Source organism: Coregonus clupeaformis, unplaced genomic scaffold (genome assembly GCF_020615455.1).
Source record: "Coregonus clupeaformis isolate EN_2021a unplaced genomic scaffold, ASM2061545v1 scaf0502, whole genome shotgun sequence".
Classification (NCBI taxonomy): Eukaryota; Metazoa; Chordata; class Actinopteri; order Salmoniformes; family Salmonidae; genus Coregonus; species Coregonus clupeaformis.
In genome coordinates, this window is record NW_025533957.1 from 218,816 (window position 1) to 290,904 (window position 72,089).

Genomic DNA, 72,089 nt, shown 5'->3' on the forward strand with positions numbered 1-72,089 from the left:
ATATTATTATTTAAAATGGTCAAGGGCTTTATTAATGTATTTTAATGCCTATCATCTGCCATGTAAAGTGTTACCATGCAATTTCCGTGAAAAAAGCCTGAAATGGTGGAAGGTCAAAGATCATGAGTATTTGATGTCTGTGTCTCTCAGTCTCTGTCTGTCTCTAACCCCAGTTGTTAGTAAAGAAAACAGTTAGCTACACCTCATGGTTAATGGTTCAACCTCATGGTGTGTAGAAAGCATACCTAAAACTGAATGTATACGTGTTCTTGTCCAGACATTAAATATTTTTAGATGACAGAGCAGGATATTCTATAAACCCTAACTAGAGAGAGGACAGAACAGGATATCCTGTAAACTCTAAACTGGAGAGAGGACAGAGCAGGATATCCTATAAACTCTAAACTGGAGAGAGGACAGAGCAGGATATCCTATAAACTCTAAACTGGAGAGAGGACAGAGCAGGATATCCTATAAACTCTAAACTGGAGAGAGGACAGAGCAGGATATCCTATAAACTCTAAACTGGAGAGAGGACAGAGCAGGATATCCTATAAACTGTAAACTGGAGAGAGGAAAGAGCAGGATATCCTGTAAACTCTAAACTGGAGAGAGGACAGATCAGGATATCCTATAAACTCTAAACTGGAGAGAGGACAGAGCAGGATATCCTATAAACTCTAAACTGGAGAGAGGACAGAGCAGGACATCCTATAAACTCTAAACTGGAGAGAGGACAGAGCAGGATATCCTATAAACTCTAAACTGGAGAGAGGACAGAGCAGGATATCCTGTAAACTCTAGTAAGTATATGTTTAATCAAGGAAGTGTGTGTCTCCTAAATGGTGTGTGAGTCTTTTTATCACACTGTAATTCTGGAAGTTGGAACACACTCCTAAGATGAGTGTCTCTGAGGAGAGAGATGAGGGGGGCACTGCCAACCCCCAGACCCAGAGAGCGGTCTCCAGTACCCAGCTGTCTGATATGACTGGTCCATGTACAATCCTCTCAATGTTATCAGTGGACCAATGCCCTTTGACCCAAAGTAAGATTACTGCCATACATTATAGATTATAAAAAGGGGAATTCCTCAAAGATCTGTGGAGAATGTGAGAATGTAACAGACTGTAGTCTGGTTGGGAGGTTGGGAGTTCAACGTTATATCAATCATTTATTTATGAAGCCCTTTTACATCAGCAGTTCCATGTGGGGAGAAATAGAGGGAAATGTCTGACATGATGAATGATGCAGGGTGATTTCTGATACTACTGATCATCATTACTGTATGAAATACTATGGGGTTTAATGATGATCCAGGGTGATTTCTGATACTACTGATCATCATTACTGTATGAAATACTATGGGGGTTTAATAATGATCCAGGGTGATTTCTGATACTACTGATCATCATTACTGTATGAAATACTATGGGGTTTAATAATGATCCAGGGTGATTTCTCATACTACTGATCATCATTACTGTATGAAATACTATGGGGTTTAATAATGATCCAGGGTGATTTCTGATACTACTGATCATCATTACTGTATGAAATACTATGGGGTTTAATAATGATCCAGGGTGATTTCTGATACTACTGATCATCATTACTGTATGAAATACTATGGGGTTTAATAATGATCCAGGGTGATTTCTGATACTACTGATCATCATTACTGTATGAAATACTATGGGGTTTAATAATGATCCAGGGTGATTTCTGATACTACTGATCATCATTACTGTATGAAATACTATGGGGTTTAATAATGATCCAGGGTGATTTCTGATACTACTGATCATCATTACTGTATGAAATACTATGGGGTTTAATAATGATCCAGGGTGATTTCTGATACTACTGATCATCATTACTGTATGAAATACTATGGGGTTTAATAATGATCCAGGGTGATTTCTGATACTACTGATCATCATTACTGTATGAAATACTATGGGGTTTAATAATGATCCAGGGTGATTTCTGATACTACTGATCATCATTACTGTATGAAATATTATGGGGTTTAATAATGATCCAGGGTGATTTCTGATACTACTGATCATCATTACTGTATGAAATACTATGGGGTTTAATAATGATCCAGGGTGATTTCTGATACTACTGATCATCATTACTGTATGAAATACTATGGGGTTTAATAATGATCCAGGGTGATTTCTGATACTACTGATCATCATTACTGTATGAAATACTATGGGGTTTAATAATGATCCAGGGTGATTTATGATACTACTGATCATCATTACTGTATGAAATACTATGGGGTTTAATAATGATCCAGGGTGATTTCTGATACTACTGATCATCATTACTGTATGAAATACTATGGGGTTTAATAATGATCCAGGGTGATTTCTGATACTACTGATCATCATTACTGTATGAAATACTATGGGGTTTAATAATGATCCAGGGTGATTTCTAATACTACTGATCATCATTACTGTATGAAATACTATGGGGTTTAATAATGATCCAGGGTGATTTCTGATACTACTGATCATCATTACTGTATGAAATACTATGGGGTTTAATAATGATCCAGGGTGATTTCTGATACTACTGATCATCATTACTGTATGAAATACTATGGGGTTTAATAATGATCCAGGGTGATTTCTGATACTACTGATCATCATTACTGTATGAAATACTATGGGGTTTAATAATGATCCAGGGTGATTTCTAATACTACTGATCATCATTACTGTATGAAATACTATGGGGTTTAATAATGATCCAGGGTGATTTCTGATACTACTGATCATCATTACTGTATGAAATACTATGGGGTTTAATAATGATCCAGGGTGATTTCTGATACTACTGATCATCATTACTGTATGAAATACTATGGGGTTTAGTAATGATCCAGGGTGATTTCTGATACTACTGATCATCATTACTGTATGAAATACTATGGGGTTTAATAATGATCCAGGGTGATTTATGATACTACTGATCATCATTACTGTACGAAATACTATGGGGTTTAATAATGATCCAGGGTGATTTCTGATACTACTGATCATCATTACTGTATGAAATACTATGGGGGTTTAATAATGATCCAGGGTGATTTCTGATACTACTGATCATCATTACTGTATGAAATACTATGGGGTTTAATAATGATCCAGGGTGATTTCTAATACTACTGATCATCATTACTGTATGAAATACTATGGGGGTTTAATAATGATCCAGGGTGATTTCTGATACTACTGATCATCATTACTGTATGAAATACTATGGGGTTTAATAATGATCCAGGGTGATTTCTGATACTACTGATCATCATTACTGTATGAAATACTATGGGGTTTAGTAATGATCCAGGGTGATTTCTCATACTACTCAAAAACTGCATTGTTGGTTAAGGGCTTGTAAGTAAGCATTTCACTGTAATGTCTACACCTGTTGTATTCGGCGCATGTGGCAAATACAAGTTGCTCTCTGAGCAGAACGGGAGATCAACTGCACCTAGAACATAGAAACAGACCGCTCGTCATCAGGAAGTTGCTCTCTGAGCAGAATGGGAGATCAACTGCACCTAGAACATAGATACAGACCGCTCGTCATGAGGAAGTTGCTCTCTGAGCAGAATGGGAAACATCTCAATGATTTGACATGTTCTGGTAGTGAATTCAGGCTACAAGGTAAGATTATTGTGAAGTGTGTAGAGAAATTATATGTATGGTGTAATTATAGTATAGTGAATCCTGGGAAAGGCGCTAAATGGGATTGGGTAAGTCAAATTCAAAAACATATAGCATATAAATATATCATAGTTCTACATTTCACATTTCGTATGAAATATGTAATTGTATCATATTTGTTCCACTATAGTGCAACGATCCTCAGTATATGAGCCACGTTACAATTCCCACCAAGTGGGTTAACCCTCTTAGTGCCAATGGCATGATGTGTAGGGTGTTTGCCTTTCACGCCAACAACCTGGGTTTGCTTCCCTGCCCCGCCGTTTGCTACAGAAGTGGGATGGTGGCCATGAGGCCATCAGAAAGCCTGGACGTGTGAGGGGGCTGAGTAGTGCCTTTGATGTCGAAAATTGTATTTGTCGTCAGTGAAACAAAAAGTACTTTCAGAGTTTTTGTAGAACTAAGATAGACTTTATTACACAGATAATATAGCCGAGGTGGTCTGCAGAGCATCTAACTTTCCACCTCTCAGCTCTCAGTTTATATACATTTTACATTTTAGTCATTTAGCAGACGCTCTTATCCAGAGCGACTTACAGTTAGTGAATACATATATTTTTATACTGGCCCCCGTGGGAATCGAACCAGTATATCAACTTTCAATCAATATACAGTTTCATCCTTACTCATTTTACATACATTTTAGCTTAATCCCTCCCTCTTTGGTTCCTCCACCATTGTCTCCAGTTTTCACCTCTTGACCGCTCCGCCCACTTCCTTATTTTATAATAATGGCGGTATCTGACTTCTCTCCCTTCTAATTCAGTGTCTGGAAACATTAGTGGCGGGACCAAGGCCTGTCCTGTAGAAATAACAGCCCTGTCCTGTAAAAAATAACAGCCCTGTCATGTAAAAAATAACAGCCCTGTCATGTAAAAATAACAGCCCTGTCCTGTAGAAATAACAGCCCTGTCCTGTAGAAATAACAGCCCTGTCATGTAAAAATAACAGCCCTGTCCTGTAAAAATAGCAGAGCCATTTCCTGGCTCCATTCTGACCCCCTAATTGATTCCCATACCTATCAATCGGTACTTAAACATGGCTTAAACATGACAGGTCCATAATCAATTTCTCAATCATATACAGTTCCCACACATAGCAGGCAGTTCTCACACATTGCAGGCATTCTTCCAAGCCTCTTCCTTCTGTACCACTCAGTCCCAACACCTGTCATGCTGTGATTAACCATGTTTAACTTATAGTCTGAACTATGTTTAACCCCTGGCTCCGTTCCAGGAATATGCCTAAGGAGGGAGGCAAAGGGCAACAGTCTGGTTTCAGTCACTGATAAGGCAGGACAGCCGTGGATTAGGGAGGAGCGAGGAATTTCACCCGAAGTCAGATCAGATGAAGAGAGAAGAAACTTCCACGCCCACGAAGGTTCTAGCATCAGGCAGGGCCATGACTACACCAGCGAGAGGAACCAATGAAGTTCCTGCCTAGCAACAGAGATGTAACTATGTTTAACCCTGGCTCCGTGCTTGTCATGTTGTGATTAACTGTTTAACTTATAGTCTACTGAGTCTAAAAAGGATTGAACTATAGTCTACTTGAAAATCCCCAATACCTTCCTGTTTTGGAGGGGGCTGTGTAGTGAGCCACGTTACAATTCCCACCATGTGGGTTAACCCCTATTGCCATGTGTAGGGTGTTTGCCTTTCTCGCCAGCAACCCGGGTTCACTTCCCTGCCCCGCTGTTTGCTACAATATTAATAGCGTAGGCTACCTGTTGAACAAAGAGACTCAATAGAATGAGATAAAGGATTTTAGGATAATATAAATAAGTATCTATTTAGAGTCTTTTAGGTTCAGCCTTGTAGCTGCTTTTATCAATTGGCTGAAATATAACAAATGACATGGCCTCAGAGTTGGGAGATAACCAGTCCCAGTTTAAATCACCATGACAACCATTTCATTATTTCCCCAGTGCAGCAAGGGAATCTAGAGACTCAACCTTTGTACCCAATCACATAGGTTTACAGCAGCTCACAGTTGCAACTTCATTGCTAAGAAGTCAAACTGCTTTGGTTTAGATAAAGACACAGGTCATAATATGTGTAGCAATCAGGGTTGGGCTCAATTCAGAATTTTGGAATTGACTCCCATTCAACTCATGAGGAAGATTAATCGTCATTGAGCAAATTTCAGGTCTGCTGAGCGCAAACTTGAATGTTGTGAAAATTCTGTACAACTTTGGGCACACGTTTACTGTGAACACTGAGGCTGTACCAGCTGTAAGTTATAGTTTTAACAGTGGCCAAGTATATTCATTTCTCTAGAAGCATGCTGAAAGTCTGTTGTTAATTTGTTTACAGAGAAATAGCATTGTATTCGGTCAAACACAACAGTTTGCTAAGAGCTGGCAGCAAGCTGCTAGGTCTGCTGTTAGAACCAGTAAAGGTCACTTTACAGTACAGGCCTGAGTCGTGCCTGGCAATGCTACAGAATCCTTCTCTGATGCGCTCTGCCTACTAAATCTACTGCATAGTTAGTTTTGTATACTAAGTCTTGCATAGTTTGCTTTATTTCAGTATGTTGGACTGAAAGTGGCTAATATTGTGTTGATTCCATCAGAATTCCCACAGTAGAGGCAAATGTTAATAGTGTTAACTAATCGGGAAAACTATCAAGTTGGAGAGAACATTGCTAATTGGCCACATCCCACAGGAATTTGAATTTGAGTAACAGAAAGTCGAATTTAATTCAGTGCAATCAAAGATTATGGATACACTGACAAGATCCGTCTCTCTGCCCTCACAATGGGTGTTGTTGTCCACAAAGCTCCCGCCTATCCTTTCTTTGGATTGGTTCCAACCGCCGTGTCTTTGTGAGATGCAGGGTAGGTGAACAGATGATCTCTGCATGTGTGGTTCCCACCATGAAGCATGGAGGAGGAGGTGTGATGGTGTGATGGTGCTTTGCTAGTGACACTGTCTGTGATTTATTTAGAATTCAAGGCACACTTAACCAGCATGGCTACCACAGCATTCTGCAGCGATACGCCATCCCACCTGGTTTGCGCTTAGTGGGACTACCATTTGTTTTACAAAAGGACACTGACCCAACACACCCCCAGGCTGTGTATGGCTATTTGACCAAGAAGGAGAGTGATGGAGTGCTGCATCAGATGACCTGGCCTCCACAATCACCCGACCTCAACCCGTTTGAGATTGTTTGGGATGAGTTGGACCGCAGAGTGAAGGAAAAGCAGTCAACAAGTGCTCAGCATATGTGAGAACTGCTTCAAGACTGTTGGAAAAGCATTCCAGGTGAAGCTGGTTGAGAGAATGCCAAGAGTGTGTAAAGCTGTTATGAAGGCAAAGGGTTGCTAAAAACACTTTTTTCATTACTACATGATTCCATATGTGTTATTTCATAGTTTTGATGTCTTCACTATTATTCTACATTATGTCCATCAACTGTAAACATGGAATGCAACAGAACCAGTTACAACTGAAGTATCTGATCATCAATGAATTCGAGAAAAAGTTATTCCTTTTTTAACACAGCAGCCGCAAATCATCAGGTGGGCAAATGTGCACTTGTAAATTATTTTGGGAGAAACTATCATTTTCTAATGTATTCTATTTCATTCCATGATATTGTTGTTACAAAATAGATTTGTGTTGACTGTGATTAGGGCGTGGGAATACACTAGCCTCTGCTAGGCTAAATTAACAAACTAGGCATTTATAACTCACCACATGATCCTCAAACCAAAGACTGGCCAAACTCGTGTTTCTAAAAAGTAAATTCAAAGGCACTGTATAGCTTAATAAGGCATGCATTTTATACAGCCTAAATGCTCAATTTATAGGCATGTTGTTGAAGTGCTGTTGTTCATGTGTTGTTGAAATGCTGAATGCTCCTGCCAGCATGCAGCATGTGACCAATGCTACATGCCATGACTAGGAGGCTACCAGCCGGTTCCTCAACCCTGCACCTTAGAGGCTGCCGCCCGATATACACAGACATGGAATCACTGGCCACATTAATAATGGAACACTACCACCCGGTTCCTCAACCCTGCACCTTAGAGGCTGCCGCCCGATATACACAGACATGGAATCACTGGCCACATTAATAATGGAACACTACCACCCGGTTCCTCAACCCTGCACCTTAGAGGCTGCCGCCCGATATACAGTGGGGAAAAAAAGTATTTAGTCAGCCACCAATTGTGCAAGTTCTCCCACTTAAAAAGATGAGAGAGGCCTGTAATTTTCATCATAGGTACATGTCAACTATGACAGACAAATTGAGGAAAAAAAATCCAGAAAATCACATTGTAGGATTTTTTTATGAATTTATTTGCAAATGATGGTGGAAAATAAGTATTTGGTCACCTACAAACAAGCAAGATTTCTGGCTCTCACAGACCTGTAACTTCTTTTTTAAGAGGCTTCTCTGTCCTCCAATTGTTACCTGTATTAATGGCACCTGTTTGAACTTGTTATCAGTATAAAAGACACCTGTCCACAACCTCAAACAGTCACACTCCAAACTCCACTATGGCCAAGACGAAAGAGCTGTCAAAGGACACCAGAAACTAAATTGTAGACCTGCACCAGGCTGGGAAGACTGAATCTGCAATAGGTAAGCAGCTTGGTTTGAAGAAATCAACTGTGGGAGCAATTATTAGGAAATGGAAGACACACAAGACCACTGATAATCTCCCTCGATCTGGGGCTCCATGCAAGATCTCACCCCGTGGGGGTCAAAATGATCACAAGAACGGTGAGCAAAAATCCCAGAACCACACGGGGGGACCTAGTGAATGACCTGCAGAGAGCTGGGACCAAAGTAACAAAGCCTACCATCAGTAACACACTACGCCGCCAGGGACTCAAATCATGCAGTGCCAGACGTGTTCCCCTGCTTAAGCCAGTACATGTCCAGGCCCGTCTGAAGTTTGCTAGAGTGCATTTGGATGATCCAAAAGAGGATTGGGAGAATGTCATATGGTCAGATGAAACCAAAATATAACTTTTTGGTAAAAACCCAACTCGTCGTGTTTGGAGGGCAAAGAATGCTGAGTTGCATCCAAAGAACACCATACCTACTGTGAAGCATGGGGGTGGAAACATCATGCTTTGGGACAGTTTTTCTGCAAAGGGACCAGGACGACTGATCCGTGTAAAGGAAAGAATGAATGGGGCCATGTATCGTGAGATTTTGAGTGAAAACCTCCTTCCATCAGCAAGGGCATTGAAGATGAAATGTGGCTGGGTCTTTCAGCATGACAATGATCCCAAACACACGGCCCGGGCAACGAAGGAGTGGCTTCGTAAGAAGCATTTCAAGGTCCTGGAGTGGCCTAGCCAGTCTCCAGATCTCAACCCCATAGAAAATCATTGGAGGGAGTTGAAAGTCTGTGTTGCCCAGCGACAGCCCCAAAACATCACTGCTCTAGAGGAGATCTGCATGGAGGAATGGGCCATAATACCAGCAACAGTGTGTGAAAACCTTGTGAAGACTTACAGAAAACGTTTGACCTGTGTCATTGCCAACAAAAGGTATATGACAAAGTATTGAGAAACTTTCGTTATTGACCAAATACTTATTTTCCACCATAATTTGCAAATAAATTCATAAAAAATCCTACAATGTGATTTTCTGGATTTTTTTTCCTCATTTTGTCTGTCATAGTTGACGTGTACCTATGATGAAAATTACAGGCCTCTCTCATCTTTTTAAGTGGGAGAACTTGCAGAATTGGTGGCTGACTAAATACTTTTTTTCCCCACTGTACACAGACATGGAATCACTGGCGACATTAATAATGGAACACTAACCACTTTAATAATGTTCACATACTGCTTTACTCATCTCATATGTATATACTGTAATCTATTCTATTCTACTGTATCTTAGTCTATGCCACTCCAACATTGCTCGTCCTAATATTTATATATTTCTTAATTCCATTCTTCTACTTTTAGATTAGTGTGTCCTGTTGTGAATTTTTTAAATACTACTCCGCTGTTGGAGGTAGAAATACAAGCATTTCGCTGCACCCGCAATAACATCTGCTAAATATGTGCATGTGACCAATACAATTTGATTTGATTTGATTTGAAATTTTTCACAATTGATTTCTTAAATGGCAGGCTATAGCCTTGGAATAATAATAATAATACAGCCTAAATAATTCATTTTCGTTCCTTAGGCTACCTGGCTTGCTCCTGACTCATTTAGAGTTAGTATGTTGTTTAACAGCCGGTTGAAATGTCGAACATCAATTGATGGTGACAGAATCACACATTGCTTAAGCAAAGTCAATTTTGTTTATCCTATAAAATGTTGTGCAGCCTCTGAATATCATAGACAAATCAAAGATGTCCAATATGCATCGGTCACGTCTTTCGCCTGCATTTTACAGCTTGTTTCTGGCATATAGATCGCTTTATATAATCAGCCATTTTCTTTAACAAAAGCCACAATACCCTCACATACCCCCTCAATTAGAGCCCTGGTTTTAACTTAACACACCAAGTTCATCACTGACACTAAAATATTTAAGGAGTGCATGGTGATTAGGGTTGAATAGCGGGAACCGGGTTACCGAGATCTACCGTTCAAACCCACCACCGTTCAAACCCACAAACCGGTCAATTATAATACATCATTTTATATTAACAGCAAAATGTAAAATGGAACTGTTAAATTATATGCAATGTCTAAATCTGTCTTATCGACGGCCTTGTCTCTGCTATCTGCATGATCAATCATCAACCCTCCGGGTGGGGACAGAGCACCTCTCAGGATGGAGCGCAGCACAATGCATGTAGACCTACCATCTCATCATGGTAACTTTTGCTACAGTAACATAAGGACAGAATGCGAGTCTAATTTACACATCTACATCTGGTTTCGGGGGGGCACATTTTTTATTGTAAAGATACTTATATTTTAATTTATTGCAGCGGCAGAGATTTAAAACAGCCTATCACTTGAATATCGTTGCTTTAAATCAATGCACATGCCAGCACTCTCTCGCAGTCTTTCTCTCAAAAATATAAATGCAACAGCAAACAATTTCAAAGATTTTACTGAGTTACAGTTCATATAAGGCAATCAGTCAACTGAATTAAATGCATTATACACCCCCGGGAATAATATGATACTTTTAAAGCATTTTCTGACAAGTGACCACTTAGAAATGTTCATTTTCACGTTTTAATAAATTATTTTGAATGTTTGGGAATGATGTGTACTAACTCTGTAGCAGTCAGGAGCAAGCCAGAAAGCGACCGTGCGTTTGGACAATGAATAGACACTGCAGGAAATAAAACCAAATAAAACCATCTGTCTAGCACATTTCTCCTATTTGTCTGCCTCTTCAGTCCAGGGTGCATTGCATGGTGCCGTTGCCAGAGATATTAGAGAAAACAGATAGGAATCACATTGGGCAATGCACGTCGGAGAGTATAACGCTCCACCCAGCAGACTGTCGACCAATCCCGTTGAAGTTGTCATGCAGCGTCACGCGGTTGCTAAACTAATCGTCGCGCAATCCCTTCTCAAAGTCAGGGTATGAGTCGAGAAACGTGCCTATTTTCCTCGAAAGTACATAATGTGACGATTCCAAAGCTATACAATATTACAGATATAAAGAGATCAATTATATCATAACTCGGAAAAGATTCGTAATGTTGTACCTTGTTGACGAAATTCGTGCTAATGTTTTTTTTTTTAGCTAGCACTCAATTGCCTCCCATTCACTCCTTGAAGGAGAGCTCTCCTTGTCCCAGAATCGCCCAGAATGCACCGCGCGGCCCATGGACGTAGCATGGGCAATGTACACAATGGGCGTTACCAGGAGTCCAATGGAGTTTCCCCATCTCCTCAAAAGTATCTCTGCCGTTGTGAACGTCAGACTCCACTCTGTGATGCACATCGATCTACAGGTTGAACATGGTGAGATTGTAGACCCCTAAATTGATAGTGCAGTTTGTTTAGGCCACTTTACAGCTAACTAGCTACTTCACATGCTGATATTGTATTTGGTATTAATGTGTGTAGCTACGTTTGTTTGCTTGCTTGCTTGCTAGCTAGCCAGCCAGCCCATAGAGAGAGCATTGTATTGTGGATTTTGTAGTCGACCTGAGCTGCGACAGATACCCAAAACGATTTTTACATGTTTCTACCAACCTTATTATAACGGCTAAATGAAACATTTGATCACCAAAAAATATTGTTCTCACATATTAGTAATATTATTAGTAGTGTTATTTAACAATGTAAATTATAGGAATGGGTGGATTTCTCCTTTCATAAGGCAATGCATCCCAGTGCTGAGGCGCCACTACAGCCGGCCATGACCGGGCCCATAGGGCGGAGCACAATTGGCCCAGTGCCGTCCAAGGGGAGGGTTTGGCCAAGGGGCTTCCCTTGGCTCGCCACGCTCTAGCCCGGGCGCCTGCAAGCTGACATCAGTTGTCAGTCGAAAGTGGTTTCCTCCGACACATTGGTGTGGCTGACATCAAGCTTTGATGATTTCAATCAGCTGTGTAGTTCTAGGGCAAAAACCACAACGTGCACCCGGGGGAGGGGAGGGGCCCCAGGACCAAGTTTGGGAAACACTGGGCTATAGCAGTTATCTATTCAGACCTATAACTGGTCAATCTTCGTGAAAAGAAGTGAAAGACGTCTGCATCTTATTATAGGCCTATATTATTCAGCATGTCATTAGAATGATGAAGATAAGGACAACAAAACCTATTTAAATTAACTGTTTTAAAGCGAGGAAGGAATGAAGCACCAATAGAGAGAGAAGGAGGAGGTAGGCTAATAACATTAGGGGGAATATTATGAAAGGTGTATATATACATTATACAGTACATGTAAAGTAGGCCCTATTATTAAAATCTAATTCGCTAGCTTATGTCCTGCGAAAGCATGCATGTTCTCTCCCAGCTTCATGGTTTGAACAATGTGTGTAATTCCAGTCCATAGAATACAGTATAATACCATACAGTACAGTCCACACTCAAAAAGATTAGCCTACTGGAGCTTGTTTCATTGATTTACCTAAAAGAGCATAGCTACATCAATGGGCTTTTATGTTTTTCTGTCGTGCCTAAATTAAAGGAAAAATTCACCCAAAACCACAAATTCATATAATTTACAGCGTTAAATAACACTAATATGTGAGAACAATGTTTTTTGTGAACAAATATTACATTTTCGTGTTATAGTAAGGTTGGTAGCAACGTGAAAACTGTTGTGGAAATCTGTTGCAGTTAAAGTTGACTACAACATCCGCAATGCTCTCTCTATGGGCTGGTTGGGTAGCTAGCTAGCATTAGATGTAAACAATAGTAATATTTTAGTAATATATATAACAATTATTTGATAAAATATTGAATTTGGCCTTTACTACTAAAGCCCATATAAACTCATTGAATAACACATTCATAAATGGCAAAAAAAGACAGTCTGTCCTGTATCTAGGAGACATAAGACAGATCAGTATTCTTTATTTTTTTTTACCCATATAACCCCATATTTATGGGGCACAAAACTACCTCCATGCTTCTATTAGTTTGTATGGGATAGCTTCAGACGAGTCCCGTAGCACTTGTGTGGGTCGTAGAGCAAAACGGAGAACACTACCATGTTCATGAGAGTCTCTCCTTTTCATAGTGGGATCATACAGATGCTACAGACATTTTCCTGAGAAGACCAATTTTCGGGATGTCTCATGGTCTGACAAACTCCGCTGTAGATCCGCCACCTTCCACCGCAGATGTGGAAGGCCAACATAGGCGGATGCGGTGGATTGAGACGATATCTCCAGCTTAAACTGACTGATTTTGTTGGGGACTTTTTTATGTTACTTAGGTTGACGCACTGGTGCGTCGATATACTTTTAAGGGTTAATGGCAAGCCCTGAATAAGGTAAAAACTTTTTTTTAAGTCTCATGCAATGTAGGCCTGCATTGAACACCACATATAGGATTCGCTCCATTGGTTTGGTTGGTAGGCCTACATTATACTCAAATAGCCACAACAGCCTATTGGCTACTGTCTAAAACTGTCAGGGTACAGCCTATTGGCTACTGTCTACAACTGTCAGGGTACAGCCTATTGGCTACTGTCTACAACTGTAAGGGTACAGCCTATTGGCTACTGTCTACAACTGTAAGGGTACAGCCTATTGGCTACTGTCTAAAACTGTCAGGGTACAGCCTATTGGCTACTGTCTACAACTGTCAGGGTACAGCCTATTGGCTACTGTCTAAAACTGTAAGGGTACAGCCTATTGGCTACTGTCTACAACTGTAAGGGTACATCCTATTGGCTACTGTCTACAACTGTCAGGGTACAGCCTATTGGCTACTGTCTACAACTGTCAGGGTACAGCCTATTGGCTACTGTCTACAACTGTCAGGGTACATCCTATTGGCTACTGTCTACAACTGTCAGTGTACAGCCTATTGGCTACTGTCTACAACTGTCAGGGTACAGCCTATTGGCTACTGTCTACAACTGTCAGGGTACAGCCTATTGGCTACTGTCTACAACTGTCAGGGTACATCCTATTGGCTACTGTCTACAACTGTCAGTGTACAGCCTATTGGCTACTGTCTACAACTGTCAGGGTACAGCCTATTGGCTACTGTCTACAACTGTCAGGGTACAGCCTATTGGCTACTGTCTACAACTGTAAGGGTACATCCTATTGGCTACTGTCTACAACTGTCAGGGTACAGCCTATTGGCTACTGTCTACAACTGTCAGGGTACAGCCTATTGGCTACTGTCTACAACTGTCAGGGTACAGCCTATTGGCTACTGTCTACAACTGTCAGGGTACAGCCTATTGGCTACTGTCTACAACTGTCAGGGTACAGCCTATTGGCTACTGTCTACAACTGTCAGGGTACAGCCTATTGGCTACTGTCTACAACTGTAAGGGTACATCCTATTGGCTACTGTCTACAACTGTCAGGGTACAGCCTATTGGCTACTGTCTACAACTGTCAGGGTACAGCCTATTGGCTACTGTCTACAACTGTAAGGGTACAGCCTATTGGCTACTGTCTAAAACTGTCAGGGTACAGCCTATTGGCTACTGTCTACAACTGTAAGGGTACAGCCTATTGGCTACTGTCTAAAACTGTCAGGGTACAGCCTATTGGCTACTGTCTACAACTGTCAGGGTACAGCCTATTGGCTACTGTCTAAAACTGTAAGGGTACAGCCTATTGGCTACTGTCTACAACTGTAAGGGTACATCCTATTGGCTACTGTCTACAACTGTCAGGGTACAGCCTATTGGCTACTGTCTACAACTGTCAGGGTACAGCCTATTGGCTACTGTCTACAACTGTCAGGGTACATCCTATTGGCTACTGTCTACAACTGTCAGTGTACAGCCTATTGGCTACTGTCTACAACTGTCAGGGTACAGCCTATTGGCTACTGTCTACAACTGTCAGGGTACAGCCTATTGGCTACTGTCTACAACTGTCAGGGTACATCCTATTGGCTACTTTCTACAACTGTCAGTGTACAGCCTATTGGCTACTGTCTACAACTGTCAGGGTACAGCCTATTGGCTACTGTCTACAACTGTCAGGGTACAGCCTATTGGCTACTGTCTACAACTGTAAGGGTACATCCTATTGGCTACTGTCTACAACTGTCAGGGTACAGCCTATTGGCTACTGTCTACAACTGTCAGGGTACAGCCTATTGGCTACTGTCTACAACTGTCAGGGTACAGCCTATTGGCTACTGTCTACAACTGTAAGGGTACATCCTATTGGCTACTGTCTACAACTGTCAGGGTACAGCCTATTGGCTACTGTCTACAACTGTCAGGGTACAGCCTATTGGCTACTGTCTACAACTGTCAGGGTACAGCCTATTGGCTACTGTCTACAACTGTCAGGGTACAGCCTATTGGCTACTGTCTACAACTGTCAGGGTACAGCCTATTGGCTACTGTCTACAACTGTCAGGGTACAGCCTATTGGCTACTGTCTACAACTGTAAGGGTACATCCTATTGGCTACTGTCTACAACTGTCAGGGTACAGCCTATTGGCTACTGTCTACAACTGTCAGGGTACAGCCTATTGGCTACTGTCTAAAACTGTAAGGGTACAGCCTATTGGCTACTGTCTACAACTGTAAGGGTACATCCTATTGGCTACTGTCTACAACTGTCAGGGTACAGCCTATTGGCTACTGTCTACAACTGTAAGGGTACAGCCTATTGGCTACTGTCTACAACTGTCAGGGTACATCCTATTGGCTACTGTCTACAACTGTCAGTGTACAGCCTATTGGCTACTGTCTACAACTGTCAGGGTACAGCCTATTGGCTACTGTCTACAACTGTCAGGGTACAGCCTATTGGCTACTGTCTACAACTGTCAGGGTACATCCTATTGGCTACTGTCTACAACTGTCAGTGTACAGCCTATTGGCTACTGTCTACAACTGTCAGGGTACAGCCTATTGGCTACTGTCTACAACTGTCAGGGTACAGCCTATTGGCTACTGTCTACAACTGTAAGGGTACATCCTATTGGCTACTGTCTACAACTGTCAGGGTACAGCCTATTGGCTACTGTTTACAACTGTCAGGGTACAGCCTATTGGCTACTGTCTACAACTGTCAGGGTACAGCCTATTGGCTACTGTCTACAACTGTCAGGGTACAGCCTATTGGCTACTGTCTACAACTGTCAGGGTACAGCCTATTGGCTACTGTCTAAAACTGTCAGGGTACAGCCTATTGGCTACTGTCTACAACTGTCAGGGTACAGCCTATTGGCTACTGTCTACAACTGTCAGTGTACAGCCTATTGGCTACTGTCTACAACTGTCAGGGTACAGCCTATTGGCTACTGTCTACAACTGTCAGGGTACAGCCTATTGGCTACTGTCTACAACTGTCAGGGTACAGCCTATTGGCTACTGTCTACAACTGTCAGGGTACAGCGTCAGTGTTCACTGTAAACGTGCGCCGGAAGTTGCTCAGAATTCTCACAACGTTCAAGTTTCCGCTCACAAGAGCAGACATTTGCTCAGTGCCCCAAAACATTTAGAGGGAACATTGGTGGATGATCTACTCTGTTAAAGGATCAGTATTAACATCTAAAATCTCTCTCTCTCTCCTTTATCTCTGTAGTGGAAGGTCTACTCTGTTAAAGGATCAGTATTAACATCTACAATCTCTCTCTATCTCTCCTTTATCTCTGTAGTGGAAGGTCTACTCTGTTAAAGGATCAGTATTAACATCTACAATCTCTCTCTCCTTTATCTCTGTAGTGGAAGGTCTACTCTGTTAGAGGATCAGTATTAACATCTACAATCTCTCTCTCTCCTTTATCTCTGTAGTGGAAGGTCTACTCTGTTAAAGGATCAGTATTAACATCTACAATCTCTCTCTATCTCTCCTTTATCTCTGTAGTGGAAGGTCTACTCTGTTAAAGGATCAGTATTAACATCTACAATCTCTCTCTCCTTTATCTCTGTAGTGGAAGGTCTACTCTGTTAAAGGATCAGTATTAACATCTACAATCTCTCTCTCTCTCCTTTATCTCTGTAGTGGAAGGTCTACTCTGTTAAAGGATCAGTATTAACATCTACAATCTCTCTCTCTCCTTTATCTCTGTAGTGGAAGGTCTACTCTGTTAAAGGATCAGTATTAACATCTGCAATCTCTCTCTCCTTTATCTCTGTAGTGGAAGGTCTACTCTGTTAAAGGATCAGTATTAACATCTACAATCTCTCTCTCCTTTATCTCTATAGTGGAAGGTCTACTCTGTTAAAGGATCAGTATTAACATCTACAATCTCTCTCTCCTTTATCTCTGTAGTGGAAGGTCTACTCTGTTAAAGGATCAGTATTAACATCTACAATCTCTCTCTCTCTCTCCTTTATCTCTGTAGTGGAAGGTCTACTCTGTTAAAGGATCAGTATTAACATCTAAAATCTCTCTCTCTCCTTTATCTCTGTAGTGGAAGGTCTACTCTGTTAAAGGATCAGTATTAACATCTACAATCTCTCTCTCTCTCTCCTTTATCTCTGTAGTGGAAGGTCTACTCTGTTAAAGGATCAGTATTAACATCTACAATCTCTCTCTCTCCTTTATCTCTGTAGTGGAAGGTCTACTCTGTTAAAGGATCAGTATTAACATCTACAATCTCTCTCTCTCTCCTTTATCTCTGTAGTGGAAGGTCTACTCTGTTAAAGGATCAGTATTAACATCTACAATCTCTCTCTCATTTATCTCTGTAGTGGAAGGTCTACTCTGTTAAAGGATCAGTATTAAAATCTATAATCTCTCTCTCTCTCTCTCCTTTATCTCTATAGTGGAAGGTCTACTCTGTTAAAGGATCAGTATTAACATCTACAATCTCTCTCTCCTTTATCTCTGTAGTGGAAGGTCTACTCTGTTAAAGGATCAGTATTAACATCTACAATCTCTCTCTCCTTTATCTCTGTAGTGGAAGGTCTACTCTGTTAGAGGATCAGTATTAACATCTACAATCTCTCTCTCTCTCTCCTTTATCTCTATAGTGGAAGGTCTACTCTGCCAGAGGATCAGTCCAGGTGTGCAGTGTGTCAGCAGGTGCTGAGGGATCCAGTCTCTATCACCTGTGGACACAGGTTCTGCAGACAGTGCATCACCAGATACTGGGAGAAACCTGCTCCTTCAGGAGACTATGACTGTCCTCAGTGTAGAAAGAGATCCAGAACACATCCTGTACTACAGCACCTGAGTCAACCCAATAAAACAAGAGGCTCTGAAAACAGGAAGACCACTTGCACACATGGGCCAAGTCAATACCTTAATATGATTTACAGTAGTTAACTACAATATTATGAGATAATATAAGTTACTGTAGTTGTGGAAGGCCCACTTTTCATCCTGTCAATGAATGTTTCTGATACACATCATTTTTCCTCTTCCCTTGTAGTGGATGACAGCCTGCAGAGAGCTATAGTAAACCATAAAGACAGTCTGAAAAGGAGGTATGAATGTGTGATAGAAGGTATGGAAATTGCAGGGAACCAAACTCCCCTCAACAGGATTTACACAGAGATCTACATCACAGAGGGAGAGAGTGAAGGGGTTAACAATGAACATGAGGTGTGGCAGCTAGAGACAGCATCCAGGACGCCAACCTCACATGACACAGCAATCCACTGCAATGACATCTTTAAACCCTTACCAGGCCAAGAGAGAAGCATCAGAACTGTGGTGACGAAGGGCATCGCTGGCATCGGAAAAACAGTCTCTGTGCAGAAGTTCATCCTAGACTGGGCTGAAGAGAAGGCGAACCAAGATGTGGATATCATATTTGTGCTTCCTTTCCGGGAGCTGAACTTGATTAAAGATCTCCAGTACAGTCTTCTCAGACTTTTAAATGGCTTCCACACAGAACTAGACATAGGCAATGCAAGGAAACTCACTGCCTGTAAAGCTATGTTCATATTTGATGGTTTGGATGAAAGCAGACTTCCATTGGATTTCCAGCACAATGAAAGGGTGTCTGATGTCACCCAGACATCGTCTGTCGATGTTCTGCTGACAAACCTCATCAAGGGGAATCTGCTTCCCTCTGCTCTCCTATGGATAACCTCCCGACCTGCAGCAACCAATCAGATCCCCCCTAAGTGTGTTGACCAGGTGACAGAGGTACGAGGGTTCAATGACCCACAGAAGGAGGAGTACTTCAGGAAGAGATTCAGTGATGAGGACCTGGCCAGCAGAATCATTTCACACATAAAGACATCAAGGAGCCTCCACATCATGTGCCACATTCCAGTCTTCTGTTGGATTTCTGCAATAGTCCTTGAACACATGTTGAGTACAGACAAGAGGAGAGAGATGCCCACGACTCTGACTGAGATGTCAATACACTTCCTGCTCATTCAGACCAGCCTGAAGAACCAGAAATATCATGGAAGAGATGAGATGGATCAACAGGAGCTCATGGAGTCAGATAAGGAAATTCTTCTGAAGCTGGGGAAGCTGGCGTTTGAAAATCTGGAGAAGGGTAATCTCATGTTCTATGAAGAAGACCTGAAAGAGTGTGGCATTGATGTCAAAGAAGCCTCAGTGTACTCAGGAGTGTGCACACAAATCTTTAAAGAAGAGTCTGTGTTATTTCAGAGAGTGGTGTACTGCTTTGTTCATCTGAGCATTCAGGAGTTTCTCTCAGCTGTCTACATGTACCATTGTTACACAACCAAGAACATGGATGCACTGAAGCCCTTCCTCAAGAGAAAGTCTAGAGCTGCATCTGAAGAGCTAACCTCGCATGAGCTGCTGAAGAGTACCGTGGATAAAGCCTTGGAGAGCAAGAACGGACACCTGGACCTCTTTGTCCGCTTCCTTCATGGCATGTCACTGGAGTCCAATCAGAAACTCCTACGAGGTCTGGTGACACAGACAGAAAGCAGTCCAGACAGCGTCAAGAAAACAATCCGATCCCTTAAGGTGATGCAGAGGAAGAACATCTCCCCTGAGAGGTGCATCAATCTCTTCCACTGTCTGATAGAGATGAAAGACCATTCAGTACAGGAGGAAATCCAAGCGTACTTGAGGTCAGAGAAGAGATCCAAAAACCTCACACTTTCTCAGTGTTCAGCACTGGCCTACATGCTACAGATATCAGAGGAGGTTCTGGATGTGTTTGACCCGAAGGTATACAAGACATCAGAGGAGGGTCGTAGGAGACTGCTCCCAGCTGTGAGAGGCTGCAGGAAAGCTCTGTAAGTATTGATGGAAATATCCCACACCAAAATACATTGTAGTTACAGCAGCATTTCTATTGGCTGACTGGCTCTGTAAGTACTCATGTGACTATCCCTCAGACCAAACTTTACTGTATGTAAGAACAACAATATTTTCATTGGCTGACTAAACTTTCTATCAGCTGAAAAGTCTTAAACAAACTGTAATACAAACGGATCAGAAAAGTTGTAGCATTGAGACATCTATACACAGTGTTCACATTATTAGTGCAGGGGTAACTGTAAGCAGGGAAGCTAAATGTAACATTTTAATACAACCTGTCCCTCATGGTATTTACTCTGTTGACAGACTCACTGGCTGTAAACTCACAGACACATCCTGTGAACTGTTGGCCTCAGCTCTCAGTTCAAACCCCTCACACCTGAGAGAGCTGGATCTGAGTAACAATGACCTGAAGGATTCAGGAGTGAAGCTGCTCTCTGCTGGACTGGGGAATCCCCACTGTAAACTGGAGACTCTGAGGTCAGTATTCCTGTAGTTGGTCAACAAGTGATAACTGTTCACCAGATCCACATGTGTTTACCAGGCACACATAGTCCACACCATATGTGTTTGGACAGTGAAGCTTACAGTTTTACATTTGGTGCTATGCTCCAGCATTTTGGATTTGAGATAGAATGTTTCATATTAGGCGACAGTACAGAATGTCACCTTTTATTTGATGTTAATGGTGAGAGGTTAGCATGTTTTGTTGTAGCCTCTGTAACTCTCTCACTCATTATTATTCATGACTCATTCATATTTTTTCTTAATCATGGCATCATCAGGATTAATTTAGTAGTGTTTAGAAACATATTATCTACTCACTTAGACAGAAAATTACTCCAGTCATCATCCACCATTCAGTTACTATTGGACAAAACATAACCCAAAACACAACCAAAACAAACTGCAAATGCAACCAACGAGTTTGGGACCAAATACTAAACATTGACTACTTTAATACACTATAAGTTAATTGGTCAGAATACTTATGACTTCTTCAAATAGGGGGACTAGATACATAAAGTGCTTTCATTTAAAATGTTAGCTTCTCTGTCAAAATAGATATGGTGTGGACTGTATACTCATACAATCTAAATCTGATACCTCACTGTCTGTCTTTGACTGATACTGCTTTTTTAAACTGCTCTGGTCAGTCTACTCAAATATTTGTACTATACATGTTTCTATCTACAAGCAATACTTTGATAATTTCTAATAATGATACATTAATTTATGAATAGATATGGCAGATTTCAGGACACTGATGTATCTGAACATTTTGAAAAAATATACTGCCACTATTTTGACCACCAAAGAATAGCAGTGTGGTTTTAATATGATTTGACTCTTTGCAGGCTGTCAGGCTGTCTAGTCACAGAGGAAGGCTGTGCTTCTCTGGTCTCAGCTCTGAAGTCAAACCCCTCACACCTGAGAGAGCTGGACCTGAGCTACAATCACCCAGGAGACTCAGGAGTCAGACTGCTCTCTGCTGGACTGGAGGATCCACACTGCAGACTGGAGAAACTCAAGTATGTAGAGGGTTTATGTCAATGTTCATATCAGACATGTTGGAGTTATCAGGCTAGTTAAGACAAACATTCTGACCACCACTTGGACTAAGTTATATAAAGACTGTGTGTGTGTGTGTCCAGTGTGTGTGTCCAGTGTGTGTGTGTGTGTGTGTGTGGGTCCAGTGTGTGTGTGTGTGTGTGTGTGTGTGTACAGTGTGTGTGTGTGTGTGTGTCTAGTGTGTGTGTGAGTGAGTGTGTGTGTCCAGTGTATGTGTGTGTGTCCAGTGTGTGTGTGTGTGTGTGTGTCCAGGTGTGTGTGTGTGTGTGTGTCCAGGTGTGTGTGTGTGTGTGTGTGTGTCTGTGTGTGTCTGTGTGTCCAGTGTGTGTGTGTGTGTGTCCTGTGTGTGTGTGTGTGTGTCCAGTGTGTGTGTGTGGGTCCATGTGTATCAGTACACTGGACACACACAAACACTGGACAAACACACACACTGGGGACACACACACAAACACACTGGACACACACACACATTGGACACACACTGGACACACAAACACTAGACACACACACACACACTGGACACACACACACACACACACACTGGACACACACACACACACTCACACTGGACACACACACATACACTGGACAAACACACACACACACACTGGACACACACAAACACACTGGACACACACACACACTGGTCACACTGGACAGACACACACACACACACACTGGATACACACACACACACACAAACAGTGGACACACACATTCACTTGACAAACACACACAAACTGAACACACAAACACACACACACACACACTGGACACAAACTGGACACACACACAAACTGGACACACACACACACTGGACACACACACACACAGGACACACACACACTGGACACACACACACACACTGGACACACACACACACAGGACACACACACACTGGACACACACACACACACACACACTGGACACACACACACACAGGACACACACACACTGGACACACACACAAACACTGGACACACACACACACTGGACACACACACACTGGACACACACACACGCACACACACTGGACACACACACACACAGGACACACACACACTGGACACACACACACACACTGGACACACACACACTGGACACACACACACACACACACACACACTGGACACAAACAAACTGGACACACACACACACTGGACACACACACACACACACGGACACACACACACACTGGACACACACACTGGACACATACACACACACACAGACAAACATTCTTACCACCGCTTATACAAAGTTATATTCTGAATGTGTGTGTGTGTGTGTGTGTGTGTGTGTGTGTGTGTGTGTGTGTGTGTGTGTGGTGTGTGTGTGTCCAGTGTGTGTGTGAGTTCAGGTGTATCCCTCAATGACTGTCTGTTCTTCTGCTTACCGCTACAGTGTGGAACATGGTGGAGAGAACACAATGAAACCTGGACTTAGAAAATGTGAGTGTTGACTGCTGTGAAGAATATGACTAAGAATAAGTCTTAATTCAAGTGAAGTCAAAGTCAAAGACCACCATCATTACTTACTTGGTCATATTAAATATCAGCTGTAGTTCTACAGAAGCACAAATCAGGGACACCAAAGTTTACAAAGAGTTGCTTTGACAATGTGTGTGTCTGTGTGTGTGTGGCGTGTTCATGTTACTTTAGAAATGTGTGTGTGTGTTCATGCATGAAGATGTGTGTGTGTCCAGTGTGTGTTCAGGATGTGTGTCCAGTGTGTGTGTGTTCAGGATGTGTGTGTGTGTGTGTAATTAATGGGAATAAGTGTGTTTTATATTACCATACAGTATAACATATGATCATTCAACAAGTCTCAAGTTACCTTAACTTCTCCTTTTGATACCTAGAAACATCTACATTAAATGAATTAGTGAAAAGTGAGTTAACATTCTAATGTGAATGATGATGATTTCTAATATTGTGTCTGGTTTCATCCATCAGATGTCTGTGATCTCACACTGGACCTAAACACAGTAAACAGATTCCTCTCTCTGTCTGAGGAGAACAGAAAGGTGACATGGAGGAGAGAGGAGCAGCCGTATCCTGATCACCCAGAGAGATTTGAGGACAGGAAACAGGTGCTGTGTAGAGAGGGTCTGACTGGGCGCTGTTACTGGGAGGTAGAGTGGAGTGGGAGTGGGGCTGATATAGGAGTGGCATATAAAGGAATCAGCAGGAGAGGAAGGCTTGAGGACTGTTGGCTTGGATACAATGACAAGTCCTGGAGTCTGTCCTGCTCTGACAACAGTTACTCTGCCTGTCACAATAATAAGTCCACTACCATAGACGTCCCCTCCTCCAGCTCCCACAGAGTAGGAGTGTATCTGGACTGGCCAGCCGGCACTCTGTCCTTCTACAGAGTCTCCTCTGACACACTGACCCACCTGAACACATTCCACTCCACATTCACTGAGCCCCTCTATCCAGGGTTTAGGGTTTATGATGTTGACTCCTCAGTGTCCCTGTAAATAATAACCATGGTAACACTGGACACACACACACACACACACACACTGGACACATACACATGACACACACACACACACTGGACACACATACACTGGACACAAACACACACTGGACACACACACACACACTGGACACACACACAAACACTGACACACTGGACACACACACACACTGGACACACACACACACACACACAGACACTGGACAAACACACACACTGGACAAACTCACACTGGACACACACGCACACACACACACTGGACACACACAAACACAAACACACACTGGACACACACAGACACACTGGACACACACACTGGACACAAACACACACTGGACACACACACACACACACTAGACACACACACACACACACACACACTGGACAAATACACACACTGGACACACACACACACACACACACTGTACACACACACACTGGACACACACACACACTGGACACACACACACACTGGACACACACAAACACACACACATACACACACTGGACACACACAAACACACACACACAAACACACACACTGAACACATACACTGGACACACACACACACTGGACACACACACACACTGGACACACACACACACTGGACACACACACACATTGGACATACACACACACTGGACACACACACACATTGGACATACACACACACTGGACACAAACACACACACACACACACTGGACAAACACACACTGGACACACACACACTGGACACACACACACTGGACACACACACACACTGGACACACACACACATTGGACACACACACACTGGACACACACACACACATGACACAAACACACACATACACTGGACACACACAAACACACACACACTGAACACACACACTGGACACACACACACTGGACACACACACACACTGTACACACGCAAACACATACACACACAGAACACAAACACACACACTGGACACAGTCACACTGGACATACACACACACACACACTGTACACAAACACACACACACTGGACACAAACACTGGACACACACACACACTGTACAAATAAACACACACACAATGAACACACACACTGGACACACACACACACTAGACACACACACACTGGACACACACACACACTGGACACACACACACACACACACACACCGGACACACACACATACACATATACACTGGACACACACACACACCGGACACACACACACACACATATACACTGGACACACTCACACACTAGACACACACACACACACACACTGGACACACACACACCGTACAAATACACACACACACACTGAACACACACACTGGACACACACACACACTGGACACACACACACACACACTGGACACACACACACACACACTGGACACACACACACACTGGACACACACACACACTGGACACACACACAAACACACCGGACATATACACATACACATGCACACTGGACGGACACACACCGGACACACACACACACACACATATACACTGGACACACTCACACACTGGACACACACACACATTGGAACACACACACACACACACACACACACACATACTCATACACTGGACACACACAAACACACAAACATACACACACACACACACACAAACACACACACTGGACACACTCACACTGTACACACACACACACACTGGACACACACACATTGGACACACACACACACACACACACACACAAACACTGGACACACACACATTGGACACACACACACTGGACACACTCACACACTGGACACACACACACACTGGACACACACACACACACAGACACACTTGACAAACACACACACTGGACAAACACACACACTGGACACACTCACACTGGACACACACACACACACACACACTGGACACACACAAACACACACACACACACACTGGACACACACTGGACACACACTGGACACACACAAACACACGACACACACACACATATACACTGGACACACACACACACTAGACACACACACACACACACACACACACACACACACACACACACACACACTGGACATACACTGGACACACACACACTAGACAAACACACACACACATACACACACACACACTGGACACACACTCTAGACACACATTGTACACACACACACACTGAACACACACACTGGACACACACACACACACACAAACACACACACACAGGACAAACACACACTGCACAAACACACACACTGGACACACACACACTAGATACACACACTGGACACACACACACACACACACACACTGGACACACACACACACACACACACACTGGACACACACACTGAACACACACACACACACACACTAGACACACACACACACACACACACACTGGACACACACACACATACTGGACACACACACACACACACAGGACACATTTCCATGTGTTGTATTTTGATGAAAGGAAATCCCATATAGCCTACTGGACAGGACTTTGCTATGGCATCTTCTGTTTGGGTGTCTCAGGTCAGGTCTGAGCCATGATCAGAATGTGTCTCTGTGTCTATTTCCAGCCCTGCCATTTCTACCTGTCCTGATCTAGTGTTTCACCCCTGACCTCCTCACACCGTCTCACTGTCCATGTCTGCTTTTAGCTCCCACCTCTACTTCACTGTGTTATAATGGACCTTATGCTTGTTATGTCACCTCTGGAACCAGTTATCAAACATACTGACCTTTCTGACCCTATCCCATGGCCCTACTTTCTACAAATGAACATTTAAATTCCTCTGAGTTTTGTTTTGTGTCCATTTACTTATGTATTTGTTGTATATTGGGGTTGTGCTGCAGAGCATCATGGGGGTTTGTATGTGTTGAGATGATCACGTTCCAGATAAATGGTTAAACTGATTCCTGTCTCCTGTCTCATCATTATTGAATTGTTATACAGACGTGGTTATGAAACCCACGAGACATAACAACAGATTGGTGATGAGTAAGTCTGAATCTACAGGAACTATTCTGTCTGGAAGAAGTGGGTTTTTACAACTGTTTAAAACTGTTATTTTCTGTGGTCCAGTCTAGTCTAATGTTAGCACAGTGTATTGCTAGCAGAGGCAAGTACATAGTCGAGCTAGCTAAGAAAGAGAGTTAACCAGTGGTGTAAAGTACTTAAGTAAAAATACTTTAAAGTACTACTTAAGTAGTTTTTTGGGGGTATATGTACTTGACTTTACTATTTATATTTTTGACTACTTTTACTTTTACTTCACTACATTCCTAAAGAAAATAATGTACTTTTTACTCCATACATTTTCCCTGACACCCAAAAGTACTCGTTACATTTTGAATGCTTAGCAGGACAGAAAATGGTCCAATTCACACACTTATCAAGAGAACCTCCCTACTGCCTCTGATCTGGCAGACTCACTAAACACAAATGCTTTGTTTGTAAATTGTCTGAGTGTTGGAGTGTGCCTCTGGCTGAACGTACATTTTTAAAACAAGAAAATTGTCTGGTTTGCTTTATGTAAGGAATTTGAAATGATTTATACTTGTACTTTTACTTTTGATACTTTAGTATATTTTAGCAATTACATTTATCTTTTGATACTTAAGTATATATAAAACCAAATACTTCTAGACTTTTACTCAAGTAGTATTTTACTGGGTGACTTTCACTTTTAGTTGAGTCATTTTCTATTAAGGTATCTTTACTTTTACTCAAGTATGACCATTGGGTACTTTTTCCACCACTGGAGTTAACATCGTCATGGACGGCAGAAAAGGACTGGAGACGGACATCGGAGCGGGAAAACAACGTGATTAAAAAGGAGGAATATACAGTGATTAAAGGAAAGGACATTTATTCAACTGTGAAGACAAACCTTTTAATTAAATCTGCTAAATGAGCGAATTTAGGAGGAAACATCAGTGAGTGAAGTGAATGAAGATCACATGACTGAGGAAAATATTGCTTTGGTTGAGGACAATACTGAAGTGAGTGACAATCAGGAGCTTATTGAGAAATGAACAATTATTGGAATTGATGGAAACATTGGACAGTTTGATAAAAGTATTGAACAGTGGATCTCATATACAGAATGGTTTGAATATTTTGTTCTTGTAAATGACATGGATGAGGACAACATTTATAGATCATTTTCTAATAGAAATGTTGTGAAATGATCAAGGTAAAACATAGTAAACATGATTGATACTTTGTAATTCAGATGTTTGCCTGAATAGGGAATGTAGTCAATGCAGTGTGTCACTGTTCTTTAGTGTGTGAATATCATATTTAAGAAAGTGTCTGAGTCACGCCACCAATATGATCGGGTGGAAAGAGGCTACACCTAGAGAAGCACACTTAGCCCTTGGAAGGAAACTATGTGTGGTACTTGGCCCTTGGAAGGAAAATATGTGTGGTACTTGGCCCTTGGAAGGAAACTATGTGTGGTACTTGGCCCTTGGAAGGAAACTATGCGTGGTACTTGGCCCTTGGAAGGAAACTATGCGTGGTACTTGGCCCTTGGCCTTTGGAAGATGGTGGGGGCGTGACATGGAAAGATGTTAACCGTGTCCATATAAGGGAGCAACAGGGTAGGACGTATAACCATAACTATGCACCTGTGTCTGTATTAAAGGAGAGCTCATAGACAAAGCAAACAGATGCTCCATGGAGCACCTCGGCTTTGTTGCGCAATAATAAAATATATCTTTGAATTCACAAGCTACGGTTTCTTGAGAGATATTTTTGAGTTAACTATTATTTAATTAAATATTTCTACGACAATATGAACTTTTGTAGTAGAGTGGAGTTGCTTGTTAAAAATCATGCAGATCACTATTCATCCAAACAACTTGGCATAAGTCCTTGCCACAGTGCTATTGCTTGGAGCTAGGGTTGGGTTAGGGTTAGGGATAGAGTTGGGTTAGGGTTAGGGATAGAGTTGGGTTAGGGATAGAGTTGGGTTAGGGTTAGGGATAGGGTTGGGTCAGAGGTGTAGTCCAGGGTATACGCTGGTATACGGCGTATACCTACTTATTTTTCAGTCAGCATTGCGTATACCCACTTCTAAATCCCCCCTGATGCGCATCATTCAGTAATATCTGTGAGTCAGATTGCCTATTTTCTTCCTCGGGGATAGTGAAGCCATGACCCACCCTCCTCTGCCTCTAATTGGCTGGTACTCGCTGCTTTCACTGATTAGATTGGTTAACTTTAGGCATGAGGACTGATGAGCCAATCAGAGGCAGAGTAGGGCGGGTCATGCCGAGGAAAATATCGCTAATACCTCAGGTGCCAGTGAAAAAAAAAAAAAAAACTCAGGTGCCGGTGCCACTTGACTACGATAACGGCAGCAGACCAAACAACGGATGAAGAAAGGACACAAGCGGGCGGTGTGCCACCCCAGTTGATGGAAGACATCATTCTGAGGTAAGTTTTAAGGTGGTTTCCAAATGAATCATTATTTTAAACTACTGGCAAATTGCCAGTGACTGCACATTTAGAGGAGAAGAGATGTTGCCGCCAATAGTTAGTGCGAGTCGGCTAACGTTATGAAGCTAGCTACGTAGATTGGGATAATGTGGGGAAACCGGGGCATTGTTGGTTTTCAGTAAGTGTTTAATCAACCCAGTTCATAAGAATTTCATACCAGACTGATGAAACTGATTATCTCAATGTTTATGAAGCTTGTTTATTATTGTAAAGGTCTAAATTATAACGTTAGCCAAGTTACTAAGCCCTAAATTATAACATTAGCCAAGTTACTTAGCCCTAACTAACCTATATGATCTAGTTTAATTGCATAGTAGCTAAGCTGGTAGTTGATTTTTAAGTAAGTTAAAACACAAGAATGGGGACAAATAGTTTAAGATTCAGCCTAAAACAATATTGAGGTCTAATCAGGCTGTCTTATTTTGTATAGGGACAGGTAACCATGAAAAGGAAGGGAGATATTGCAGACTTTTTTTGTAAAGAGGCACAAATCAGGCCCAGATCAGGCCCAGGCAGACCCCACCCCTAAAACCAGCAGCCCTGGCAGCTCTCAACCGGGAGCTAGCCAGGCAAGTCAGTGTGAGCATAGAGAAGGATCCAGTCTACCACCACCAGGTCAGAACACACAGGCAGTAAATTGCATCTCCAGTTTATTGAAAAGTGAAGCCTCACACTGTAACAAAAGGTGATTTTGACAGATTAAGCCTCATTTTGAATTTCTGTGTGATGTTATTTATTTTATTGCCCTTCTATTTATTTTGTCTGTATCCATGTTTGTTTTTTACAATGCTACTGTTATATAACATTTTGTGTTAAATTTGTTGTTTTTTTGTTAAATAAACTCTCCCAAGTATTTCACTCACTAATCTCCTGTATGCTTCAGCTTCACTTGCTGAAAATATTTCCACTTGGTTATGCAGATTGTTAATGTAAAGAGGGGGGACCCATGTCTTGCTGATGACTATTGTGATCACAGTAGTGTGTGTGTGTGTGTGTGTGTGTGTGTGTAAGTGTGTGAGAGAGAGAGAGACAGGGAGATGCATAATTAGTTTTGTTGTTGTCTGTAGACATCAATAATGACTGGCCAGACCTGTGGAGTGCTAAACAAACAGAAGACTTCAAATCCAAGAACCCCTGGTTGGGATCCAAAAACAAAAAATTGGGTAAGTTTAGGTAGATTGCTAGTTTGGGTAACTTCTGAAACAGTGGGCACAGATAACTTTGTGTGTGTGTGTGTGTGTGTAAAGGACCATGCACACGTACAGCTGTGGATACAGGAGTAGTTACATTGTTTGTTTATGCTTCGCAGGATGTCTGGTCTGTAGCAGTGTGAACTCCATTGGGATCGACAAGGAGCAAGGACAAGGTGTATCGCTCTCAAGAGAATGGATGAACTTTGAAATTCAAGTGTCTGGCCAGGGAAGTAGAACAACAAGTTTGTCAATCTTGAGAAATAAGGTGAGGAAACATGCGTTGTCCAAGGCCCACACTCAGGCTGTGAAGGTGGCAGAGCAACAGAAAGAAGCTGCCATTGAGAATGCAGTGGAGACTATGACTGAGTCCTACATGAAGGAAACTGAAGCTGTGTTTCGAACAGCCTACCATCTGGCCAAAAAGAACCGACCCTTTTCTGACCATGAGAGCCTCATTGAGCTGCAGGAACTGAATGGTGTAAAAATGGGCTCAATACTTCATTCACGTTACAGTGCAACACAAATAATACAACATGTTGCTAGTGAGATGCAGAGCAAAATCATCAGTAGCATTATAGCATCATCCAGTAAGTTAGCTGTCCTAATTGACGAGGCATCTTCTTTAAGTCACAAAGCTGTCATGACAGTTTCTATTAAAGCATCAATTCAAGAAGAAAGCCCTGAGTTCATATTCCTGGAACTTGTTGAACTGGAAAATCAGAGAGCAGATGGCATATTACAGGCGTTACTCACCTGTTTAACTAATGCTGGCTTTACAGAAGAGTGGCTTCATGAAAACTGGGTAACATTTGTATCTGATGGAGCCAGTGTCATGCTAGGAAAGAAGTCAGGAGTAGCAACCAGACTGACTTTGAGATTCCCAAAGCTTTTTGTATGGCACTGCATGAACCATAGACTTGAACTTGCTGTGTCAGATGCAGTTGATGAGGTAAACTCTGTCAATCACTTTAAAACTTTTATCCAGAAGCTATACTCTCTGTATAGTGTGTCAAACAAAAATGAACGTGAACTTGTTAATGCAGCAGCTGAAGTAGGCTCACAACTTCTTGGCATTGGCAGAATCTTGGATGTACGCTGGGTGGCCAGTAGCTTTCGGACTGTTCGTGCTGTTTGGACATCCCTGGGAGCTCTTGTGCAGCACTTTAAAAATGCTTGCAGTGATGAGATGAGGTCCACCAAAGAGAGGCAGATGTACAGAGGTTTGTTAGACCGTGTTCAAAGTCCAGAATTCATTTGTGACCTTGGCCTCATGTACGACACTCTCCATGAACTAAGTCTCCTGTCACAGGAGCTTCAGTCTCGTTCTATAACGCTCCTCAGAGCAGAGCATCTGCTGAAACGCTCAATCAGAGTGATCCAGTCATTCAAAGAGAGTCCAGGTGAGAAATATAGTGAGGCTTTAGAAGCAAAACAGACTGGGGAGTATCGGTCTATAGCCCTGAAAACAAATGCAAAGCTGAAGTCTATCAATCCAGGCCAGTTCTTACAAAGCCTTGTGAACAATCTGGAGAAACGCTTGTCTTTTGAAGATGAGACCATCATGGACCTCAGCATCCTTGATCAGAGTAAGTGGCCATCAAAGCCCAGCATCCGCCATGGTGAAGAACAAGTTAAGCGACTGTGCAAGCGATTTAACTTGTGCACAGACCAAGCACTGAATGGGATGCGGGACCTACTGGAAGAGCCCAGTAGTGAGCCCAAGGACCTAAAACCACTTATGAACTGTATGAAAACATTCCCTGTCGGTACAGCAGAGTGTGAGAGGAATTTTAGCCTTATGAACAATATAAGCTCAGACAAGAGGGCTGTCCTTCTGATCTCAAACATATCAAACTTGATGATGATTAATATCAACGGCCCACCAACTTCCAAGTTTGATCCTAGAAAATATACAAGGACCTGGTTGAAGAGCCATCGTGCTGCCTCTTCGGTGCGTTCTAGACAGTGCAGTGTGAAAGCTCCTGCAGAAAGCAAATTTGTCTGGAATATACTGTAGTATGAGCAAAGGTCAGAAACCCAGTGCTGGGTTGAGAGAGTATATCACTGTTGATGTGTTGTTAATGCATATATTTTTGTTAATTGTTAACTAAATATTGTTGTAACATATTTTGTTGAATGATTTACCGGTAAATGAACATGTTCAAAACAAAGCATATAGCAATATGAACAAGGATGCATTGTCACCTTCAGATTTGAAGTATTTTATTTAAATAAATGTGCAAAAAATAATCGAAACACCATTTCCTGTTTGCCTCATGATAAATACATTTTACATTCATCCAGGCTGCTCTTGTGACCAGTAGTAACTACAAACTGCTCCTAATCAAGTCATGATCATTTTATAATAGTGTGCAAGTAGAAATTACATATTTTTGGGTAAACTAAATCATAGTCTTACATGTCACTGTTTCTAAAACAGGGCTTTTTTCTGGACTACTTAAAAAAAAAAAAGGTGAATACTGAGAGTATACCCACTTCTCCAGGGACCACTACACCACTGCCAGCGACAGCCCCGAAACCTGAAGGATCTGGAGAAGGTCTGTATGGAGGAGTGGGCCAAAATCCCTGCTGCAGTGTGTGCAAACCTGGTCAAGACCTACAGGAAACATATGATCTCTGTAATTGCAAACAAAGGTTTCTGTACCAAATATTAAGTTCTGCTTTTCTGATGTATCAAATACTTATGTCATGCAATAAAATGCAAATGAATTACTTAAAAATCATACAATGTGATTTTCTGGATTTTTGTTTTAGATTCTGTCTCTCACAGTTGAAGTGTACCTATGATAAAAAATTACAGACCTCTACATGCTTTGTAAGTAGGAAAACCTGCAAAATCGGCAGTGTATCAAATACTTGTTCTCCCCACTGTAGTTGGCTTATATGTTTGACTTGGTGGAGTGGAGCAGAGAGGGGGATGGGAGGCTGATCATTGATTGGCTGTAGTGTAGGGTGTGTCATACAATGTATCAAATTTCCAACTGCTAGCTCAAATTCTCACTCAAATGTACCACTAATATGAAAATGTTCCACAGACTGTCTTGCAGACTACTATGCACTGACAAAACATTTAGTGTTACAAATCAAAGCTTAACATTAAAATATGTGATTTCAAATGCAGTGGCGGCTGGCCGATAGAGGGCGCTAGGGCGCCGCCCCCTTAAATAAAATTATTTAAAAAAATAAAATAAAAAATAAATAAAAATAATAATAATAATAATAAAAACATCAGTATGTCAATATTTGTGTGTTTGAAATATGGAATGCACACAGTAATATGTGTAAGATATGATAGAAAATCATATTCGCAACCTTTCCTCTGCCTGTCAAACGCCTCGTCAGCTCTGGGCGATACAGAAAGTGCCCCGAGGAGGCGGGTCTACGTAGCAGTTAAGCCAATTGCTAATTTAAGATATGAATGTATGACATAAAATGTAGCCAATCAGCGATCTTAAATCGAATCCAAGGAGGGCGATTATTTTATCGCCCCAAGCTCGCCCCTGATAAAATAAGGACCGGGCTCCAGTGGCGCCATTTTTACTAGACGACAATGGCGAGCGCAAACGTTACTCCTCCAAGACCCAACCCTAACTCGGCGAAATCTCTCCTCCAAGATCCGTTTGAGAGGAGAACTTTGTCAGAGAAAGTTCGGGTGAAAGAGCTGGGCCCAGATCAACCTGACCTCTCAATCAGACAGCAGGCTAGCGAGAAAGGGAAGCAGTATATGCGCGGCTTCTCCCGTAGCTGGTACACCAGGAAGGCTTGGCTAGCTGGGTGCACTGATGCTAATGCTTTATTTTGCTTTCCGTGCTTGCTTTTTAAAACGACGGGGTCAGATTCAGCATGGACAGGTACCGGAGTGAGGGATATGAAGCACCTGTCAGAGAAGGTAAAGAAACATGAGAACACCAGGGCACACATGGACAACTCTGTAAAGCTAGCTGTATTAGGAAGGGTGAACATTGCTACGCAGCTGGATGACGGCCACAGGATTGCGGTGAGGAAACACAATGAGGAGGTGGATAAAAACAGGCACATTCTATCCAAAATTATCGATTGTGTGAAGTTCTGTGGGGCTTTTGAGTTGGCCTTGCGTGGGCACGAGGAGACTGACTCCTCGGACAACCCCGGCATTTTCCGGGGCTTAGTGGATTTTGTTGCCTCCCTCGACAGTGTGCTGGAGGAGCACCTGAAGACAGCTACCGTTTTTAAGGGCACGTCAAAGACGATACAGAACGAGCTGTTGGACTGTATGCTGTCAGTGCTTAAGGATTACATCCTGGAGGAAGTAAAGAGTGCTGATTTTATCGCCATTCAAGCTGACGAGACGACTGACGCTTCCACCCACTGCCAGTTGGTGCTTGTGATACGCTACATCGATGCTAAAAGTAACGTCCAAGAGCGTTTTTCGAGTTCATTTTGATCGAGAACGCAACCGCCCGACACCATCGCTACAGCGCTGCTGGAGAGGCTCAGCACCATACTCTCACATGGACAAAAGGCCAAACTTATTGCCCAGGCTTACGACGGAGCAAGTGTGATGAGGGGAGCCACCGGCGGAGTGCAGCGTAAAATAGTGGATGTGTACGAAAATGCGCACTACGTCCACTGCTATGCACATCAGCTGAACCTCATCATGCAGCAGGCTACTTCACGCATCCCCAGGATCGGCACTTTCTTTTCCGACCTTGCAGGATTTTCTGCTTTCTTCTCCAGGTCTCCCAAGCGAACCACCGTGCTTGACGAAGTGGTTGCTTATAGACTCCCCAGAGCCTCTACAACACGGTGGAACTTCCACAGTCGCGCTGTAAACACTGTGTACGAGTACAGGGATGACCTCCTAACGTGTTTCCAGACCATCAGAGACTCTGGGAACTTTGATGCCCCGACTGTCAGAGAGGCGGGGGGGTTGTGAGGATGCTCGAAGACGAGGCTTTCTGTTTTTTCCTGGCACTGTTCCACAAGATCATGCCAAATGTGGACATGCTTTTCAGCCAGCTGCAGAAGAGGAACATCGACCCTGTCTTCATTAAAGCACTTGTCCAGAGGTTCACAGACAGCATGCTAACAATCAGGTAAATAACTATATTTACTATTGGCTGATAAAGATGTTGTTAGAAAGATGAATAGTTCACTTACAACAGTTTAAAAGCCTAAATGTGTCTGGTCATCAAAGTGAGTGATTATCATAGAGCCGTCACAATTATATTTGTTTTAGTATTTTAAAAGGAAACAGAAGACACAATCAGACGTTGATAATAATGCAGGAAAGTACTACACAGTTTGTAATAATTATTCAGGTGTCCACCAGGTCAATTTCTAGAAGAGGCCTAGTTGTTATTGAAGATTAACTTTATTGCTAAGTGCACAGCAGAACAAAATGATGTTGCATCCCTCTCACAAATGTAATAGAAAAAGGCTTTAAAACGTAATAACATCAGTTAATTATGTACATCACAGGTTAAAAGCAGTTACTAGACATAGTTTGTGTGTATATACACACACTATCTGTCTGTCTGTCTGTCTATATATATATATATATATATATATATATATATAAAAGTCACTGGTTGTGTGTTGAGGGGGGAATTACAGTGAGTTAAGAAGTCTGATTGCAAGTTATCAAATTAAACTTTATTTTTTGGACCCAGGGCCTCAATTCCCTCTTTGTGTGGGGGACAGCGCATCTGACGAGCAGCAACAGCCCATCAAGCGACGGAGGATGCTGGGACCAGGAGAACAACAGAGGTTGGCTATAGAGGTAAGTTGTGATGTAATTGTCAGTGTTTCCCCCTAGAACTTTTTTTCAGGCCTGGTAGTATGTAGCCAAAACCCTGAACAATCAGCACCTTGGTAATCATATACTTGAGTTGGACATAGGCATGTGTCAGTCAGGATCACTTGCATCAAAATAGCTTAATTGCAAATTAAAGCTGATGATGTATCTTTACAGGTATGTGATACCATCCTGAGTCATGCCAAAGAGAGGTTCTCCTTCACCCAGCACCTCATCAGCGCAACACTATTGCACGGAGAGTTGTTCCCACAACACAGTGTGAAGTTCCCCGATACAGCGCTTGGAAACAACCGTGGAGGCGTACCCCATGTTGAACAAGGCCAAGCTCAAAACCGAACTGTCCCTCATCTATGAGAACAGTGAGTTCAAGGCTTGTAGTGGTGCAGTGCCCCTGTACCAGTTCTTCATGGAGAACAACCTTCAGAGCACTTTCACAGAGACTGCCAGCCTCCTCAAGATCCTCATCACCACACCCATGACAACTGCTGAGTCAGAAAGGTGCTTCTCTACACTGAAAAGGATCAAGACCTTCCTGAGAAACAGCATGACACAGGATCGCCTGAACGCTCTGGCCATGCTCTCCATGGAGAAGAAACTTGTCAGGGACATTCCTGACTTTAATCAAAGGGTCATTGAGAGGTTTGCCACTCAGAAGGACAGACGGGCAAAATTCCTGTACAAATAAGATGACAGACACACACACAGAGCAGCTCTGGCCGCATGTTTCTTTGTATATAGTTTACCTTAGCATAAAAAATCCAGTTATATATGGTACTCTAGAAAGTCTTAATAGTGTCTTTGCTAATATTACTGTATATATGTTGTTTTGTATCAATTAATTGTTGCAGTTCTGGAGCACATTAACAATTAGTCACATTTAGTATGATCATAAAATACTGTATGCTATTCTTCCAGTCAAAGGTTTGAGTTCATCCACTTGATATCCATTTCTATATTATACATCCTTTTTATACAGTGTAAGATTTCCTATAAACTTTATAATAATTTCATGTTATTGTCCACTTTCCACTCTGTTCTGACAGCATGCCTGTTGCGTTGCCTGTTTACTACCAATGGTGAAAAGTTCACTTTAAATGCAAATGAAACGCTTGGGTTTGTGTAATATGTTTTTGTGTAAGAATGCCTCAACTTTTTAATATTGGCATTAAATAATTACTGAATGTTTCACTGAGCACTGCTGTCCTGCAGTTTGTGTTAAAATATATCGCGATGGTTACAGGAAAAAAAAAGTATGGCACAGCCCCACCGAGAATATTTTTCACCAGCCGCCACTGTTCAAATGACTAAATTAAGTTCAGACAGGCCTGTTATGTGCTCTCTAACACAAACATAAACTGTGTTGTTGTCAACCATTTCACAGATCTAGGATCAGGTGACCTCCACAGAATGTTAACATTAGCCACAAATATCTGACTTCTGCAGAGTGCACAAAAGTACCAAACCACCAAAAGTTTCACAGGTCAACACATCTCTTCCCAGGGTTGCCATGTATGCTTTTTTTTGTGGTTTATTGAGGTACTTTGGAAACTTTGCCGCAGGTGAAAAGTTTTGGTCGCTGGGTGCAAGTTTTTAAACTACTTCTATATTGCAACTACCAACATGGCATTTAAAAAAATCTATTAATTTCCCTGTAATCTTCTGAAATTGTTCTAGTTTTCAGGCTTTGAAGGCAGGTTTTGCGTTGACTTCCTAGAAATTCGTAATTGATCTGGCAAGCCTGTCTCTGCCTGAGCACGATCACCTCTAAAGTAGCTGGGCAGCACCTTTTTAAGGAAGAGGAGGATGGTTGCAGATGTTTACGTTCATGCAAGAAGGTGAGCTATTAACTGAACTGCTAACCAATAGTTTAGCTAAAATTGAATTTGTATTTGGTGTATTGGCAAGCAATGCATGTTCCCGTTGTCTTTATTTTTAATTAGTTAATGTTAGCTCACATATGTCTTTCGGTGGAATCCAACATGCATTGACAATGTTGTGTCAGATATACTGCGTCATGACAGATTGAAATTGGTAGGCTTATCCAAACAATTCATACATATGCAATTGTTACTTTGCATGTTTCTACCTTATACTTATTTACTGCTTACTAAGGGTTAGCGTGCTAGCTAACGGTTAGCGTGCTAGCGATGCTAACGATGCTAGCTTCTTTTTTTGTATGATGCTAGCTATGGTGGCAAGCTAGCTAATAAGTTTAGCATAATTGGTAAACATGTCTTTGATTCAGAATACATCAATACATTGTGGTTAACCCAATGTTACATGCATTGGAAAATAAAATTGCTAGTGTAACTTGAATTGGTTTACAAGCTAGCTAGAAAAGCCAGTTCCTTTTCATCTGTTTTGTCAAGCTATAAGCCTGCATGTGTGCTAAAATATTTAATTAAATCCCCTCATTAAATTAATATATTTAAGTTGCACCTGTTTTTTATAGCCCTTACCCAAAGACCATTTTTTCCCGTTGGAATAATTTGGATGAAAATAAGAAATATGTGAAAGAAAATAAGAAATAAGTGACCAGATTTTGTTATTGAAAAGCATGGACATTCACATATGTCCATGCTCCTTATTCCTACACTCATTTTTAAAGATCGAAAACAAAATGGAAGATAAGAGTCCAGGAACATACAAAGCAACCAATGCGGTATGTTTTAAGGCTTAGCCTAGTTTTTTCTGCTTCGCCTAGTATTTAGCGTATGCTTGCCTTGCTTTAGCCAAACCACTCATACTGATTCTCTTTTAGTCTATCCATAAAAGCAGATTCAGTTTCAGTTGCATCCAGGAACTTGCATAATCTGCTTATGTTATGCTTATACTTGCTTTTTTACCTTGAAAGTAGTCTTAAAAAAGGAAATTGTAACAGATGTTTGTTTGACCTCTATTAGTCAATGATATCAGTCATTGGTGTCCCCCAGCCCATCCCCTGATGTTGTGTGCAGAGCAATCTTGTCATTCTATTAAGTCTCAACTATTATTTTTGTAACTTGTCTTCCTTTACAAAGGCACTGCAGAGGCTAAGAAGACGCATGGAAAATCTAAAGAAACATCACTGAACTTGTGAGGCCAGATTTGAAGCTCAGGTTTGTCAGTTGTTTAGAATGAGGATATTGGGGATGGTTGAATCGTTATAATATCCTATTGCCTAATTTGCACATGACTAATATCATTTTATTGTATCCTTAGATGTCAGACACTGAGGTTGCCAGTACCTCTGAGGCTGCCAGTACCGCTGGGTCGATAGTCCATGTGTTGGATGATGCACCGCCATTGATCAGAACAGACAGCATATTCGTAAGTTAAAGTGTCATTCAACACCAGCACATACTGTAAGTTCTTGTGAATCAGCTTTGTAAATCAAAGATGGGCAAGTCTGCACTTTCATCCTATATTCATTGTATTATAACAAAAAAATCTAAATTAGAGGAGCACAGAGCCATAACTAATCAAAATGTGCCGGTGTCCAAATACTTTCTGTGTTATCTGTCTAGTTATCCAATATACTTTTTTTCTTCAATACAGTTGACCAAAGCTATGCTTGGATACAAGACTGATGACTCAATAACCAGCATTGACAACAGTGAAGATGATTATGTCCCAAGGTCATCAGAGGAAGACGATTCCGATGAATTTTCAGAACCAAAGACAAGGGTGGACAGCAGTAAACACGATGATCTAGTCTCAGAGGGAGACAGTTCAGATAAATTAGCGGGTGTCAAGAGAAAGAAGCAATACAAGAAGACTATCAAGAGATGCAGAAGTTCCTCAGAAGAAAACAGCTCAAATGGAGAATCAGAACTCAAGAGAATGAAGCGATACGAAAATACTTATAAGAGATGTACTAGTTCCCCAAAGTCGAACACTAGCAGTGAATCATTGCTTGTAATGAATGTCTCAGAAGTAGATGGATCCAAAAAGTACCACCAAAAAAAGCACTTCTGTCTGTTTTGCGAGCAACCGCAATCCAAAATCGCCCGTCATTTAGAACATAAACATGGGGATGAAATGGAAGTAGCTACTGCACTTCAGTTTGCAAAGAAGTCAAAAGCTAGGAGACTTCAGCTGAATCTCCTTCGCAAGAAGGGGAATCGGGCACACAACATTCAGGCACTTAAAGAAGGAAAGGGGGTTTTGGTACCATGTAAGCAAACAAGTGATGACAAGAGCAATCAACAGGACTATCAGCATTGTTTTGCCTGCCATGGGCTCTTTAAACGCAAATCTATGTGGAGGCATGTGGCAAGGTGCACACTAGCACAAAATGTTCGTAAGGAGATGCCTGGCAAAACCAGAATACAGGCACTCTGTGCTAGTGCTCAACCGGTTGTTAAAGGAGTCAGCGAGAAGGTCTGGAAACTGGTGAGTAACATGGCTCAAGATGATGTAGCCCATGCAGTAAAAGAAGACAGATACATCTTGGCATTGGGTGAAAAAATGTACAACAAGAAATGGGAGAACCCCTCACAACACCAGCACATTCGTCAAACTTTGCGAGAACTAGGGAGACTCGTGATTAAAGGTAGAAAGGTGACACCACTGAAAAAGATGAAGGATTATATCAACCCACAACACTTCCAATACATCATAAAAGCTGTCAAAGAAGTGACTGGCTTTGATGAAAAGACAAACAAATTTGAAAAAGCAACCTTGGCCACAAAGCTTGGGCAAAGCATCCAGAAAATTGCAGACGTCATGGAGGGTGAAGCTCTTATTACCCAGAATGAAGAAAAGTTGAAGCTAGTCCGAGACTTCCAAGGCATCTACCGTCTTCGCTGGAATGAAATGATCTCTTTTGCTGCATATCGTACACGAACAGAGGAAATGGAACGCACCGCAGCTTATTCCATTAGCAGATGATGTTAAAAAAATGGACATGTACTTAGATGAAAAGCAGAAACAATACTACAACCAACTGTGCGATGAGAAAACCTCAAGAAAATGGTGCAATCTAGCAAAAGTGATACTGGCTCAGATGATTATCTTCAACAGGAAAAGAGAGGGAGAGGTGTCAAAGATGTCTGTGGCAACATTTCACTCCAGGGACAAATCCCCACTTAACACAGATGTTGCAGTGGCGCTAACAGAGGTTGAGAGACTGCTCTGTGCGCATTTTGAACGCATCAAAACCTGTGGGAAGCGTGGCAGGAAGGTGCCTGTATTCCTCACTCCAGTGATGGTGGAATCTTTAGAGCTGCTTATCAAAGAGCGGTGCTCATGTGGAGTGAGCGAAGGTAATATCTACTTATTTGCCAGGCCAGGATATGATACACATTTTCGGGGGAATGACTGCATCCGCGTCTATGCCAAACAATGTGGTGCCAAGTTACCTGAAGCATTGTCATCAACTAAACTACGAAAACAGGTTACCACCCTCTCTAGAGTGTTAAATCTCAATGATACAGAACAGGACCAGTTTGCTGACTTCTTGGGTCACGACATTCGGATTCATCGAAAGTTCTACCGTCTTCCAGAGGGAACGCTTCAGTTGGCAAAAATAAGTAAAATACTGATGGCGTGTGAACAGGGCAGATTGGCAGAGTTCAAGGGGAAAACTCTGGATCAAATAACCATCAGCCCCAGTGGTAAGTTTACCCCCAGTGTTTAGTTTAATGGCAAAATGTTTACACTTTGATTTGTTTTGCGCAGATTTAGCTTGCCTCAATTTACCATTCTTCTTTTGGCTGTCTTTTACAAACTGTTATGTCTGAAGAAATGGATGCTGCAGTCACTGATTGCGCATCAGAGAGTGACTCTGAGAGAGAGGAGTCGTCTGAAAAATCCTATGAAGGAAATCTGACAGGTATGCCTATACCTTACATACACATGGACCTATTCTTAATTACAATGTACTGTTGGAAAATGACATGATTTCCACTGATATTTTCCAGGAGAGATGTCAGCAATTCGGGCCAAACAGCCAATGACCAAGGGAAAGCTGGGACAAAAGAGAGGCCCACACGGTAAGCATGTTTCCTGCTGCCTTCAGTCAGTGCGTTTTCACTCTGTAGTGTCAACCTATGGCTGTACTGTGCTGGTCCAGATCAATTCTGTCCTCATCAGTTAGTGTATTTCCAACCATGCCAGCACAGAACGGTTGAGTTTGGATTGTACACAAGTCAAGATCTGGAATTAGTGTGTCAGGATAGATGATAACACAGAAGGATTACCACACTTTAGATTGTTTTTCTTGGAGGTAGGGAACTTGATTTAATACTTATTGCTTTTATTAGAAGGTTTACATTGCAAACAGATTGTTGGGCTTAGATTCCATACAGATTGAGTCTGCCTTGATGTCAGCATTGCACATTCTTCTCTCACACGCTTATCTATGTAGTTATTTAGTTAGGATTGTTAGCTTAACTTCAACACACTCACTGAATATACAGCTGCAACCTTGTAGAGTTAATAGAAAGAGAGGTTCAAGTTCATTGTAGTCATCCTTTTAATTTTTGTAATTTTTTTGTGGCCTAATGTAGTCATGTATAATGCAATCTCTTTCCAAAGGTGCCAAAGGAACAAAAAGGTATTGGTCGACAATAGAGGTGGATGCAGTTGAAGATTCCTTGATGAATTTTATCCGAATGGGAAAAACGCCTGGAAAACAAGACTGTGAGAAATGCATTGCTGCTTCTCCCCAAGCACTAGTAAACAGGGACTGGAGAGCGGTGAAGTTCTATGTACACAACAGAATAATTGCAGATCAGAGAAAATAAGTGTAGACTATGGTTCTGCTCTATCCAGATTTTAATTTCTTATATAGTAGCTACCAACTGAATGTCACTTTTGTTTTCTTTGTGATCTTGGGTTTCTTAGCCTGTATTACATTGGAGAAATTAAAGTCCTTAAATGGTTATTCCTTAGTTCTTAACTCTTCCGAGTCGGCGAACGCTTCGGCGCGTTCAAATCGCGGGCCGGCTTTAGGACCGCGCAGCATCCAAACCAAGTGACGCAGAGGGCTGCCGTCGATTTCATGCAGAAATGGAGACCCGAAGCTACGTTTTGAGTGTTTGTTTCATGTAAATACACCAACTAAAACCAAAGTTATGATAATTTCAATTCCATGAAAAAAGTGCGTCAAAATATGCGCTCTTTTATGAGCGCTTTGCATTTATTATAATAACTTTGTCGTCTTTTGTGATAAAAAGGAACGGAAAAAAACGTGTGCTTGTGCTAACCCGGTTCTTCAGGATGCACACGAGTATATAAACATTCATTCCCATGACAACTAGCCATTGCGAAAGAACGAACGAGAGGAATTAGTTCAGTTCATGAGTAGTTTTGGAGAGTTTTTCACGAGTTAGTATTTCAATTGTTAGTATTTCAAGAGTTTTATTGTCAGCAGTATCGTTTTTGTGAAGCAATATGAGGCGCACACTTCACGTTGAACAAGCCGTCGACTTGTTATTCCAAATGAGCGATGAAGAAACTTTGGAAAGTTCGTCGTCAGACAATGAGAGTGGCCAGGATGACTTCGAGGACCCTGATTTTGTTGCTGAAAACGTGAGGTAAGAAGACAAACATTTTTCTAAAATGAATTTGTTTTATTGCTTTCGTTTATCTTACTATAGTATTCTATTCTACTTCACTGTAGTGCAAATGCCAATGAACATCTTGAACTTTGAATAATCTTGAATCCGTTTACCTGTTTTGTATAGTGACGACGACGACGACGAGCAGCCTGGGCCATCAACAGCCCCCCACCCCCACAACAAGCCGACGGAGGCCATCACAGAGGGGGCGTGGAAGGAAGGATCAGGCCAAGACCAGGTCAAGATCTCCAGCCCAGTCAGCAGCACAGCCAGAACAGAGCTCTGAGCCATGGAAAACAGAGACTGATCCTGACACTGCCCCACAAGCCAGTAGGTTCATGCCCCGCAGACCACCAGGAGCCCAGGTGGATTTGCATTCAGGGCACACACCAAAGGACCTCTTCCTGCTCTACTTCGCCGCAGATACAATGAGGACAATCTGCAGAAACACCAACAAACAGGCAGCAAGAAATCAGCAGAAGGGGAGCAAATATCAGTGGACTGACGTTGATGTGGAGGAACTGCACAGATTTCTGGGTCTCCTCATCTACACCTCATTGGTGACTCTGCCTAGTATCCAGGACTACTGGAAACAAAGCCACATATTGTCTGTTTCATTGCCAGCGAAGGTCATGCCAAGAGACAGATTCCGGTCCATCTCATGGAACATCCACCTAAGTGATCCAGAGGAGGATGTCATAAATGACCAGCGCAAAGGTACACCCCAGCATGACAAACTGTTCAGGGTCAAACCTCTGATGGACGACATTCGCACTGCCTGCCAGGCTCATTACCATCCTAAGAAGGAACTGTCAGTCGACGAGAGGATGGTGGCTACAAAAGCCAAAACTGGCATGACCCAGTACATGAAGGACAAGCCTAACAAATGGGGGATCAAGCTCTTTGTGTTGGCAGAGTCTAACAATGGCTACACTCTAAACTTCAACGTGTATGTTGGGAAAGCACACACACCCAGCGTGCATGGACTTTCATATGATGCTGTTATGGACCTCATTCAGCCATCACATCTTGGTACAGGATACCATATTTATATGGACAATTTCTACACCAGCCCAAAACTGTTCCTGAGTTTGGGAAGTATGAAGTTTGGAGCCTGTGGGACCTACAGAAGCAACAGAAAAGGGTGTCCTAGTGGCAGAGAAAATGCCCTCACCAGCAAATCGAAGAGGGGGTCTGTGAGATGGATCAGAGAGGATCGCCTGGTCTTTGTGAAGTGGATGGATACGCGGGGAGGTGTCGGTGTGCTCCACAATCCACCCAGCGTTTTGAGCGAGACAATCAAGAGGAAGGTGAAGGAAGGACCTGGACGCTGGGTAGCAAAAGACATTCCCTGCCCTACCCCCATCATGGCCTACAATAAGTACATGGGAGGGGTTGACCTGTCAGACCAGCTTCTCCAGTATTACTCAACCCATCGCAGAACTGCTCGCTGGTACCGTACCCTCTTCCTGCATTTTTTGGACATGGGAACAACAAATGCATACATCCTGCACTGTGACATCAGTGCGACCCAACAGGTCACACCCATGACGCACAAGAACTTTGTGGCAGAACTTGTGGCCCAGCTGTGCGGAGTGACCCAGACAGGGGTTCCACTTCAAAAAAGCACCAGCCATGTTTCTGTGGCCATTGCCAATGTTGCAGAGGCCAAAGACAAAGCCACAGCAGGCCGCAGGGTTTGTCAACGCTGTAAACAAGTTGACAAGAAGAGGTTTGTCACACCATGGAAGTGCAAGGCCTGTGATGTGGCTCTCTGTGTCATTGTGGACAGGAACTGTTTTGAAGAGTGGCACAAATAGGGTAAAGGCCAGTGGCTATACCTACTTTTTTTGTAAATAGTTGTGTATTGCTTGTATATATCTCAAGAATACTTTTATATGTTCATATTTGCACTTTGTGGTTCAATTTGAAGCTTTTTTTTCATTTTGGACAGAAACTGTTTTGAGGAGTGGCACAAAAAGGTTTAGGGTTAGAATAGAAGAAAACGCCAGTGGTTATACCTACTTTTTATTGTAAATAGTTATTTATTGCTTGTATATATCACCAAAATACTTTTATATGTTCATATTTGCACCTTGTGGTTCAATTTGAAGCTTTTTAAATGCTTGGTTCACCATGTTTGAGGGTTTTACAATAAAAAAACCATCTTTTTTCTAAACGGACTTTGTGTTTTCTGTGTGTGTTTGGGTCCAGTGTGTTGAAATAGTATGTCAAAGTGAAAAACTTACTAACAGATCATATAGGTGAGGTTGTGCTGAAAAAAAAGATACCCAACATTGGTCTGGTAAACATTTCTTTATGTAGTATATCAGGGCAAAATTGAAGGTACCCAAAAACGGCCAAAAAAGCTCCAGACTCCGAAGAATTAAGGTTCCTGAGAGAACTCGGTTCTGCTTTATTTGAAGTTCTTATGAATGTTTCATATATACAGTTGAAGTCGGAAGTTTAAATACACCTTAGCCAAATACATTTAAACTCAGTTTTTCACAATTCTTGACATTTAATCCTAGTAAAAATTCCCTGTCTTAGGTCAGTTAGGATCACCACTTTATTTTAAGAATGTGAAATGTCAGAATAATAGTTGAGAGAATGATTTATTTCAGCTTTCATTTCTTTCATCACATTCCCAGTGGGTCAGAAGTTTAGATCCTACCAAATACTAATTGAGTGTATTGCCTTTAAATTGTTTAACGTTTCGGGTAGCCTTCCACAAGCTTCCCACAATAATTTGGGTGAATTTTGGCCCATTCCTCCTGACAGAGCTGGTGTAACTGAGTCAGGTTTGTAGGCCTCCTTGCTCGCACACGCTTTTTCAGTTCTGCCCACAAATATTCTATAAGATTGAGGTCAGGGCTTTGTGATGGCCACTCCAATACCTTGACATTGTTGTCCTTAAGCCATTTTGCCACAACTTTGGAAGTATGCTTGGGGTCATTGTCCATTTCGAAGACCCATTTGCGACCAAGCTTTAACTTCCTGACTGATGTCTTGAGATGTTGTTGGTGTTCTTCGGCTTGCAAGCGTCCCCCTTTTTCCTCCAAACATAACGATGGTCATTATGGCCAAATATTTTTGTTTCATCAGACCAGAGGACATTTCTCCAAAAAGTACGATCTTTGTCCCCATGTGCAGTTGCAAACCGTAGTCAGACTTTTTTATGGTGGTTTTGGAGCAGTGGCTTCTTCCTTGCTGAGCGGCCTTTCAGGTTATGTCGATATAGGACTCGTTTTACTGTGGATATAGATACTTTTGTACCTGTTTCCTCCAGAATCTTCAAGGTCCTTTGCTGTTGTTCTGGGATTGATTTGCACTTTCCGCACCAAAGTACGTTCATCTCTAGGAGACAGAACGCGTCTCCTTCCTGAGCGGTATGACGGCTGCGTGGTCCCATAGTGTTAATACTTGTGTACTATTGTTTGTACAGATGAACGTGGTACCTTCAGGCGTTTGAATATTGCTCCCAAGGATGAACCAGACTTGTGGATGTCAATTTTCTTTTCTTCTGAGGTCTTGGCTGATTTATTTTCATTTTCCCATGATGTCAAGCAAAGAGGCACTGAGTTTGAAGGTAGGCCTTGAAATACATCCACAGGTACACCTCCAATTGACTCAAATGATGTCAATTAGCCTATCAGAAGCTTCTAAAGCCATGACATCATTTTCTGGAATTTTCCAAGCTGTTTAAAGGCACAGTCAACTTAGTGTATGTAAACTTCTGACCCACTGGAATTGTGATACAGTGAATTATAAGTGAAATAATCTGTCTGTAAACAATTGTTGGAAAAATTACTTGTGTCATGCACAAAGTAGATGTCCTAACTGACTTGCCAAAACTATAGTTTGTTAACAAGAAATTTGTGGAGTGGTTGAAAACCGAGGTCACCTTTGGAGTGACTAAGGTTCTCCTGAATACTTCAAGGGTTTTTCAAGTTTGGAAGCCTGCTGATGACTTTGAATGTTACACAAAAATAAAAAACATTTTCCTAAACTATTCATCTGTTACTTGGATATATTGAATCCATTACTGAAATGGTTGTTCCAGTTTAAATACTTTACAGAAAAACTACACTAGAGCCGTTGCGTTGCCATCCGTGTCGCATCATTGTGGCATTCTACCTGCTACACTAGAAACAAACCAAAATCGATTCAAATTTAAACTTGTTACAGTTTTTCTCAATTGCTTACAAACAAATACTGGTACTTGAGACACAATGACCACAACATGTAACTCATGCACCAACCCCCTGAACCAATTCTGCTAAACTACAAGCACAATTCCTGCTTTACACTCAAATTGCAGTTCTACAACACACTCTTTTCAAAACACTACACACAAATCTTTGCATTTGGCACAATTTTCATGCAGAAAATCTCTTGTTTTCACAATGAACACACTGCCATTAAAATATGCACACTGACTCATCACATGGGCAAACACCCATCACACAGTTTTACAATTAGCAATCAGAGCTTTAGCATAAAAGGGCAACAGGTGAGCTCTTCTGTTTTGGAGCAATGGATGCCAACATTGGAAACAGAGGCAGAGCCAGAGGAGTGAGAGTAAGAGGAGGAGGACAAGGACGAGGAAGGCCAAGGACGGTAATCTCTGATGAGATCCGAGCCACTTTGGTTGATCATGTGGTCAACCATGGTCTAACAATGAGGGAGGCTGGGCAAAGAGTACAGCCAACTTTGAGCAGGTGCAGTGGAGCACCGGTTCATCTTCATTGATGAGGTTGGATTCAACCTCACAAAAAGAAGAAAGAGGGGAAGGAATATCATCGGCCAGCGTGCCATTGTTCAAGTCCCTGGCCAGCGCGGAGGGAACATCACAATGTGTGCAGCGATTACCCACCACGGCGTCATCCATCACCATGCTACCCTTGGCCCCTACAACACCGCCCATCTGATCACGTTCCTGGACACCCTACACAACACATAAATTCCACCATATCAGGTAGATGGCCCAGAGCAGCTCAGGTACGTTGTCATTTGGGACAACGTAAGTTTCCACAGGGCTGCTCTGGTTCGTAACTGGTTCACTGCCCACCCACGCTTTTTAGTTGTTTATCTCCCTCCATATTCTCCATTCCTCAATCCTATTGAGGAATTTTTTTCTGCCTGGAGATGGAAAGTGTATGACCGAAATCCACAAACGCGAATACCTCTTCTCCAAGCTATGGAAGACGCATGTGGAGATATAGCAGCTGATGCTTTTCATGGCTGGAATCGCCATGCTAGGCGATATTTCCCCCGCTGCTTGGCCAGGGAAAACATTGCTTGTGATGTGGATGAGGTGCTGTGGCCAGACCGCAACAGAAGAGAGGATGCAGCATTTATTATTTTTACTGTAATTGTATACATTAAATTCTTCTGTTTTGTATGTAAACCACTGTATGTGTAACTTTGTGTTGGTTGGGAATGGGATGTACACTGTGTACATTGTTTTTGTGGGAAAAATGAAATATATTTGTTACCGTGTATTTGTGTGTTCTGAGTATAATAACAATATTCTCAAATATTTTACAACACACTTATGTTTGTACTGTCTGTAGTAATGGCAACACTGAACCAAAAAAGGCCTAAGTCATTATGATGAATGGAGAATAAGTGTTTTCCGTTCATCATAGTGTTTTACATTGAGCACATCAGTGTTCAACTGGTTCTTATAAATGTCTATTCATATGATGGTTTGTGTGTGTCATTTGAAAACAAAATACCATTTTGATAAGAAATAACATGGTTTTGAATGTAAAGTTTCATTTTACTGGAGAATTGAGGGGTTTTGCCCATTGTGTGTGTGTGTTTTTGATTTGTGTGTAGAGTTCTGAGAATATGAGGCATGCTTTCAGAAAATGTGTGTAAACAATCGAGAAAAACTGTAATTATTGTACGCTTCCTTTAGGCGCAACGCAGGCAGTTGGATGCTTTCATAGATTTCATAGGCGGCATTCCCTTCATGGCTGATGGCAATGCATTATAATGCAATGTACGGTCTCAATTAGGTGGTAAAATTTCAAGTGTACTTTTTTCAAGGAGTAAGTCACTTTAAGTGATTTCCTGATTATAGATTTTTTTTCAAACTCATGAGTGTAATTTCTGTGCTCCTATGATGTCTGGAAAGCATAGTCCTCAAAAGGTAGGTATTTAAGAGGGGTCCTTAATTGGTTACAAATACAAGACTGTGTGTGTGTGTGTTTGTGTGTGTGTGTACAGTGTGTGTGTATCAAGTGTGTTTGTGTGTCCAGTGTGTGTCAGTATGTGCGTGTGTGTGTCCAGTGTGTGTGTGTGTGTCCAGTGTTTGTGTGTGTCCAGTGTGTCAGTGTGTGTGTGTGTGTCCAGTGTGTGTGTGTGTGTGTCTAGTGTGTGTGTGTGTGTGTGTGTGTATGTCCAGTGTGTCCATTGTGAGTGTGTGTGTGTGTGTCAGTGTTACCATGGTTATTATTTACAGGGACACTGAGTCCCCATGATACCAAACCCTAAACCCTGGATAGAGGGGCTCAGTGAATGTGGAGTGGAATGTGTACAGGTGGGTCAGTGTGTCAGAGGAGACTCTGTAGAAGGACAGAGTGCCGGCTGGCCAGTCCAGATACACTCCTACTCTGTGGGAGCTGGAGGAGGGGACGTCTATGGTAGTGGACTTATTATTGTGACAGGCAGAGTAACTGTTGTCAGAGCAGGACAGACTCCAGGACTTGTCATTGTGTCCAAGCCAACAGTCATCACCCCATCCTCTCCTGCTGATTCCTTTATATGCCACTCCTATACCAGCCCCTCCACTCCACTCTACCTCCCAGTAACAGCGCCCAGTCAGACCCTCTCTACACAGCACCTGTCCACAGTCCTCAAATCTCTCTGGGTGATCAGGATACGGCTGCTCCTCTCTCCTACATGTCACCTTTCTGTTCTCCTCAGACAGAGAGAGGAGTCTGTTTACTGTGTTTAGGTCCAGTGTGAGATCACAGACATCTGATGGATGAAACCAGACACAATATTAGAAATCATCATCATTCACATTAGAATGTTAACTCACTTTTCACTAATTCATTTCATGTAGATGTTTCTAGGTATCAAAAGGAGAAGTTAAGGTAACTTGAGACTTGTTGAATGATCATATGTTATACTGTATGGTAATATAAAACACACTTATTCCCATTAATTACACACACACACACACACACACATCCTGAACACACACACAAACACACACATCCTGAACACACACATACACACACACTGGATACACACACACACATACACACCCTGAACACACACACACTGAACACACACACACACTGAACACACACAGACACATTTCTAATGTAACAGGAACATGCCACACACATACACACACATTGTCAAAGCAACTCTTTGTAAACTTTGGTGTCCCTGATTTGTGCTTCTGTAGAACTACAGCTGATATTTAATATGACCAAGTAAGTAATGATGGTGGTCTTTGACTTTGACTTCACTTGAATTAAGACTTATTCTTAGTCATATTCTTCACAGCAGTCAACACTCACATTTTCTAGGTCCAGGTTTCATTGTGTTCTCTCCACCATGTTCCACACTGTAGCGGTAAGCAGAAGAACAGACAGTCATTGAGGGATACACCTGAACTCACACACAAACACACACACACACACACACACACACACACACACACACACACACACACACACACACACACACACACATACATACACAAACACACGGTCAGCATATAACTTAGTCCAAGGGTAGAATGTTTGTCTTAACTGAACATGTCTGATATGAATGTGTGTCCAGAGTGTGTGTGTTTCCTTTTTGTGTTTGTGTGTGGGTCCAGTGTGTGTGTGTGTGTGTGTGTGTGTTCAGTGTGTGTGTGTGTGTGTGTCCACTGTGTGTATGTGTGTCCAGTGTGTGTGTGTGTAGCATGTGTGACTTGTGTGTGTGTGTGTCCAGTTTGTGTGTGTGTGTGTCCAGTGTGTTTGTGTGTGTCCAGTGTGTGTGTGTGTGTGTGTTCAATGTGTGTGTGTGTGTGTCCAGTGTGTGTGTATGTCCATTGTGTGTGTGTGTGTGTGTGTGTATGTCCAGTGTGTGTGTGTGTGTCCAGTGTGTGTGTGTCCAGTGTGTGTGTGTGTCCAGTGTGTGTCCAGTGTGTGTCCAGTGTGTGTCCAGTGTGTGTCCAGTGTGTGTCCAGTGTTTGTTTGTGTCCAGTGTGTGTGTCCAGTCTGTGTGTGTGTCCAGTGTGTGTATGTGTGTGTGTTCTGTGTGTGTGTGTCAAGTTTGTGTTTGTCCTGTGTGTGAATGTGTGTGTGTGTGTCCTGTGTGTGTGTGTGTCCAGTGTTTTTGTGTCCAGTGTTTTTGTGCCCAGTGTGTGTGTGTATCCAGTGTGTGTGTGTGTGTGTCCAGTGTGTGTGTGTGTTCAGTGTGTGTCCAGTGTGTGTGTCCAGTGTGTGTTCAGTGTGTGAACACACACACACACACACACTCACACACACACACACAGTCTTTATATAACTTAGTCCAAGTGGTGGTCAGAATGTTTGTCTTAACTAGCCTGATAACTCCAACATGTCTGATATGAACATTGACATAAACCCTCTACATACTTGAGTTTCTCCAGTCTGCAGTGTGGATCCTCCAGTCCAGCAGAGAGCAGTCTGACTCCTGAGTCTCCTGGGTGATTGTAGCTCAGGTCCAGCTCTCTCAGGTGTGAGGGGTTTGACTTCAGAGCTGAGACCAGAGAAGCACAGCCTTCCTCTGTGACTAGACAGCCTGACAGCCTGCAAAGAGTCAAATCATATTAAAACCACACTGCTATTCTTTGGTGGTGAAAATAGTGGCAGTATATTTTTTCAACATATTAAGATACATCAGTGTCCTGAAACCTGCCATATCTATTCATAAATTAATGTATCATTATTAGAAATTATCATAATATTGCTTGTAGAGAGAAACATGTATAGTACAAATATTTGAGTAGACTGACCAGAGCAGTTTAAAAAGCAGTATCAGTCAAAAGACAGACAGTGAGGTATCAGATTGAGATTGTATTGAGTATACAGTCCACACCATATCTATTTTGACAGTGAAGCTAACATTTTAAAAGTGGCTCTATACTCCAGCATTTTGGATTTGAGATAAAACGTTTCATATGAGGTGACAGTATATAATGTCACCTTTTATTTGAGGATATTTTAATACATATCTGTTTCACCGTTTAGAAATCAAAGCACTTTATGTATCTAGTCCCCCCATTTGACGAAGTCATAAGTATTCTGACCATTTCACTTATAGTGTATTAAAGTAGTCAGAAGTTTAGTATTTGGTTCCAAACTCGTTGGTTGCATTTGCAGTTTGTTTTGGTTGTGTTTTGGGTTATGTTTTGTCCAATAGTAACTGAATGGTGGATGATGACTGGAGTAATTTTCTGTCTAAGTGAGTAGATAAAATGTTTCTAAACACTACTAACTGAATCCTGATGATGCCATGATTAAGAATAATCATGAATGAATCATGAATAATAATGAATGAGAAAGTTTCAGAGGCGACAACTAAATATGCTAACCTCTCACCATTACCATCAAATAAAAGGTGACATTATATACTGTATTAAACATTTTATCTCATATCCAAAATGCTGGAGCATAGCACCAAATGTAAAACTGTAAGCTTCACTGTCCAAACACATATGGTGTGGACTATGTGTGCCTGGTAAACACATGTGGATCTGGTGAACAGTTATCACTTGTTGACCAACTACAGGAATACTGACCTCAGAGTCTCCAGTTGACAGTGGGGATTCCCCAGTCCAGCAGAGAGCAGCTTCACTCCTGAATCCTTCAGGTCATTGTTACTCAGATCCAGCTCTCTCAGGTGTGAGGGGTTTGAACTCAGAGCTGAGACCAGAGAAGCACAGCCTTCCTCTGTGACTAGACAGCCTGACAGCCTGCAAAGAGTCAAATCATATTAAAACCACACTGCTATTCTTTGGTGGTGAAAATAGTGGCAGTATATTTTTTCAACATATTAAGATACATCAGTGTCCTGAAACCTGCCATATCTATTCATAAATTAATGTATCATTATTAGAAATTATCATAATATTGCTTGTAGAGAGAAACATGTATAGTACAAATATTTGAGTAGACTGACCAGAGCAGTTTAAAAAGCAGTATCAGTCAAAAGACAGACAGTGAGGTATCAGATTGAGATTGTATTGAGTATACAGTCCACACCATATCTATTTTGACAGTGAAGCTAACATTTTAAAAGTGGCTCTATACTCCAGCATTTTGGATTTGAGATAAAACGTTTCATATGAGGTGACAGTATATAATGTCACCTTTTATTTGAGGATATTTTAATACATATCTGTTTCACCGTTTAGAAATCAAAGCACTTTATGTATCTAGTCCCCCCATTTGACGAAGTCATAAGTATTCTGACCATTTCACTTATAGTGTATTAAAGTAGTCAGAAGTTTAGTATTTGGTTCCAAACTCGTTGGTTGCATTTGCAGTTTGTTTTGGTTGTGTTTTGGGTTATGTTTTGTCCAATAGTAACTGAATGGTGGATGATGACTGGAGTAATTTTCTGTCTAAGTGAGTAGATAAAATGTTTCTAAACACTACTAACTGAATCCTGATGATGCCATGATTAAGAATAATCATGAATGAATCATGAATAATAATGAATGAGAAAGTTTCAGAGGCGACAACTAAATATGCTAACCTCTCACCATTGCCATCAAATAAAAGGTGACATTATATACTGTATTAAACATTTTATCTCATATCCAAAATGCTGGAGCATAGCACCAAATGTAAAACTGTAAGCTTCACTGTCCAAACACATATGGTGTGGACTATGTGTGCCTGGTAAACACATGTGGATCTGGTGAACAGTTATCACTTGTTGACCAACTACAGGAATACTGACCTCAGAGTCTCCAGTTTACAGTGGGGATCCCCCAGTCCAGCAGAGAGCAGCTTCACTCCTGAATCCTTCAGGTCATTGTTACTCAGATCCAGCTCTCTCAGGTGTGAGGGGTTTGACTTCAGAGCTGAGACCAGAGAAGCACAGCCTTCCTCTGTGACTAGACAGCCTGACAGCCTGCAAAGAGTCAAATCATATTAAAACCACACTGCTATTCTTTGGTGGTGAAAATAGTGGCAGTATATTTTTTCAACATATTCAGATATATCAGAGTTCTGAAACCTGCCATATTTTTTTATTTTTTTTATTTCACCTTTATTTAACCAGGTAAGCCAGTTGAGAACAGGTTCTCATTTACAACTGCGACCTGGCCAAGATAAAGCAAAGTAGTGCAATAAAAACAACACAGAGTTACATATGGGGTAAAAAAAACATAAAGTCAGAAATACAACAGAAAATATATATACAGTGTGTGCAAATGTAGCAAGTTATGGAGGTAAGGCAATAAATAGGCTATAGTGCAGAATAATTACAATAGTATTAACACTGGAATGCTAGATGTGCAAGAGATGATGTGCAAATAGAGATACTGGGATGCAAAAGAGCAAAATAAATAACAATATAGGGATGAGGTAGTTGGGTGGGCTAATTTCAGATGGGCTGTGTACAGGTGCAGTGATCGGTAAGGTGCTCTGACAACTGATGCTTAAAGTTATTGAGGGAGATAAGAGTCTCCAGCTTCAGAGATTTTTGCAATTCGTTCCAGTCATTGGCAGCAGAGAACTGGAAGGAATGGCGGCCAAAGGAGGTGTTGGCTTTGGGAATGACCAGTGAGATATACCCGCTGGAGCGCAGACTACGGGTGGGTGCTGCTATGGTGACCAATGAGCTAAGATAAGGCGGGGATTTGCCTAGCAGTGATTTATAGATGGCCTGGAGCCAGTGGGTTTGACGACGAACATGTAGTGTGGACCCGCCAACAAGAGCGTACAGGTCACAGTGGTGGGTAGTGTATGGGGCTTTGGAGACAAAACGGATGGCACTGTGATAGACTACATCCAATTTGCTGAGTAGAGTGTTGGAGGCTATTTTGTAAATGACATCGCCGAAGTCAAGGATCGGTAGGATAGTCAGTTTTACGAGGGCATGTTTGGCAGCATGAGTGAAGGAGGCTTTGTTGCGAAATGGGAAGCCGATTCTAGATTTAACTTTGGATTGGAGATTCTTTATGTGAGTCTGGAAGTTGAGTTTACAGTCTAACCAGACACCTAGATATTTGTAGTTGTCCACATACTCTAGGTCAGACCCGTCGAGAGTGGTGATTCTAGTCGGGTGGGCGGGTGCTAGCAGCGTTCGATTGAAAAGCATGCATTTAGTTTTACTAGTGTTTAAGAGCAGTTGAAGGCTACTGAAGGATTGTTGTATGGCATTGAAGCTCGTTTGGAGGTTTGTTAACACAGTGTCCAATGAAGGGCCAGATGTATACAAAATGGTGTCGTCTGCGTAGAGGTGGATCTGAGAGTCACCAGCAGCAAGAGCGACATCATTGATATACACGGAGAAAAGTGTCGGCCCAAGAATTGAACCCTGTGGCACCCCCATAGAGACTGCCATAGGTCCAGACAACAGGCCCTCCGATTTGACACACTGAACTCTATCTGAGAAGTAGTTGGTGAACCAGGCGAGGCAGTCATTTGAGAAACCAAGGCTATTTAGTCTGCCAATAAGAATGCGGTGGTTGACAGTCGAAAGCCTTGGCCAGGTCGATGAAGACGGCTGCACAGTACTGTCTATTATCAATCGTGGTTATAATATCGTTTAGGACCTTGAGCGTGGCTGAAGTGCACCCGTGACCAGCTCGGAAACCGGATTGCATAGCGGAGAAGGTACGGTGGTATTCGAAATGGTCGATGATCTGTTTGTTAACTTGGCTTTCGAATACTTTCGAAAGGCAGGGCAGGATGGATATAGGTCTGTAGCAGTTTGGATCTAGAGTGTCACCCCCCTTTGAAGAGGGGGATGACCGCGGCAGCTTTCCAATCTCTGGGGATCTCAGACGTTATGAAAGAGAGGTTGAACAGACTAGTAATAGGGGTTGCGACAATTTCGCGGCTAGTTTTAGAAAGAAAGGGTCCAGATTGTCTAGCCCAGCTGATTTGTAGGGGTCCAGATTTTGCAGCGCTTTCAAAACATCAGCTGTCTGAATTTGTGTGAAGGAGAAGCGGGGGGGGCATGGGCAAGTTGCAGCAGAGGGTGCAGAGTTGGTGGCCGGGTTAGTGGTAGCCAGATGGAAAGCATGGCCAGCTGTAGCAAAATGCTTGTTGAAATTCTCGATTATTGTAGATTTATCGGTGGTGATAGTGTTTCCTAGCCTCAGTGCAGTGGGCAGCTGGGATGAAGTGCTCTTATTCTCCATGGACTTTACAGTGTCCCAAAATGTTTTGGAGTTAGTGCTACAGGATGCAAATTTCTGTTTGAAAAAGTTAGCCTTTGCTTTCCTGACTGCTTGTGTATATTGGTTCCTAACTTCCCTGAAAAGTTGCATATTGCGGGGGCTATTTGATGCTAATGCTGTACGCCAAAGGATGTTTTTGTGCTGGTCAAGGGCAGTCAAGTCTGAGGAGAACCAGGGGCTATATCGGTTCTTAGTTCTGTATTTTTTGAACGGGGCATGTTTATTTAAGATTGAGAGGAAATTACTTTTAAGGAACAACCAGGCATCCTCTACTGACGGAATGAGATCTATATCCATCCAGGATACCTGGGCCAGGTCAATTAGGAAGGCCTCCTCGCTAAAGTGTTTTAGGGAGCGTTTGACAGTGATGAGGAGTGGTCGTTTGACCGCGGACCCGTTACGGACGCAGGCAATAAGGCAGTGATCGCTGAGATCCTGGTTGAAGACAGCTGAGGTGTATTTAGAGGGTATGTTAGTCAGGATGATATCTATGAGGGTACCCATGTTTAAGGATTTAGGGTTGTACCTGGTAGGTTCGTTGATAATTTGCGTGAGGTTGAGGGCATCTAGCTTGGATTGTAGGATGGCTGGGGTATTAAGCATATCCCAATTTAGGTCACCAAGCAGTACAAACTCAGAGGATAAATGGGGGGCAATCAATTCACATATGGTGTCCAGGATGTATCATTATTAGAAATGACAAATTATCAAAGTATTGCTTGTAGAGAGACAAATATAAAAGTACAAATATTTGAGTAGACTGACCAGAGCAGTTTAAAAAGCAGTATCAGTCAAAAGACAGACAGTGAGGTATCAGATTTAGATTGTATTGAGTATACAGTCCACACCATATATATTTTGACAGTGAAGCTAACATTTTAAATGTGTCTCTGTACTCCAGCATTTTGGATTTGAGATCAAATGTTTCATATGAGGTGACAGTATATAATGTCACCTTTTATTTGAAAGTATTTTTATACAAGTCTCTTTTACCTTTTAGAAAAATAAAAGCACTTTACTAAATTAATTTGTCCAAATAATTATGACTTTTTAATTGGGGAGAATTACACACATAAAGTGCTTTCATTTCTAAACGGTAAAACAGATATGAATTAATACCTTTAAATAAAAGGTGGCATTCTGTACGGTTGCCTAATATGAAACATTCTATCTCAAATCCAAATTGCTGGAGCATAGCACCAAATGTAAAACTGTAAGCTTCACTGTCCAAACACATATGGTGTGGACTATGTGTGCCTGGTAAACACATGTGGATCTGGTGAACAGTTATCACTTGTTGACCAACTACAGGAATACTGACCTCAGAGTCTCCAGTTTACAGTGGGGATTCCCCAGTCCAGCAGAGAGCAGCTTCACTCCTGAATCCTTCAGGTCATTGTTACTCAGATCCAGCTCTCTCAGGTGTGAGGGGTTTGACTTCAGAGCTGAGACCAGAGAAGCACAGCCTTCCTCTGTGACTAGACAGCCTGACAGCCTGCAAAGAGTCAAATCATATTAAAACCACACTGCTATTCTTTGGAGGTGAAAATATATTTTTTCAACATATTCAGATACATCAGAGTCCTGATACCTGCCATATCTATTCATATATGGATGTTTCATTATTAGAAATGACAAATTATCAAAGTATTGCTTGTAGAGAGAAAAATAGAATCATTTTAAAACCACCCTGCTATTCTTTGGTTTTGAGTAATTATCTTTCTAAGTGGGTAGATAACATGTTTCTAAACACTACTAAAGTAATCCTGATGATGCCATGATTAAGAAAAATTATGAATGAATCATGAATAATAATGAATGAGAAAGTTACAGAGGCTACAACAAAACATGCTAACCTCTCACCATTAACATCAAATAAAAGGTGACATTATATACTGTATTAAACATTTTATCTCATATCCAAAATGCTGGAGCATAGCACCAAATGTAAAACTGTAAGCTTCACTGTCCAAACACATGCAGTGAGGGAAAAAAGTATTTGATCCCCGGCTGATTTTGTACGTTTGCCCACTGACAAAGAAATGATCAGTCTATCATTTTAATGGTAGGTTTATTTGAACAGTGAGAGACAGAATAACAACAAAAAAATCCAGAAAAACGCATGTCAAAAATGTTATAAATTGATTTGCATTTTAATGAGGGAAATAAGTATTTGACCCCTTCTCAATCAGAAAGATTTCTGGCTCCCAGGTGTATTTTATACAGGTAACGAGCTGAGATTAGGAGCACACTATTAAAGGGAGTGCTCCTAATATCAGTTTGTTACCTGTATAAAAGACACCTGTCCACAGAAGCAATCAATCAATCAGATTCCAAACTCTCTACCATGGCCAAGACCAAAGAGCTCTCCAAGGATGTCAGGGACAAGATTGTAGACCTACACAAGGCTGGAATGGGCTACAAGACCATCACCAAGCAGCTTGGTGAGAAGGTGATAACAGTTGGTGCGATTATTCGCAAATGGAAGAAACACAAAATAACTGTCAATCTCCCTTGGCTTGGGGCTCCATGCAAGATCTCACCTCGTGGAGTTGCAATGATCATGAGAACGGTGAGGAATCAGCCCAGAACTACACGGGAGGATCTTGTCAATGATCTCAAGGCAGCTGGGACCATAGCCACCAAGAAAAAAATTGGTAACACACTGCGCTGTGAAGGACTGAAATCCTGCAGCGCCCGCAAGGTCCCCCTGCTCAAGAAAGCACATATACAGGCCCGTCTGAAGTTTGCCAATGAACATCTGAATGATTCAGAGAAGAACTGGGTGAAAGTGTTGTGGTCAGATGAGACCAAAATCGAGCTCTTTGCCATCAACTCAACTCGCCGTGTTTGGAGGAGGAGGAATGCTGCCTATGACCCCAAGAACACCATCCCCACCGTCAAACATGGAGGTGGAAACATTATGCTTTGGGGGTGTTTTTCTGCTAAGGGGACAGGACAACTTCACCGCATCAAAAGGGACGATGGACGGGGCCATGTACCGTCAAATCTTGGGTGAGAACCTCCTTCCCTCAGCCAGGGCATTGAAAATGGGTCGTGGATGGGTATTCCAGCATGACAATGACCCAAAACACACGGCCAAGGCAACAAAGGAGTGGCTCAAGAAGAAGCACATTAAGGTCCTGGAGTGGCCTAGCCAGTCTCCAGACCTTAATCCCATAGAAAATCTGTGGAGGGAGCTGAAGGTTCGAGTTGCCAAACGTCAGCCTCAAAACCTTAATGACTTGGAGAAGATCTGCAAAGAGGAGTGGGACAAAATCCCTCCTGAGATGTGTGCAAACCTGGTGGCCAACTACAAGAAACGTCTGACCTCTGTGATTGCCAATAAGGGTTTTGCCACCAAGTACTAAGTCATGTTTTGCAGAGGGGTCAAATACTTATTTCCCTCATTAAAATGCAAATCAATTTATAACATTTTTGACATGCGTTTTTCTGGATTTTTTTGTTGTTATTCTGTCTCTCACTGTTCAAATAAACCTACCATTAAAATTATAGACTGATCATGTCTTTGTCAGTGGGTAAACGTACAAAATCAGCATGGGATCAAATACTTTTTTCCCTCACTGTATGGTGTGGACTATGTGTGCCTGGTAAACACATGTGGATCTGGTGAACAGTTATCACTTGTTGAAAAACTACAGGAATACTGACCTCAGAGTCTCCAGTTGACAGTGGGGATTCCCCAGTCCAGCAGAGAGCAGCTTCACTCCTGAATCCTTCAGGTCATTGTTACTCAGATCCAGCTCTCTCAGGTGTGAGGGGTTTTGACTTCAGAGCTGATACCAGAGAAGCACAGCCTTCCTCTGTGACTAGACAGCCTGACAGCCTGCAAATAGTCAAATCATATTAAAACCACACTGCTATTCTTTGGTGGTGAAAATAGTGGCAGTATATTTTTTCAAAATGTTCAGATACGTCAGTGTCCTGAAACCTGCCATATCTATTTATAAATGTATCCTTATTAAAAATTAAAAATGATCAAAGTATTGCTTGTAGAGAGAAAAATATAAAGTACAAATATTTGAGTAGACTGACCAGAGCAGTTTAAAAAGCAGTATCAGTCAAAAGACAGACAGTGAGGTATCAGATTTAGATTGTATTGAGTACACAGTCCACACCATATCTATTTTGACAGTGAAGCTAACATTTGAAATTTGGCTCTGTACTCCAACATTTTGGATTTGAGATCAAATGTTTCATATAAGGTGACAGTATATAATGTAACCTTTTATTTGAGGGTATTTTAATACATATCTGTTTCACTGTTTAGAAATGAAAGCACTTTATGTATCTAGTCCCCCTATTTGAAGAAGTCATAAGTATTCTGACCAATTCACTTATAGTGTATTAAAGTAGTCAAAAGTTTAGTATTTGGTCTGTCGTAGAATTACAACATTATGTTAATCACACCTTTACAGTAGGTTGCGAAAGTATTCTCAATTGGATTGAGGTCTGGGCTTTGACTAGGCCATTCCAAGACATGTAAATGTTTCCCCTTAAACCACTCGAGTGTATGCTTAGGGTCATTGTCCTGCTGGAAGGTGAACCCTCAAGAATTTCCCTGTATATAGCACCATCCATCATTCCTTCAATTCTGACCAGTTTCCCAGTCCCTGCCGATGAAAAACATCCCCACAGCATGATGCTGCCACCACCATGCTTCACTGTGGGGATGGTGTTCTCGGGGTGATGAGAGGTGTTGGGTTTGCGCCAGACATAGCGTTTTCCTTGATAGCCAAAAGCTCAATTTTAGTCTCATCTGACCAGAGTACCTTCTTCCATATGTTTGGGGAGTCTCCCACATGGCTTTTGGCGAACACCAAACGTGTTTGCTTATTTTTTTCTTAAAGCAATGGCTTTTTTCTGGCCACACTTCCGTAAAGCACAGCTGTGTGGAGTGTACGGTTTAAAGTGGTCCTATGGACAGATACTCCAATCTCCGCTGTGGAGCTTTGCAGCTCCTTCAGGGTTATCTTTGGGCTCTTTGTTGCCTCTCTGATTAATGCCCTCCTTGCCTGGTCCATGAGTTTTGGATTGATGGTTGTATAATGCAAGGTATCATGGTATGGATGGTTGTGAGGAGAACCCTCCCTCCAGGTGATTAATTAACACCCAACTTCATAAATTAAGGCAAAGACATAGTGTCCTATGTTGCATTAGTATGTCTGTATAAACAAGCAGTAAATGAACTGGAGACAGATATTTGGCTCCATGTAAATCTTGATGTCTGTTACATGAGAGCACAATGTACCTTTGTATAATTTCACGTATCTGTTCTTCGTCACAAGGACTCAGGAAGACTATAAAGAGTTGTAAACGAATCCTGTTTATTTTGGGGCTTTAACTCGACACCTTAACTGTAACCTTAGCTTTAACTCGGTGACTGTTAACACTCCATTACTGCAGTAATTAATAAAGCTAAATTGCTTTGAGGAAATCTAAAAGTCTCTCCTTTGATTCAAATAATTACCACGACAGTTCCCATATTCCTTGCCGACAATGACTAAATCAAGCTTGTGACTGCCATGATTAAGAAATATCATGAATGAATCATGAATAATAATGAATGAGAGAGTTACAGACACTACAACAAAACATGCTAACCTCTCACTATTAACATCAAATAAAAAGGTGACATTCTGTACTGTTGCCTAATATGAAACATTTTATCTCAAATCCAAAATGCTGGAGCATAGCACCAAATGTAAAACTGTAAGCTTCACTGTCCAAACACATATGGTGTGGACTATGTGTGCCTGGTAAACACATGTGGATCTGGTGAACAGTTATCACTTGTTGACCAAATACAGGAATACTGACCTCAGAGTCTCCAGTTTACAGTGGGGATCCCCCAGTCCAGCAGAGAGCAGCTCCACTCCTGAATCCTCCAGGTCATTGTTACTCAGGTCCAGCTCTCTCAGGTGTGAGGGGTTTGACTTCGGAGCTGAGACCAGAGAAGCACAGCCTTTCTCTGTGACTCCACAGCCTGACAGCCTGACAAAGAGATCATCATGATTTCACAAACACAATGTTAATTTAACACAAGTAGTGTAGAAGGACAATGGCTGATGTCTCTTTGTCCTGTCTCGGAGCTCTACTGACAATTATTTCGACCTCATGGCTTGGTTTTTGCTCTGACATGCACTGTCAACCGTGGGACCTACAGTGGCTTGCGAAAGTATTCACCCCCCTTGGCATTTTTCCTATTTTGTTGCCTTACAACCTGGAATTAAAATGGATTTTTGGGGGGTGGGGGGGTGTTGTATCATTTGATTTACACAACATGCCTACCACTTTGAAGATGCAAAATATTTTTTTGGGTGAAACAAACAAGAAATAAGACAAAAAAACAAAAAACTTGAGCGTGCGTAACTACTTTGTAGAGCCACCTTTTGCGGCAATTACAGCTGCAAGTCTCTTGGGGTATTACATTTTTAAATTTTAAATTTCATTTAGCAGTCGCTATCCAGAGCGACTTACAGTTAGTGAGTTTCTGATCTTTTTTTATAACCCAACCCTGATCTGTACTTCTCCACAACTTTGTCCCTGACCTGTTTGGAGAGCTCCTTGGTCTAAATGGTGCAGCTTGCTTGGTGGTGCCACAGACTCTGGGGCCTTTCAGAACAGGTGTACATATACTGAGATCATGTGACACTTAGATTGCACACAGGTGGACTTTATTTCATTTCACTTCACCAATTTGAACTATTTTGTGTATGTCCATTACATGAATTCCAAATAAAAATCCATTTAAATTACAGATTGTAATGCAACAAAATAGGAAAAACGCCAAGGGGGATGAATACTTTTGCAAGGCACATCTAATTTCCAGTGTCTAGTGTATGAGTTTATGTTAAAGGTGAATCAACAGTTACTACATCCATTTTTGGATCCACATCCATTTTTGGATCCACATCCATTTTTGGACTTATTAATTAATGATATCTACCCATTGATTCAGAAAATAATATAACTTATAAATGCCTCATGAGCTTAGTTCAACTGCCATGACCGACTTTGGGAAGCTCTGCTCAGCAGAACCCAAAATACACGTTTTTTTTTACTCCAAACACTGTAAAGCCTCAAAACATGGTTAAAACTATAGTTTTTGTACCATGGATGGTCAGTCTTAGCATCCATCCTCTGTCTATACATTTATGTGGATACATTTCTCCAGCCCAAGCCCAGCTTTTTTACCAAAACAGTGGCAGGGAAGACACTTTGTGGGTGGGTGGGTGGGTGGGTGGGTGGATGGATGGATAACTGTGAAGTAATGAGTGACCATTTTAGAAAATCATGGGACATATATTTTTGCTGCTTGTAGCCTATAACTGATGCTTCGTGGTCTTATGCAGCCATCTATTGGAAATTTAGCAATTAAAAGTTATTAATTCACATAAAGACATTGGTGAGGCAGCTGATAAATAAAGTGTATTTTTCTTGTTAATTCCTTAGATCAGTCTCAAACCTGCCCCACCTATCCCACGCCAATTGCTGGACTTTCACATAGAGGTTACTAGGTCACCCAGTTCAAACCACATTTGAAAAATAAAACAAATGTGTCTTATTTATCAAGTGTTCTGCCTTGCAATAACAAATATCATAAAATAACTAATAACAACAAAAAAACAGCAAAACGCTTGACAGGTTTTGATTAACAAAATAATCAAAATGTTATTTAGCACTATAATTGTATTTACTAAGATAATATTATTACTAAAATAGTTTCTAAAAGTGTTCTAGGCTACCCTACCCTAGAATTAGGGTTAAGGTTAAGGCTAAAATAGGTTATACCTAGGGTTAGGGGTTAGGGTTATGGCTAAAATAGAATTAGGGTTAAGGGTTAAGGCTAAAATAGGTTATATTTAGGGTAAGAGTTTCTGTATAGCACTTTATGACATCTGCTGATGTAAAAAGGGCTTTATAAATACATTTGATTGATTGATTGATTGATTGATTGTTAGGTTTAGGGTTTGTAAGGCAAAAAAAACAGTATGGGTTTATGGCACTCTTGCGCCTCCCTGTGGCCGTCTGTGGGTACTACATAACTCATTCACGACATCTGCTAGGTTCATAATCTGAGGTAGCAACTGCGTCAGATCTACAAATCCATTAGCTAGACCACCCGATTAGACAACAATCACCCCATTATATCCATTTGGTTTGCAACTCAGTGAACCTGCGCAGCATTCGCTCAATTCCATGCCTACAAACTAAGATTTCGATGAATATCAAATTACCCAGCAGCCATTTAGAAACAACAAGTCGTCAAAAAAATGGTTATTTCTTACTTAAAAAATGTATTCTGGCTGTTTAAATCGTGAAAAAGAGAACAGGGACGTGTTTTTTTTAGATTGTACACTTTTTTCTTAAAACATATATGGTTAACCATGACCAGAAACTGTTTAACGTTTGATGGCTACACGCCAGCTATCGTGGTGCAGACAGTGGCTAACCACAACGTGTATTCAGGTGAACAGTGAGGTCGCTCACCAAGTTACCTGAGGTAAACCTAAAGGGTTAACGCTCACTAAGTAGCCGTAACCTTGTTAATAATAAGTTACCTGAGGTAAACCTACAGGGTTAACGCTCACTAAGTAGCCATAACCTTGTTAATAATAAGTTACCTGAGGTAAACCGTTAACGCTCACCAAGTAGCCTTAACCTTGTTAATAATAAGTTACCTGAGGTAAACCTACAGGGTTAACGCTCACTAAGTAGCCGTAACCTTGGTAATAATAAGTTACCTGAGGTAAACCTACAGGGTTAACGCTCACCAAGTAGCCGTAACCTTGTTAATAATAAGTTACCTGAGGTAAACCTACAGGGTTAACGCTCACTAAGTAGCCGTAACCTTGGTAATAATAAGTTACCTGAGGTAAACCTACAGGGTTAACGCTCACCAAGTAGCCGTAACCTTGTTAATAATAAGTTAACTGAGGTAAACCTACAGGGTTAACGCTCACCAAGTAGCCGTAACCTTGGTAATAATAACTTACCTGAGGTAAACCTACAGGGTTAACGCTCACCAAGTAGCCGTAACCTTGTTAATAATAAGTTAACTGAGGTAAACCTACAGGGTTAACGCTCACCAAGTAGCCGTAACCTTGGTAATAATAACTTACCTGAGGTAAACCTACAGGGTTAACGCTCACCAAGTAGCTGTAACCTTGGTAATAATAAGTTACCTGAGGTAAACCTACAGGGTTAACGCTCACCAAGTAGCCGTAACCTTGGTAATAATAAGTTACCTGAGGTAAACCTACAGGGTGAATGCTCACCAAGTAGCCGTAACCTTGGTAATAATCAGTTACCTGAGGTAAACCTACAGGGTTAACGCAGGCAGGTCTCATTGATAACAATAGTGAAGCTGGTATTGTGACGCAGAACAATGGGCTGGGAATAGAACATTCTGAAGGCGAGTCGGTGTCACGGAGCTCAATAGAACTAATAGGAGCTGGTAGGGTGAAAAATGACCAAACATAAGGCCTGTTTTTTCGCAATTACATCATAACCAGGGACAGAAGGTAATATTATGAAACTGGGCTCCATGGCGGATGCAATGAACTAATTTTATCAGAAATAAACGTTGTAAAAAATGTCACTTGAGGCGCCCCGAAAATAATATTCAAAAGTTCAGTCCTTGGACACAGAGGGATTAAACACTAAAGTTACCGTCCATCTAGTGAAGAGAGGAGAACCGGACAGAGGGATGGTAGGTAGCCAGCATCCGTCAACGAGAGAGGGAGAAGCCCTCCACGGTATTTAACAGGTGGAAGAAACAACCAGGGAGCTCCATCGGTCCACAAGAAAAGCAGGCAGCCGGTGATGATGTAGTGGTAGCTAGGATAACTAGGATGCTGCTGGTAAAGAGTAGCTAGCTTAGCTAGCTGTACCGACTAGCTTGGATAGCTAGCAGGTCGTTCGTCTGTCCCTCGAGGATGATGACGAACCCGTTGAACCACACAATTAAACAAGACTAGCGAGTGAAAAGGATCTGGCTACACTCATACTGTCACTGACCATTAAGCAAAAAAGCAAATTGAACAATAAACTTCGGTGTCTCAACACTGTAACGAACTCCGTCGTTGTTCCCCAACATCACCTCAGTCCACTCAGCGCGTAACTGGACAATATGCTTGGCGCCAAACCGTACGTGGACGCGGACAGTTCTTTACGGGGACGCGGACAGTTTCAGAACGCGGACATAAGCACTGCCACACAATAAACTAAACCAAGTCTTTACAGTGGCTTACATTAGTAATATTCATTTTTTATTATGTAAAACAAAATGATTCGTTTTTTAAAACAATGTTTTGAGATCTGGGCCCATATCCAAAAAGCGTCTCAGAGTAGAAAATGTGTCGTATAAGTGCTGAGAATAAAGCCATTTTAGTCCTACTCTTATGGGTATAAATTAAAGCTATGCATGAAGCCTCTTTATTCATAAGTGTCCCACCTAGTTGGCAGATATTTAGGACACCTCATGAGCTGTACTAACCAGTTAAGAGGTACCAGCAGGTGTCTTGATAATAGAAACATGCAGCGAGTCAGTGGTTCCTGTGCAACATGTAATTGCTTTGGAGCAGTGGCGACCTGTCATTCAGGGCAGAGCCCCACCTGTTTAGCAGATGCTCTTACCCAGAGCGATTTACAGTAAGTGCATTCATCTTAAGATAGCTAGGTGAGACAACCAGATAATACAGTCAAATATACAGGATACGAACATTCAATTTCAGCTAAACAATGGATATATAGCGTTTTGCAATACAAAATAATAATAATTATACACATCAAAAATCTATTAACTAAACATCTGAGAACAGTAATATTGAAGGTACCCATAAGCAACCATTTCTGATTAAAAAACACTTAGGAAATAGCATTTAGGAAATAAACTCTTAATAATTCTTAAACAAAATTGTCATCTCACCTCTTAGCTTTGGTGTCATGTTCCCCAGAGAGACTCATTTTAGAGGCAGGGCCCCCCTCCTCTCTCTCCCCAGAGAGACTCATTTTAGACCACTGACCCCTAAACAGAGATCCAACATGTTGGTTGTAGTTAACACAGTAATTCTTGAATGTGAATTGTTATCATTTATTAATTATCTCTTATAAAACATTTACTAACAGACATATCGAAACAGTCAGGCGATTTAATGCAATCAAATGAATATGTGGTTGTGACATCTCTTCTCCATGGCCATGTCACACACTTATTTGTATTCATTAAAAGTCGGGCATTTATTATTTTTGAATCTGTTCTTTTCTAAACATATCTGAGAATGTAGACAGAAGGGCTAAAACAGGCTTGATTGATCTGGGGGGGATCAGTGATCTATACAGAAAGGTTTTTTGCAACAATTAAGAGATTTTATATTATTTAAAGTAGGCTAGGTTATAATGTATAACAGTTTTTTTGTTGTTGTGTAAAGCAGATCAAGGTCTATACCTCAGCAAGTGGCGACCCGTCATTCAGGGCAGGTGGCCTTTCCTGTTTTGCATGTTATTTTGGCATTAATACGTGTCACATATCAGTTTGCAAAACATTTAAAAATAAATATATATATATCATTGAGTTAATAAAGCCGCATACAAACATGGTCTCTTTTTTGCTTTCTTGAGTAAGGCAGCTCCAAAATGCAGGTGTTTCAGCCTAGCTCATTGCTTTCTGTGGTGGTGGGGCAGCCAGCGGAAAATACGGAGTGATGCGCCGTGATTGGCTCAGTGTTCTGTCACTCATGGGGACACTACGTCACCGCCAAGTCTAAGGGTAGAGCTAGAAAATTCAAGCCCCTTGGGTGCTGCCATAGAGTTACATTAGAAGTGCCCATCCAAGAAGGTCATTGGCCAACAGATAAAATGACGTCAAATCACATTATATCTACAGTAGCTTTGATTGGACTGATCATGTCAACATCATACTTTCAAAATCTTAGCCAGCAGTCATCATCATGAATCAAGTAGACAATCTACTGGCAAATCCTTTTTAATCCTTGTCATATGAAGAGAAATAATGAAGAGAAATGATAGGACAGCTGTTGGGACTCTGTGGGACTCTGCTGTTGGGACTCTGCTGTTGGGACTCTGCTGTTGGGACTCTGCTGTTGGGACTCTGCTGTTGGGACTCTGCTGTCGGGACTCTGCTGTTGGGACTCTGCTGTTGGGACTCTGCTGTTGGGACTCTGCTTTATGTAGGCCCTAACAGTTTGTGGGCACCGTTTGTCACCGTTATAGTGCAATGAATGTATTGTTTAGTGTTGTGTTGTGGAGTGGCTTTGCTGGCATGCATCCCCCTTTATTTATGTTTTGCCCCACCAAGATTGACATGCTAAAATCACCACTGACCTCAGCTATAGCCTAGATGACCAGCCTAAACCTGTTCAGATCAGTTCCCATAACGTTATAACAGTAACAGTAGCAGGAGCCTAGTCCTGATACAGATGGAGGTCTATACCTCAGCTATAGCCTACATATCCTAGATGACCAGCCTAAACCTGTTCAGATCAGTTCCCATAACGTTATAGACCTAACAGTAGCAGGACAGAGCTTGTAGCCTAGGCATGGTATTTTACATACCATTTCAAACGGAGACCATCAGGTTTGTCAACATAAAATATGCCATTTAGCAGACGCTTTTATCCAAAGCAATTTATAGTCATGCGTGTATACATTTTTTTTTTTTGTGTATGGGTGGTCCCGGGGATCGAACCCACTACCTTGGCGTTACAAGCGCCGTGCTCTACCAGCTGAGCTACAGAGGACCACAACGTGATAAGTGATCATAGCTCAAACCTACTCTGACTATTGAATGTCTGACGTCGACATAACCTTATAATAGTTTGTAGTTTAGCCTAGACCTACGAGAGTCTGCCCGTCTTTCCTACATATCAACACATTCATCCGACTTCTAATGTTACCGAGAAATACGTGCCACAGTTTCAACAGCCATTGTGTAACTGCGTAGGCTACACACTTACTTTCACGTTCATATGAGGAAATCACATAACTTCTTACAGTCGCTGGTGCAGCCGCCTGTTCTCTTGCAGATGAAGTAGCTTTTATAGGCGACTCATTCAACCAGCCTAAACAACAGTAAATAAAAGATGTCAAATGGTCAAAAGTCAAATCTGATATAGCCATGTACATCAAAGAGAGGTGTATTGCTACAGATGTAGGATCTTAATTTGAGCCAGTTTGCTACAGCAGGAAAATAATCCTGCAGCAACAGGACATTTGAATTATTATGGGAATGGCTGGCAGGGATGTAGCTCAGTTGGTAGAGCATGGCATTTGCAACGCCAGGGTTGTGGGTTCGATTCCAGTATAAAATATTAAAATGTATGCACTCGCAATGTATGTAAGTCGCTCTGGATAAGAGCGTCTGCTAAATGACTAAAATGTAAAAAATCACCATGTAGAATTATGTGTACAGATATAGGATCTTAATTTGATCACCCCCCACTGCATAATACCTTTCCCTCAAGGCAGTAAATGTAAAACTTGTAGTGTATTTGAGGTTTTAAAAGGCTTCTGAAGTTTATAATTTCCACTTAGAAATGGCAGACTTGAGTTTCCCTTACTAAAAATGTATCAACCGATACGAAAATGTCCATCAATTATATATCACATTTACTGTTGCTGCAGGAATATTTTCCTGCTGTAGCAAACTGGCTCAAATTAAGATCCTACATATGTACATGCAAATGTACTTGGCGAATAAAGGTGATTCTGATTCTGCAAAGGTTGAGTCTCTAGATTCCCTTGCTGCTCTGGGGAAATAATGAAATGGAAATCATGGGCGATTTAAACTGGGACTGGTTATCTCCAAACTCTGAGACCATGTCATTTGTTATATTTCATCCAATTGATAAAGGAAGCTAGAAGGCTGAACCCAGAAGACAACTCTAAATAAACACTAACTGATATTATCCTAAAATCCTTTCACTCATATTGTTGTGTCTCTTTATTCAATGGACGTTGGGTAGCCTGTGATATTAATATTGTAGCAAACAGCGGGGCAGGGCAGTGAACCCAGGTCGCTGGCCAAAACTAGGTAA

The 72,089-nt window shown here is 41.7% G+C and overlaps 4 protein-coding genes across 8 annotated transcripts; all 4 read left to right on the forward strand.

The window, feature by feature from the left end:
* The first annotated feature begins 18,479 nt into the window (after positions 1-18,479).
* LOC121557242 (NLR family CARD domain-containing protein 3-like) lies at positions 18,480-20,494 on the forward strand. Its single transcript, XM_045215737.1, has 2 exons — positions 18,480-18,524; positions 18,690-20,494. Coding segments are annotated over exons 1-2 (1,806 nt in total). The 5' UTR covers positions 18,480-18,523.
* Positions 20,495-22,007: 1,513 nt separating this feature from the next.
* On the forward strand, positions 22,008-43,942 carry LOC121557241. Of its 2 annotated transcripts, none has more exons than XM_045215742.1 (5): positions 22,008-22,047; positions 40,086-40,163; positions 40,267-40,374; positions 40,603-42,880; positions 42,969-43,942. In XM_045215742.1, exons 3-4 carry the CDS (start codon positions 40,267-40,269, stop codon positions 41,935-41,937), a joined length of 1,443 nt encoding a protein of 480 aa, XP_045071677.1. In that variant the 5' UTR covers positions 22,008-22,047; positions 40,086-40,163; the 3' UTR covers positions 41,938-42,880; positions 42,969-43,942. The 2 variants fall into 2 exon arrangements, with proteins under 2 accessions (XP_045071677.1, XP_045071676.1); XM_045215741.1 differs by lacking the exon at positions 22,008-22,047 and adding an exon at positions 38,721-38,900.
* On the forward strand, positions 29,951-33,722 carry LOC121557243 (E3 SUMO-protein ligase KIAA1586-like). Of its 4 annotated transcripts, none has more exons than XM_045215739.1 (3): positions 29,951-29,991; positions 31,122-31,217; positions 31,364-33,722. In XM_045215739.1, the coding sequence occupies exon 3, from the start codon at positions 31,444-31,446 to the stop codon at positions 33,262-33,264; it is 1,821 nt and encodes a 606-aa protein (XP_045071674.1). In that variant the 5' UTR covers positions 29,951-29,991; positions 31,122-31,217; positions 31,364-31,443; the 3' UTR covers positions 33,265-33,722. The 4 variants fall into 4 exon arrangements, with proteins under 4 accessions (XP_045071674.1, XP_045071673.1, XP_045071675.1 ...); XM_045215738.1 differs by having other exon boundaries at positions 29,957-30,739; XM_045215740.1 differs by having other exon boundaries at positions 29,957-30,669.
* A 1,005-nt stretch (positions 43,943-44,947) lies between the features above and the next one.
* Positions 44,948-46,429, forward strand: LOC123484939 (piggyBac transposable element-derived protein 4-like). The gene has a single exon (XM_045215736.1). It carries the CDS (start codon positions 44,948-44,950, stop codon positions 46,427-46,429), a length of 1,482 nt encoding a protein of 493 aa, XP_045071671.1.
* Positions 46,430-72,089: the final 25,660 nt, after the last annotated feature.

Bases quoted from the DNA above. Each gene is read 5' to 3' on its own strand.
- LOC121557241 (XM_045215742.1), top strand. From the start codon at position 40,267: ATGTCAGACACTGAGGTTGCCAGTACCTCTGAGGCTGCCAGTACCGCT. The intron at 40,375-40,602 runs GTAAGTTAAAGT...TCTTCAATACAG, and splicing joins TCAGAACAGACAGCATATTC to TTGACCAAAGCTATGCTTGG.
- LOC121557243 (XM_045215739.1), top strand. From the start codon at position 31,444: ATGAACTTTGAAATTCAAGTGTCTGGCCAGGGAAGTAGAACAACAAGT.
- LOC123484939 (XM_045215736.1), top strand. From the start codon at position 44,948: ATGCCCCGCAGACCACCAGGAGCCCAGGTGGATTTGCATTCAGGGCAC.